This window comes from Zootoca vivipara, chromosome 6 (genome assembly GCF_965207765.1).
Source record: "Zootoca vivipara chromosome 6, rZooViv2.hap1.1, whole genome shotgun sequence".
In the NCBI taxonomy this organism is placed as follows: domain Eukaryota; kingdom Metazoa; phylum Chordata; class Lepidosauria; order Squamata; family Lacertidae; genus Zootoca; species Zootoca vivipara.
In genome coordinates this window covers 62932672-63004760 of record NC_142589.1, presented here as the reverse complement: position 1 = coordinate 63004760, position 72089 = coordinate 62932672, and the positions used below count along the sequence as shown (strand labels likewise).

The 72089-nt window shown below is 45.0% G+C and overlaps 1 protein-coding gene across 2 annotated transcripts; it reads right to left on the bottom strand.

The window, feature by feature from the left end:
• Positions 1 to 15951: 15951 nt before the first annotated feature.
• WASF2 (WASP family member 2) lies at positions 15952 to 71282 on the bottom strand. Of its 2 annotated transcripts, XM_060275764.2 has the most exons (10): positions 71170 to 71282; positions 45248 to 45458; positions 43156 to 43309; positions 39039 to 39173; positions 38014 to 38167; positions 29566 to 29683; positions 28338 to 28468; positions 24014 to 24163; positions 22484 to 22989; positions 15952 to 21011 (listed from the first exon to the last, which is right to left on the bottom strand). In XM_060275764.2, exons 3-10 carry the CDS (start codon positions 43283 to 43285, stop codon positions 20854 to 20856), a joined length of 1482 nt encoding a protein of 493 aa, XP_060131747.1. In that variant the 5' UTR covers positions 43286 to 43309; positions 45248 to 45458; positions 71170 to 71282; the 3' UTR covers positions 15952 to 20853. The 2 variants fall into 2 exon arrangements, with proteins under 2 accessions (XP_060131747.1, XP_034974584.1); XM_035118693.3 differs by lacking the exon at positions 45248 to 45458.
• Positions 71283 to 72089: the final 807 nt, after the last annotated feature.

Here is a 72089-nt window from a genome sequence, read left to right as displayed (position 1 = left end):
AGAAACCAAACACCTCTGTAGAAGAAACAGTACTTTCCAACGGAAAAGATGAGAATCACATTAATTTCCTGAAGAGGAGGCAACAGTTTCTTCATGTAGCCAACTTACTTTTCTTTTTAATTAAAACAGAGGGAGCCTAACAGCATGATTCCACCCCCCCCCCAAACCAAGGAAATGTGGTGTGCCCCTAAGCCTTTTGAAATCAAGGAACTTGGGCCCATCGTGGCTACTAATCACGATGGCTACATTACCTCCAGAACCAGACCTTTGAAAGCCAGCTGCTGGGAATCACAGGTGAGGAGGGTGTTATTTCCCTGATGTTACATTCTTGGGCTTCCCATAGGCACCTGGTTGGCCATGGTGAGAACAGGGTGCTGGACTAGGATGAGAACGGGAAGAACAGGGGGCTTCCGGTCCAGCGCCAGCACCGATCGGCGGGGTTTTTGTCTCGCTCCGAGACAGCCCGTCTCTGCTAGAGGAGGGAGGGCAGCGAGAGCAACGCTGCACCCCATAGAACCCCGGGTCGAGCGTCCCGGGGGCAAAACTGCTCGGCAGAGCCCCAAACCGGACTCCCCAACTATCCGGCTGCCCTAATAAGAGCGCCGGAGTGAGAAGGGTCGAAGTCGCGGGGGCCATTTTGAGCACCATCGTCGCTCTAGCGGAGAGAAGCTCCGAGCCGGAGGCGGAGAGCGCTGGATTCTTCCAAAAGAAAGAATTAGAAATCAAGACTGTAAGTAAGCTTTCAAATTTGGATTGGATATTGAATATTAATTTGGATTAATTTGGATTTGGGAGAGAGGGACACAAAACGGAAGCCACCCCCTCCCACCGGCGGCTAAGGAACAGTAAAATAAATACCCGAAGCCACGAACTGAATGGTTAAAAGGTATCCTCAAAGACATAAAAAAGTTCTCCCCTGGATGCAGGGTAAACGGGGAGAAGGACGATTCCCTGCAGAAAGATGAAAAAGAATGAGGAAAGCCTTTTGTTTCCCCGGGAGCCGGCAGCCCAGACAACCAAGTGAGCTGACGAGGACTTATAAATGAGCTTTATTTCATTTAGACTTTTAAGAAGTTAGAAGTATATGCTTTTGAAATGTTTGGATTGTGAAATGTTGGTTTGGATCTTTGTGAATTTGGAATTGGAAAATGCAACTACTTTGCTGAGACTGGGAAAATAAGCAGCGACCATTTTCCACCCCACACGATAAGTAGTGACCTTGACAAGATGGAACTATGTCAACAAAAAGGTACTCGCCTGAGTTCCAGCGGATTGTTTTGACAGCCATGTGGGAACTAAAAATAGGACTATGCCGAGATGAGATTCAACAGCAAGAACTAAAGCAGCAATTTCAGATGGTGATCGCTGAATATGATTTTTCAGATGATGAAGATACGGAAATGGAAATGGAAGAGGAAGATAGTGACAATGACAGTGACAGCAATCTGGATGATTTTGACAATGAGGTGGATTCTGATTTGCAGCATGAAGATAACAATGATGATGACTGGGACAATACAACACAAAATGAAGCACACCACAAGGGAAAAGTTGACATTGTTTTACAAAAAGAGAAGCGGAGTACCCCTCCTTTGAGGAGGGAACGACAGGAACCAATGGAATTACAGATTTCCCACAAGGAGAAGGACATGAACAACTTAAGAAGGGGAGAAACTCAGGGGGCCCTCATGGATATCTGGGGGGCAAAACATTGGAAAAAGGGGGTGGGGTGAAGGAAGAATGGGAGTGTAATTATTAGGATGGATTATCAAGATCAAATTAGGATTGTCGATTACGGAACTTGCTGGATTGGAGGGAGGTAGCCGGAATTTGGGGAAGAAAGGTTATATTGGGATTTGTTAGAGTGCAAGAGTTGATTATGGGAAAAGTTAAAATAAAAGAAGTCTAGGGATTTAAAAAATTTAAGAAGTCTATTGGGGGGGGAAATTAGGCGAGGGAAGAAAAATTGGATTATGAATTATAGGGATTAAGAGATTTAGTGAAAATGGTATTAGCTAAGTTTAAAAAAATTTATGAAGAGGAAAAGTAAGCAGTTTATAGATAAGGAAACTGTTAAAGAGGATAGTAAAGGGATGAAAACCGGGAAAGGGGGGAGGTAGGGGAAGCCCACAAAATATGGTTTATTAATGTAAATTTGAAAAAGATTGTTTTTATTATTGTTTTCTGTCTTTTTTCTTTTCTATCATTTTTTCTGAATTTTTTTCTTTTTTTTAGTATAGATTTTTTCTTTCTGGATAGCTGGGTGGTTGTCTCTCTGCTTTCTGACCCTGGAGCTCTCTGGTGGCAGGAGGGGACTCTGGGGGAGGGGGGGGACATAAACTCAACCACAAAATGGACCATCTTCAACTGCCCGCCTGCATGGGATTCTCCTGTGGCAGGGGAGGGCCCATGGGAGGGGGGTGGAAAGAAGGTGGAAAATCTGTCTATGTAAGCGTCTTTCTTATATATATCTTTTTTGTAATCTGTAAAATTAATAAAAAATATTTCCAAAAAAAAAAAGAGAGAACGGGAAGAACAGGGTGCCTTTGGCCCGATCTGGTTCACACTTTGCTCACAGTCTGATGCTTTGCAAAGTTCCTTGTCCTAAGAGCTACAGGCACCCCAATGCTTCCACACGGGTCAAGAGCAACAATCCTGCCTCTTTCTCAGCAAGAATCTCTCCTCCCCAAATCTCTCAACACTTCCCAGCTCCCACCCTGATTTTCTTTTGAAAGTTCATCTGATTTGTGATATATTTTGTGTTTGTTTCATGAGTATTACTTTTGCACTTGTTTTATGAGTGTGCTTTTATTGTGCACCACCATGATAATGCCCCTCACTTAATGTTGGCACCATAGGGACATTAACGAACGGGGGTGGTGGTGTATCTGCATTGCTGATGCCGCTCAGCTATCACCCAGGAGAGTTATCTCACACCGAGTATGGTGGGAAAGTAGGCAGCTACCTTGGATGGAGGGTTTCTGGTGCTATCAAGGGTGCTGGAGAAGGAGGCTGGCAGTCTTCCCAACCCATGCAATGTAAGGTGGCCATGTGTCCTACTTTACAGTCTTCCCAACCCATGCAATGTAAGGTGGCCATGTGTCCTACTTTACAGTCCTCTCTTTCAGGGTGCCCTGGGTGACCTTGGGCTAGTCACACTTCTCTGAAGTCTCTCAGCCCCACTCACCTCACAGAGTGTTTGTTTTGGGAGAGGAAGGAAAAGGAGAATGTTAGCTGCTTTGAGACTCCTTAGGGTAGTGATAAAGCGGGATATCAAATCCAAACTCTTCTTCTCTTCTTGAAGGGCTCTTCTCTAGTCAGGTGGGTTTTACTTTTTAAAAATATATATATGCAGCATTAGCTTTACAAATCCAAGTCTACTGAGTGACTTGGGACTTTAGGGAGCCACTGATCCACCTTGAAGAGTCATCAAGTCCAACCCCCTTCAATGCAGGAATCTCGGCTAAAGCCTCCATGAAAGTGGCCACCCAACCTCTGCTTAAAAACCTCCATCGAAGGAGATTCCACAACCTTCCGAGGGAGTCAATTCCACTGTTGAACAGCTCTTACTGTCAGAAAGTTCTTCCTGATGTTTAGTTGGAATCTCCTTTCTTGTAATGTGAAGCCATTGGTTCAAGGCCTACCCTCTAGAGAAGGAGAAAACAAGCTTGCTCCATCTTCCATGTAAGAACCCTTGAGATATTTGAAGGTGGCTATCAGATCTCCTCTCAGTCTCATCTCCAGGCTAAACAACTCCCTCAACCATTCCTCATAAGGCTTAGTTTCCAGACCCTTGATCATCTTGGTCGCCCTCCTTTGCACACGCTTGCCAACATCCTTCTTAAATTGTGGTGCCCAGAATTGGACACAGTATTCCAGGTGTGGTCAGACCAAGGCAGAATAGAGTGGGGCTGTTAGTTCCCTTAATCGGGATACTATACTCCTGTTGGTGCAGCCTAGAATAGCATTTGCTTTTTTTGCTGCTGCATCACACTGTTGACTCATGTTCAGCTTGTGGTCCACCAAGACCCCTAGATCCTTTTCACATGTACTGCTAGTAAGCCAGATGACCCCTATCTTATATTTTATATTGCTCTCCAAACTATTACCTGCACTAATGTAGGGTTAACATATTTTGAAGAGCAAAAAAGAGGACACATTTGCAAACATATATATATAATTTTCCATTTTATAATATATGTTCACATCACAACACTCCACTTTATGTCCCTGTCAACTTCCTTCCCTCCTGCCGCATGGCTTTCAAAATAAACCTTTATATCATTGCATATTTGTACGTTTTCCAATTCTAATTACACACATTACAAAATAATTCAAAATTTAAATAGAAATTTAGAGAATTTCTCATTACAAGTCTTCAGACACCCCTGCTTGTGATGTTAATTGCTTACAATAATCTTTCAAATATTGTATAAGTTTACTCCAGTCCTTTTGGAATACTTGATCACGCTGGTTTCAGATTTGCCAACTTCTACTTTTAACTATGGATCGCTATGGCGGCTCTACCCATGGAAAAGAGGGTGTGTCCTGGAAAAAGAGGACATATGGCAACTGTACAGTAGTGGATTTCCTGCATTGGGCAGGAGGTCATAACAGATTACCTTTGATGTGCCTTCCGACACTGAGACTACCATCTCCTCTGTGTCAGCTTTCTGGCAGTAATTCTGCCTGCTTGCATCAGCGAGGCAGTTCAGGAAGTGGAGAGAGATGGACGGGCACATTTCATTTGCCCACATCTGGAGTGTTTGATAGATGATCGGTCCACTTTCCCATATGCACCGATGGAAAGGGGAAGCAACAGAAGCCATCCTAAACTGTTATGACCACGGTCAAGCAGTAAACACAGTTGCAAATGTTAGGCCCAGTCAGATCTTCCTTGTATACATAGTCCTCTGATTAAACTGAATCTGGCAACTGCTTGAGTAACATCAGGCCTTTCTCTTCCGTAGCCAAAAAAATCCTGATTTGCCAAAAAAGAAAGGCAGAAGGGAGAGAGCTTGTGCTGGAAGCAGTGAAGGAGAGAAAATGCAGCCTTGCCTAATTGCTGTGCCACTAGATTGCTCTGGCCCATCTGTGTGGACCCAGCATCTGACAAAGCTCTCTGCTCTAAGCCTTCGGCACGTAGGAGCTGGCCTTTGTTAAGCGTTTGAGCCTCACACACTGCCAGGCAGCAGAAGCTTCGAGTTCACATTTCCTCCTGTGGCAGCCTGTAGTTATTTGCAAACAGGTTGGGGAGTGAGGATGGGGGACGGGAGGCTAGGAACAAAGCCACCCCTGGCTTAAAAGGCCATTTCTGCTTCTGACCCAGCTGTGGAGTCAACAGTAAAAATGTCAGCCATTTCTAAAAGCTTGGCTTGTAGGCTTTCCACACACAAAAAGCCCACAGAATCACAACATAGCAAGGGATTGGGGAAGCATGAAGCAACACAGAGAAAAGTTGGGTCACTGAAATGGCAGTCCAAGTGACAGAACATTTCCAGATACCACTGCTATATCCAGGTGGGATTCAATCACACACCGACAAATTCGGGTTGTGCATTGTTATAAGAAAAGCTGCTTTTCCCATATGGGGTACCCAAGAGCCCGTATAGAGTCCTCATGTTTCTCTATTGGTAGGAGAAAATAACAAGAGGCCAACCAGAGAATATTGAGAAGCAAAGCAGCTAGTAAACCTGATCTTTATTAACTGTTGCAACAGGGTGCTCACCCCCCACCACCACCCATGTAGGAGGGAGGAAGAACCCAGAACATTGGTGTTCAAGCTCTTATATAGACTTTTGAAATTGCCACTCAAGGTTACCCCAAATACATCATACATACATCACTGAAGGGGCAGTCTACAGCAAAAAAACCTGTCTACCAGGTTACCTGATAATGGTCACTGATTGCTTTTTCCTGGGCATTCTTTTGTGATGATAAATACTCAGTTCCTGAATGCAGGTCACAGGCTCACCCTATTCATACATAGATACGCCCTTAAGACAGGATTTGTGAGCAAAGAGACAATGGGAAGGTTTTCCCATTCAGGGAAACATTTGAGGTCAAACTGGGACAGTCAAAATGATTTCAGGAATGTTTTCCTGTACTGTTTCAGACATGTGGTGTTGGTGTGTGTGTGTGTGTGTGTGTGTGTGTATATATATATATATATATATATATATATATATATATATGTGTGTGTGTGTGTGTGTGTGTGTGTGTGTGTGTCTGGTATATTTACGAACATTTATTTTATATCTTGGACTTAGAATTCTCGTAACAGTGTTTATAGATGATGTGCACACCATGCACGTAAAGATGTGCTTCCAGCCAACAACCCTGGGAATCACGGTTGGTTAAGGGTGCTGGGAATTGTAGCTCTGAAAGAGGCAAACTGCAGTTCCCAAGATTCTTGGGAGGGGAGTCATGTGCTTTAAATGCATGAGGGGTATGTGGCCAGAGCTGGTTGGGAAGTCTTGAGCAACAAACTCACTGCCCACGGAACTAGAATTATTGTGGTAAGGAAAGCCCTGGGAGAATGGAGCGGAGAGTGGGGGACAACCCCTGCTTTTGACACAAACAACATCATCTAACCACTCCACAAACAAATCAGAATAAACGCTCATTAACTCGCCTGCCATGCCTGATCTTCCTGCAAACTAATCAGGAGCAATGCTCAATAAACAGGACATCTAGAAGCCTGCGCAGAAAAACCACCTTGCACTCCTAACGGTTTGCAACATCCACTGCTTTGTCCTCGGTGGATGGCTGAATAGTGCACCCAGCCGACACTACCGAGGTGACAGCGGCAGACCTGCCCTGCTAACACTGATTGGAGTTGGCAGCACCTCATCTCACCTCCGTCTCAGAGGGGGGAATTAAGATGGAGGGGGTGAAAGGAGAAGCATGACGTCAGCATTGGAGAGGATAGACGGTCCCCGCTTGTCTGAGTTAAGGCGGCAGCATCGTCTCACAGTTCCTGCTAATGCCACCTTGGAAGGAGAAAATTAAACAGGTCCTGGGAGGCCAGACACCTGTAAAAGCAGCACCTGGACACACAAATGCATATACTCTCCTCGACTCAAAGAGCCCGTGGCAGTTGGATCTGTGAGGAGCTCCATCCCGAGAAATTACAACTAGCAGAGAAGAATCATAGCATTTTACAGTTTGGAAGGGACCCCGAGGGCCATCTAGTTCCAACCCGTCGCAATGCAGGAATATGCAGCTGCCCCATACGGGGATCGAGGCTGCAACCTTGGCATTATCAGCACAAGGCTTTAACCAACGGAGCTTGGGAATAAATTAATGCTGGCGGGCCATTAGCCTCTTTTTCAGGGTACCTGGACCAGGTAAGCAGGTGCCACGAGGAAGTCAGAGCTGTAGCCCTTTAAAACCTCCAGCTTCATGAAAGCAGCTTTTTGTGCTCATTGCAGATTAGAATAACTGAGGCCTACCTCGGGGAAGGGAGAACCTCAGGCCTGGAGGTCAAATGCAGTCCTCCAGGCACCTCAGTCTGCCCCCCCAGGCCACGCCCCCTCTTGCTTGTCTGGATGAAGGATAGAGGGGTGTGTTTGTGTATGTCAATACAGTGGTACCTCTACTTACGAATTTAATGCGTTCCGAACGCACATTCGTAAGTCAAAAAAAATTGTAAGTCGGATCCCATAGGAATGCATTGGGAGAAAAAATTCGTAAGTAGAAGCAACCCTATCTAAAAATTCATAAGTAGAAAAAATCCTACCTAAACCGCATCCAATATGGCGGATGGAGCTCCATTCATAAGTAGAAACATTCGTAAGTAGAGTTATTTGTAAGTAGAGGTACCACTGTATTGGCCTGCTTTAGGAAGGTAGAATTTGCATTCTGGCTCCACCCACCACTGGCATGTGGCCCTCAGGCTACCCAGAAGGTTCTCTGGCTGAAAAAAGGCTTTCCCATCCTTGGGCCCAGAGAGGTTCACCTGTTGATCACTTTGTTTGCCCCCCTGCCTTGGCGCAGCCAGAGTCTGTTGCTGACCTGACCAGAGGCCCCTGCAGCTCTTGCTTCTGCTCCTCACAATTGCCACCCACCTCTCTCTTTAAGTGTGTGGTGGGGGGTGGGGGGCGGTACAATTTGGGCAGGCTTTGAAAACTGCCACTTTGGAAAGACTCTTTAAACTGCCCTCCGTGCGGCTGCTTTGGTATTAAATGGCTATTGCAATGTTTCATTGTTTTTAAATAATTGTGTAAATCACCTTGAGCAGTCCCTCATTAGGGAGCCGATCAATTTTTAATACGGCTAAAAGCATTTGTTGGTTTAATCAGCTGGTTAAATCAATTTAAACCTTTTAGTTCATTCACTGGCAGGGCTCAGAGATGCTCAGAGGAGCTTCTGCCCAGTGCCAGATAGCAGATTTGGGGTGGCATGGGGGAAGAGTCTTTTTATTTGGGGCTTCGACCCTTCTCTACATGCCCCTAATCAGTGGAGGCTGGTCGATAAGGGCAAGTGGGGCACTGCCCCACCCTAAGAAGGGAGAGCAAGGGGGCCTTGAAGTTGCCCATCAACTGTTAGTAGCAGCTGTACAGCAGACTGGGCAAGAGCACAGACCAGTCTTTAGCACTATGCCAGGGGTCAGCAAACTTTTTCAACAGGGGGCCGGTCCACTGTCCCTCAGAACCTGTGGGGGGCCGGACTATTTTTTTTTGGGGGGGGGGGTAAATGAACGAATTCCTATGCCCCACAAATAACCCAGAGATGCATTTTAAATAAAAGGACACATTCTACTCATGTAAAAGCATGCTGAGTCTGCGGGCCGGATTTAGAAGGTGATTGGGCTGCATCCAGCCCCCGAGCCTTAGTTTGGGGACTCCTGCACTATGCTATGTATTGTGTTTCTGTGTACCGCACAGAATCATAGAACTGGGACTCAAAGGAAGGGACCCAAAAGCCCATCTAGTCCAACCCCCTCCCTGCAATGCAGGAATCACAGCTTCCTATGTTCACATATTCAAGAACATATGCCAATTTTATGCCAACCAGTGCCCTCTTTTGTCCCTTTTCAGTGCAAGGAATCTCCTCTCACTTGCCGATACCTGAGCAACTACCCTGCCACCTGCGTCACAACTCACGGTACTTAATTCAAACCAGCCTTCAGTTGGCTGGAAACGGGATACTTGTCTTGGAATGCCGTTCCGAGATTCCTTTTCCACAAGCCCCACCTCTTGCAGTCTCTACACCCTGAACCATTTTGGCTCAGCCCATATTGATTGGATTTGCTTTAGTGATGCATTTGCTTGAAACTTTTGGGTAGCTGCTTTGTGGGCTCACATGGGCCAAAAAAGGGTGGGAGGACAAAATATTTTCAGTAGGTCCAATGGAATCAAAAACAATTGATAAGTCTGGGAAAGACAGGCTTCAGACCTCCTCCTGACAGGCTTTGAAAGCACAAGGATTTTTCCTTTAGTGCGGGGAGAACCTCAAGCCCAGCAGCCCTTCTCTATTTGGAACTCTCACTTAGCCACCCCCCCCTGACCGATTCTGCTCCCCCCCTCCCACCCAAGTGTTTTTGCCTGGCTGGAATGTTTCATTGAACTCTGAAAATGCTTCTTGATGGCAGACAGAGGTGCAGGGGTGTAGAAACCAGCCTACTGTACAAAGGTGTGGCCCCTCCAAAGGTTGCCAAAGGGAATGCAGCCTTTGGGCTGAAAAAGGTGCCCCCACCCCTGCTCTAGCACAGGGATGAAGAACCTAACCTTGTTACTGATTGATTACAGCTTCCATCATCCTAATTATTGTCATACTCTCTGAAGCTGATGGGGGTTGCCGCTCAACAGCACCTGAAAGTCCACAGCATCTACCATGCCTGTTTTTGTGCATTAAAGAAAAGTTGTGAGTCAATGGGCAACCATTAGCCAATCGGTGCAGAGAGGACAGAATAGCAGAGCAGTGTTGCTGTTTAACACGTAGACAGCATGTAAGATGGATGACCTTACAATGTGCAGTTTGGGGGATTTAAAATGGCAACTAGTCAGAGTTTTCGCCAATAAACAAGTGTTTTTCAACCATGTCACTGATTTTTTTCAGCAAACAGACAGGCAATAATAAACTGAAGCTTGATTTGGTCAGTGGAAACCCACCCATCAATCCAGGTTAAGAGAATCTGATCTGGCTTTAAAACTTTTCCCCGCCCTGCCAATTGACAAGAGCTACCCTTTTCTAATTTTTCAGAGAAGGGAGGCTGCAAAGCGAGGTTTCCGTGGTTAATGATTTCACACGCCAGCTAGCAGCTCTGCTTGGAAATCAGCAAACTCCTGAGGGAGAAGCCACAGCTGTGATATTTCTGCTTGCTGGGATTTGCCCCTGGCAGGAGCAGCCGTCACCACCACCATCTCCAAGTCAACCAATGCCGCTCACTGCTGAGATGAGCTGACTTTCTAGCCCCAAGCATACGCAGAGGGCAGGATTTAGCTAAGCGCCCCAGTCCCCGACTGCTCCCCACGAAGTATTTCCTGATTACAATCTTCCTCCTTAATTAGAGAGGAGTTAGGTACACAGTAATGGGAGTTAGGAATGTTAAGGCCCTGGGTTTCATGGTCTTACACTGCCACCCTCTTTTCATGGCAATTTGTATTACTTTCCCTTCAGAACGTGGAAAGCTTTTATTCTTCTTATTGCAAATATAAAAGGGGAAATGGGAAAGGGCCGTTGGGGGGGGAGTTAAGAGACCAACCCATCCTAATCAGCTCCTAACTGAAATCAAAACTAACTGAAATATAATATACAATAACTTTAAAAATGCATGTGTTTGAAGATGTTCTCGCACGCCTATACTGTGACGTGCTGACCAACACAGACAACAGAAGTGGATCTTGCGAACCCTTAAGATTGCAGAATTGCAGTCTGGAAGAGAATATACCCACTCAGTGGTCTTAACATCTTACTCCACTTTTCCACATGGGAAGGTGTATCTTACTGACTATCTTGTTTGGACACAACTAAAAGTGGAATGCTAGCAGCACTGCTGCATTTGGGGGTCCTCCAAATGAGTGAACCCCTGGATTTTCTGCTGCAAAGTGTTCACTTTGCAACATCACCACCAGAAACGATCACCTCAGCAAACAGTTGCCCGAACTCAAGCTCTGAACAAAAATGTGAGGCTTCCTCCTCAGGGTCTGCACAAGAAAGGAGTTAAGTCGCAGAAGCAAGGGTGGTTCAGCGTTGCACAAGTCCTCCCCACCTTCCTCTTCCCACAACTTCTAAAGCCAAACCTTTGCCCATTTTCAGCATGGTCTTGTTCTCTCTTTGGGGATGGTGGTGGTTATAAATTATTTACTATATTATTATTATTATTATTTCCTGCCCTTCCTCCCAAAGGAGCTCAGGGCAGCAAACGTACAGGAGACAAAACTTGTTGTTGTTGTTTAGTCATTTAGTCGTGTCCAACTCTTCGTGACCCCATGGACCAGAGCACGTCTTCCACTGCCTCCGAGAGTTTGGTCAAACTCAAGCTCGTAGCTTCGAGAACACTGTCCAACCATTTCTGTATTTTAGTATATTTCTGTATTTTAGTATTTGGTTGGAAGCTGCCCAGTGGCTGGGGGAACCCGGCCAGATGGGCGGGGTATAAATAATAAATTATTACTATTACTATTATTATTATTGTCTCGTCCTCTGTCGTCCCCTTCTCCTAGTGCCCTCAATCTTTCCCAACATCAGGGTCTTTTCCAGGGAGTCTTCTCTTCTCATGAGGTGGCCAAAGTATTGGAGCCTCAGCTTCAGAATCTGTCCTTCCAGTGAGCACTCAGGGCTGATTTCCTTCAGAATGGATAGGTTTGATCTTCTTGCAGTCCATGGGACTCTCAAGAGTCTCCTCCAGCACCATAGTTCAAAAGCATCAATTCTTCGGCGATCAAGGAGACAAAACTACTAAAACCAAATTCCAATACAGATGCAGGGTGCAAACGAGCTTGGTAGAAGTAGGTCTTCAGTAGGTGCCAAAAAGGCAATAATAAAAATACTTTATTATTTGTACCCTGCCCATCCGGCTGGGTCTCCCCAGCCACTCTGGGCGGCTTCCAGCAAAGATTAAACACAATAAAATGTTGTATTTTATTTAGAGGCAGAGGGGAGGGGATTTCAAAGGGCTGGTGCCACCACACTAGAAGTCCAATTCCTACATTGTGCGGAACAGATTTCTTGATAAGATGGCATCTGCAGGAAGCAGGGATCAATTCAGTGAGACGATCTTTCGGGTATTCTGATCCCGAGCTTTTAAAAGACTTTAAAACCTTGAATTTAGCCCAGTGGTTTGTTTTTTTAATCTCTGGAATAACTTGTACCATAGGTCCAGGTTCACATTAAGAAATCTCACATGGGGCGTGTCTCACATTTTGCCACCATGAAGTTACAATCACCTGTCATGATTGGCAGGGGCCCAAAAGTGGCCCTTGGGAGCACTGATCTCCCTACTGGGTCTGGCCCTCTGCACTACACCATCCTGGCTTCTTGAACTGAGACTCTTTCCTCAACTCTTTTTCAAACCAGGATAGCTGGCTTCTTTCCCCAAATGTTCTCAAAATGTCTTAAGCCCCTTAATTAAGCAGCAAGCCAAGGAAGAGCTTAAAAACTATTTTAAAAAGCTTGGAATGACTCAACCATGTGAATTTGGAATCAAAGGACAGGCCAGGGACTGAGATATTTCAGTACACCTATTCATGACTCCTGCCCAAAGTCTTAGGGTTTGAAATGTGAGCACCATAGGGGATCTCTCTGCAAGCTCATAACATCAACCTCCTTCTTATTACTCTCCCCAAATTCGTGATGACAGAAAATAACAACATTGCAGTGTCCAAACCCCTTCCAGTGAGGAAAACAAGCATGGAGGCAGAAATATTCAAGTGGATGCCTTCCCAAACGCTCTCTAGATCTTGAAACCACTGTGAGTCTTGTTATTACTGCCAATTCTGCCAGCCGTAACTAAACCTAAGATGTTAACTAATGACCACAGATACACATAGGCAGATACCCTTGGCGAGAGGGGGAGCGTTCTGCAATGCATTAATGCTCATCCTTGCCACTCCAGGGGCGGGGAAGATGAGAGGCAAAGTGGCACTCTGGAACCTCTCCCTCGGCAAGAGGGAGAGCATTCCATAAGGCCTTGACGCTTGTCTTCTCCACTTCAGGGGCAGAGAACACAAGTGACAACACCATGTGCTGGAATGCTCCTGGTGAGAGGGGGCATTCCGCCAGAGGTAGAAGTGGCGGGGAGCTGCCCGAGGCAGCCACTTCACCTTGCCTCATGGGTGCTCGGGCTCTGCACAAAGGCTATGGCATCCCCAAAGAACCTTGGGAACTGGGATTTGCTCTTTGCAGAGCTGCAGCTTAGAATCATAGAGTTGGAAGAGACCACAAGAGCCATCCAGTTCAACCCCCTGCCAAGCAGGAAACACCATCAAAGCATTCTTGACATATGCCTGTCAAGCCTCTGCTTAAAGACCTCCAAAGAAGGAGACTCCACCACACTCCTTGGTAGCAAATTCCACTGCCGAACAGCTCTTACTGTCAGGAAGTTCTTCCTAATGTTTAGGTGGAATCTTCTTTCTTGAAGTTTGAATCCATTGCTCCGTGTCCGCTTCTCTGGAGCAGCAGAAAACCACCTTTCTCCCTCTTCTGTATGACATCCTTTTATATATTTGAACATGGCTATCATATCACCCCTTAACCTTCTCTTCTCCAGGCTAAACATACCCAGCTCCCTAAGCCGTTCCTCATAAGGCATCATTTCCAGGCCTTTGACCATTTTGGTTGCCCTCTTCTGGACACGTTCCAGCTTGTCTGTATCCTTCTTGAACTGTGGTGCCCAGAACTGGACACAGTACTCCAGGTGAGGTCCAACCAGAGCAGAATACAGTGGTACTATTACTTCCCTTGATCTAGATCAGGCATCCCCAAACTGCGGCCCTCCAGATGATCCCTAGCTAACAGGTCCAGTGGTCGGGGAAGATGGGAATTGTAGTCCAAAACATCTGGAGGGCCGAAGTTTGGGGATGCCTGATCTAGATGCTATACTCCTATACTTCTACCACACTTAACTACAATTCCCAGCATTCTTTAGGGGAAGCCATGTGCAACCACGTGCTCTACACAGCCTGGGGCACTTCCCCTGATGGTCCTAGCAGGATACTGATGAAGAATTCCAGCAAAAGGAAATAGAAGATGGTGTTACATCAACCTGAAACGAATGGCCAATTTCTTTCTGTGAGCATGGACACTGAATATTCTAAAAAATATTTGATGCAAGTGGTGGGGTCCTCTTGTTCAAGATTCCAGACCTGGCCTTTTGCTGGATAAACCATTTCCCCCTGCTTCTTGCTCCCTTCCCCATTCAGTTTTCCATTCTTCCGGCCCGCATTCCATGGCTACTCAGCACTCTCAGTCCACATGAGCTGTTTTGGTGGTTTTTCCTGTCTTGGGGGTTTCTTCTCCTAAGCATTTTTTGGTATTTCTTCTACAAACAGATGTCTTCTGGGAACAAGCTTGCTGTTTAGTATGATTATTTTCCCCCTGTGCTTTTCCACACAAATGCACAATCCAACAGGATATTTGGCATGCTGAGCAGTGCCTGCTTCAGATTACAGAAAGATGTTTGAGCTAAATGGCCTTTAGTTGGTGCAGGCTGAGAAAATCAGAAGCTGCTGGGATGACTCCCTCCAGCAGTTGAGAACAAGAAAGGAGATCTTGCCTAGCTAATTATACTCCCCTTTAAGTGATAGTTTTTCCCACTACTGAAACCCTGGTCTCCATCCACCTCTTATTATCCTTGCAGACATTCTCTAAACTTCTGGATATTTGAAATGGCCAATGGCTATATAGCAGATTTAATAGTTTTGCCATTTTTGTGTTACTGCTTTTTAATACACTATTTTGTGGGATGGGGTGGGGGAGGGGAAGATGCAATAATATTAAGCAAGGCCAGTGCCTAATCATGACAAAATACTTAATACAGAAGGCCAAGGGCGCCAAACTGACTGGCAAAACCCACCAACAGAACAAAACACATCTATAGCATCCTTCTGTACCACTATTTTTTCTTGAACTAATGAATTTGAAACTTTGGGGCAGCAGGTGGAGAGAGAAAAGCAAGTGAGGATTTATTAGGAACAGTGACAAGGGCATGGGAATCTATGAATGAGGAAGGCACATGAAAAGTTGTATTTTGGACTTGGGAAACCACTACAGACATTCTTATGTAAATGCAGAATTCTCTCCGTTTGGCTTGCAGAGTTCAGGGCTATTTCATGAGTCACTCTTTTAGGGAGATGCGTGTGTTAAGGGTAACATGCATAACTAAAGTGTGTTTCTAGGTGGCCAGTCCCAGATTCAACAGAGATGCACAAACAACCTGAATATGAGCTGAAGTTTTATGTATCTCCACCTAAAATAAGCTTCGGAACACCCTCAATCTTACAGAAGTGGAATTTCTGCTACACATATGGTTGATGTGGGTTGGTTGTTTTTTTTGTTGAGGATTAGACAAATGTGCAGAAAATAGACGTATCAATGTGCATTAGCTATGACAAAGTCAAAAACAGAGCCTTCGTGACTGAAGGCAGTGCATTCTAATTGCAAACAGGGCACAGCTATTACCCGTGAACTTCAAGGTATCTGGCTGGGCACTGTTGGGAGATGAACTGCTGGATGAGACAGTCTCGATCTGATCTGGCAAGACCATTTTTGCTTTGACAGATAGAATTTCCTGGAAACAAATGACAAGGTTAGCTATTTATTTGGGGCATTATGAGCACAAGGAGGCTGAGGAAGGTGACTTCCTTTTTAAGTTTAGTTTGCATAGACACAACAGCAGTTTAAGAGCCTTTTCAATCCTCAGACTGAGCATGAAGTAGAAAGCATCTTACACTTCTCCTACCTCGAACATGTCACCCCCCCTCCACTTCCAAGTAATATGAACACAACTTTTGATTGGCTAGAAAGAATTTATCATTTCTTTAAAGTTTACATGGTAAAAAGTATTTTTTTTTAAATCACATGTACATTACAAAAAGTCCCTCAAGAAAAGAGAAAGAGAAGAGTTTATAAAAGCAATTATTTAAAAAGTCTGGATTAAGAACTGTAGCCAGAAATAATAATCAGATGAACAAGCAGGCCCAAATTCTGTTTGAAGGTAATGAAGGAAAGCAATGTTACTTCCCTCCTCGCCCAAGGTGGACAAACTAGAATTTGGGACCTATCAAGCCGTTACTGGCCTCCCTGTTGAACAAGGGTGGGCTCATTATAGCATTTTCTGGTAAGATCAGACAATATTTTCTCAGAGCCACCCAAGGGCAAGTTCACACAACCACTGGATCTATAGCAACAGCCAGTTTCTGGCACCAAGAAGTTCTGCATGTACAGCAACAAAAACGGTTGTCTGATGACGTCTCATTATTCAGCAAGCATGTGAAAATATACATGATGATCAATCTGGGAAAACATGGCGGCAGCCATTGTGCCTACCACTCAGAAGCATGTGAACCAACTCTTGGTCTGATAAGAATATTTTGCCCCCAGTAAGAATCAAGCAACTCCAGTCGTAACTGCTTCCCCCACAGATACCAAGGCGCTTCTAATGATGTTTCTCTACCGTAAAATCCACCAGGGGAACTGGGGAAGGTTGTTTCCTTCAGCATTCTATCTTTTGTTTAGGTGAGCCCCTAACAATACACATGAAATAATTACTCTTATAAATATATTTGTGTAATAAGAAATAAGGCACTTATCAAAGTCATCTATCATCCTAGACAGGAAACAAAAGAAATTGGTTAGTTTTTTAAAAAATCATTTAAAATGAATTGTGTTAAAAGCGGCAATACAATATATATATATAAAATCAGACCATTATCCCACCCCACACTTTATAAAGAATTTTTTAAAAGGTACATACAAAAGAAAATCAAACACAGAACAGCTTGAGAGTCTCTGAAGGCATGAACAGCTTGTCAAAAAGGACACTCTCTCCTTTCCCCAAGCATGTAGTTCAAAAGGAGGCACATTTTAGAGAACTGAAAGGCTGCTTGTGGCCTCTGGGACATTCAAGGGTCTTTCTCCTTGGATTTGGTCAGCTGTGATGGAGAAGCAAGGAAAGAAGCAGAAATTCATTGGCTGTAGAAGAGGTTTAAGACGGAACACTCTGCATCCCAGGTGGCTGTGGTCGAAAACTGGAGCCAAGGACGAAGAGAAAGAGCACTTTAAAAGCAAGGGCTAAAAGAGTTTGAAAAGGACTGACTCGGAAATGTGCTGTGAAGTAAAAGAGAATGAGGCAGAATAACTGGCAAGCTTTCTGCAGAATGCAATGGGTGGTACCACAGTTCTAGTGGATGCGCTTAAGAGTCCTGGGGCCTAAAAAAGCTCAAGCATAAGGATTTTCAAGAAATTTGCTTCCCACCCCCTTCACTTAACTGAACAATGGCTGTTCCCTATCACTCTACTTTAGAAGACTGCCAAGTAAAATTTAAGAACCCTCAAGGAGGGGTTGAAAACCAATCAATAGAAACCACACAACACCCATGATAGACAAGTGATTCTACAGTCAAAATAGCTTTTTAAAAAAGCCAACTGACTGATGGAGACCATCCCAGACACACATCTTGTTTCCATTTTGGTTACCAGCACACACTAGCAGATGTTTCAAGAGGAGACAGCGTGATTTGTTTAGAAAGCTTGATACCTGTTTCTACTGCAAAACTAAACTGCAAAAATGGGGCAAGGCTGTTCAGTATTTTGACAGCCCCCATTTCATGGCTGCAGCCAGAGGTTCACAAGCCTCAAGGATACAATCTGGGCAAACAATCTCTTATTTTAAACCATTCATCTTAAACTCCCATTGGCTTTCAAACGGCAACAGCAGACACAGATTTAGCAGGGAGAACCTGAGTTACAGGCATGACTTTTTCAGGTGGAACTCACAAGAACTCAGTTCTGGCACCTCTCAGGTGGGTGCCATTGGCATTATAAGAGAACAAGGGAGGTGTCCCTGGTGAGTTCCGGCACCTCTTTTTCTAGAAAAATAGCACTGGTTACAGGTAACTTGTTTCTCAACTCTTAAGATGAATTGCTCTGTGCATATGTTATATCCACATCTGAAGACTGCAGAAAGTTATCATCACCACTATATAACCTTTAGAATTCCAAACACATGCTTATTCTGCACAATTAAGGATGGCCACTACTCCTATTTCTGTTCACTTGATTACAAACTTAGGTTCAAGCTGCTAGCCAGTGTGCAACCATCCACTGGGCGGGGTGGGGTGGGGTGGGGTGGACAGCCACGCTAACTACCACTGACCTGATTACAAAATAATGAGCATAGCATGTCCATAAAAAACCAGTCCATCTTTAGTGATCTTTAATGTGTACACTAGGCTTTACAGAGAGTATTACTTGTTCCCTTAGACCAGGAATGGCCAAGCTTGGCCCTCCCAATGTTTGGGGACTACAACTCCCACCATCCCTGACCACTGGTCCTGTTAGCTAGGGATGATGGGTGTTGTAGTCCCAAAACAGCTGGAGGGCCAAGTTTGGCCAACACTGCCTTGGACAGAACACCACACACACAAATGCCATCTCTAAATAGTTACGCTAGTGCAAAGCTGCAGGTTCTGTTGCATAGATTTTGAGAGCAAAGACTGGGAAGAACTGCAAGGCACATTATACAACAGACATTATAAGCCAGCTGCTGATCTTGGTGCCTGAACAAGAAACTCAGTGTTCCAAATCACAGCAGACACAGCACCTTCCAGGATGCATGGTCTATGTGAAAGCAACACCCTGTCTTCCCTCTGCCTTTTTATGATACAAATATTCTGTGTTCTAACATTGAGTGCTAATCCACCAGTGAATAGCCTATTGTCTCCTTTTTCTCAAGACACTGGAAACATATGCTTAAAGCAGCTCTGCGCCAAAAGCAAAAAGCTCCAGCCTTCCATCAGGGAATGTCTGAAGGAACCTCATAGTGCAGTTTAGATACAAATTCTCCCCGCTCCCTCGCTGGGACTCTGAGTTCAGTCCGAAACAAATTTGTGCCTGCTTTTAATACTTTGGTCCCTTGGCTAAAACAAAACACTAAGCTCTGGCATCAGACACCCTTAAGAAGAAGGAGGAGGAGGAGGAGGAGAAGGAGGAGATGTAATAAAGGGTTGGAAGCATGAGACAGAAAGAAACAAGATGACACCTTTCCTTTGGTGTACGAAAGCTGTTACAAGGCATGTCACAGTGTGAAAAAGGAGGAGAGGCATGTGGAAAGGTAAAGAATTTCAAACATGTTTTAAAAAAAGGAGAGATCCCAATTAGTACCCAGGACAAGCACCCTCATTATGGGAGTGGCTGTCATTATTCCAGTAACCAGGATCCCCAGATAAATTGAAGGACCTTTTGCACACCAGCTCTTGGCCAAGGGAGCTAACTGACCCAGAGAAGCTAATGTACCCAGAACTCTTGACCCAGAGAAGCTAATGTAAAAAGGCAGTTGTCTAAAAAGAGGTAAGGGGGTCTAAAGCCGCTGCTTTAGACCTTGGAACTAACTGCTGAAGGATTAAAGCAAGCTAGTGAAGCAGACTAGGAGTATAGAGATGACCAACTTTTTAATCCTCAAAGTTCCCATGTTATGCCTGAAGAGACAGAGGGCTTGGGCCAATGGCTTGGAATTGCTGCTGCTCAGCCTCTAATGTAAGATGTTACAGTCTCGTAATTTTGAAATGGATATGCAACCAATCTGATCCACGTATGGCCCCCAACAGAACAAGATGATGCAGCTATATTGTATGCAATACAAGATCACACTCAGTGCTTATTGCTTTCTATTTGGGGAACATGGTAGAAAGTAATTGCCCATGTAAAGATAAAGATAAAGATAAAGGGACCCCTGACCATTAGGTCCAGTCGTGACCGGCTCTGGGGTTGCGGCGCTCATCTCGTGTTATTGGCCGAGGGAGCCAGCGTACAGCTTCCAGGTCATGTGGCCAGCATGACTAAGCTGCTTCTGGCGAATCACGAGCAGCACACGGAAATGCCATTTACCTTCCCGCTTGGAGCGGTACCTATTTATCTACTTGCACTTTGACTTGCTTTCAAACTGCTAGGTTGGCAGGAGCTGGGACCGAGCAATGGGAGCTCACCCCGTCGCAGGGATTCGAACCGCTGACCTTCTGATCAGCAAGCCCTAGGCTCTGTGGTTAAACCCACAGCGCCACCTGCAACCCAATTGCCCATGTAGCAGGTACTAATTCTATCATTAGTGAAAGCAGCTTGGGGGGAGAGAGAGAAAGCAACTGTTCTGTATATAGTGCAACTCTCATGAACATTGGGCTTTACATTTTGAATTGAGTATTCTGGAGATTGCTGATGGGATGGGTTGGGAATAGAAATTCAAATCCATTTGCCGATTTGACTGGATAAGGCAAATCACTGGCTGCTTGCAGAGTATTTCCAATGCATACTGTAAAGCGGAAGAGCATTGCCTGGAAGTTTTATTGCCCTTCAAGATGCCATTTTAACCAACACATACTAACTGCAACAGGTCCAGCAATGTTCTTTTGTTTTGTTTTTACAGAATTATCTCCCAACCCCAAGAGAGCAGATTTTTTTTATTAGGGCCCTGAGAATATGGAGATCTGGGGTTAGTTTCAGTTTCCTTCTTGCTGGAAGGAGGCACAAATCCCAACAATGGAAAGAGGCTGGTGGTTACTTGGAAGTTGGGCACATTGATCTTTGGTTACTAGACGAGAGAGGAAAAATAAGGGGGAAATGGTTTTGGCAATCTCCGAAGTTATATAAGTTTTCTCTCAAACCCACTCCCACCACCCCCAAATGGTGGGCAAGTGTTTAATCGGACCAGTCGTCCTCATCAAACTCTGAAGAATCATCCTCGGAATCGCTGTATTCCACTGCAATGCGGCGGGCGAGGATGGTTGCCACATCATTGCCCACAACTTCTCGCTTCTCTTGTTCACGCTCCTCTTCTACTTTACGGAGCTGGAATCCTATCAAGGGAGGAAAGAAAAGGTTAGAGGTGGTCCTTCTAGGGAACAGTGGTCTTTGGTAACTAGGGGCTGCCCCATAAGGGCTGCTCAGTGTTGGGGGAGGGGCAGACATGGGAGTAATATGGAATACCGTTATTAGTTACAACTGAAAACAAAGAAACAAAAACAAGTTAGATCTCAAAAGAGATATTTTTTTAAAAAATGTTGCTGGTGCAGAACATAGCAGGGGCGTAATATATGATCATCAGAAGACTGTGGCGCAGGAAACTTATTGAAGACTGATTATGTAAAGAGTAAAGGATCCCCCTGCTAGAATGGGATACAAAAAGTGTGGTCAAATCAGTTATGATTAAATGAGTGCAAGATATAGGACAGGCATAGGCAACATTGGCTCTCCATATGCTTTGGGACCACAACTCCCATGATCCCTAGCTAACAGGGCCAGTGGGCAGGAATCATGGGAGTTGTAGTTCCAAAACATCTGGCGAGCCAAGGCTGCCTATACCTGATATAGGACATAATATACAATTTGAGGATTGGGGAAAATTGTGGAAGGTAGATTTGAAATTTACAGATTGTCCTCTTTTGAAAGAGAATTATATGAAAATTATGTACAGATGGGATATTACACCAGTAAAAATGGCAAAAATGTACAAAACTGGGACAAACATATGTTGGAAATGTAAAGAAATAGAAAAAGAATGTACTTTATATCATGTGTGGTGGGAATGTAGAGAAGTAAAAAAAAAGGGAGATGATCTATAATGAAATTATATATAATCAATTGAAAAAGATGTTTAAAATGACATTTGAAAAAACACAATTATGTACAATTTTATAACATTCAGAAAACAATATGTACAAACAAACCAGAGAGGGGAGCTGAGGGAAGTCCTTAGAAGGTGAGAGAGGGAGGGAAAGAAGGGGGGTGGGTTGTAATTGGTTATGTATTGGCAATTTGTATTGTTTAAAAAAGAGAGAGAGTAAAGGATCCCAGGCTGAAGTAAAGCATATTGGGATAAAGCAGAAACAAGCAGCCTCCCTTTGAAAAGACAAAAACCAGCAGTTATTTAGACTTGCAGTTTTTAAAGTTTCAACTGGTCCCAATATTCTGCTACAGCTATAGTCTGAATCAATTTGGTGGTGGGAATATCACCGGCAGTGAAGAATTCAAATGAGTAATAAGGAAACAAGAGGAAAAAAGTGTGTCTCTTTCACAGCTTTCTTAGGTTAGGACACATGATAGACAGTTACAAAACAGGCTAAACTGCAAAGGTTCAAAGAGGATGCCCTCACTGGAGTGAAAAAGGAAGGTTTGCAGAACACATTTGCTAAATGACTAGGCATCTAGCAGCTCCAGTAAGCCCCCACTAAAATACACACACACGTGAAATGTCTAGTCCAGCATGGGAATCCATTGGTCTAGTTTCAGGCACTAAAACTTAGGATATGCAAAATGAGAAGAGACTTACCTTGACGGATAGCAGAAAGCAAGTCGCTCCTAGCCTCACTAACAGCAGGCAATGAGGACTTGGCCTTGGATGACCCCGAATCTGATTGTGGAAGATGGGTTTCTGGCCCATCCATGCCGCCAAAAGATGATGGAGGTGGACCAGGAGGGGGCGGGGGCGGCGGAGGGGGCGGTGCACCTCCTGTTGGCAGAGATACCAGGGTTGGAGGCACAGCAGCGTATTCTGCTGCTGGAGGTGGTGGGGGAGGAGGGGCGGCAAAATCGGGGTGAGGTGGGAAGGAGGGTGGAGAGGGTGGAGGTGGGATGCCTGCAGTTGGAAAGCCTGAGAGTGGAGGCGGTGGAGGAACACCAATCATCGGCGGTGGTGGTGGCGGTGCAGGAGGTGGTGCAAATCCTGGCCTGGCACCCTGTGGCGAGCCAATAGGTGGAGCTGGTGGAGGGTGGCTTGGGCTGACTAGGTTGGATTTTTTCAGCCCTCCGGAACCACTCTGATTTTGTGCTGGGTAGCTGTTGAGAGTAGAGATTTGGGAAGAAGACAGGGGAAAAAATGTTCCATGAGTTTTGCAAATATCATAAACTGGAAAAGGGTAAGCCCTATTTCTCAGGTTTTCCTGATAGTAACTTGCTTCATTTATTAGATCACTCTTGGCTAAGAGACCCAGGAGTTCGGAGTTATGTTCCAATATTCTGCTTAGCATCCAACGGCTGACTTTGGAAAGGATTCCAACACATGCACACATGGGAAAGTATTTGAGCACAGCTTGCTCAAAAGATTAAAAATTCTTGTTGCCAGGGTGTGTTTGTTTGTTTGTTTTAAATCCAGCTCCTGCAAATGTGGGTACCTTGGAATCCCATCATTCCACAATAGTATTTTCCAGCTAAGATAGCTACAGGAACCACTCTTAAAGCCACCGTGAAGAGGGAAGGAAATCCATCGGAACTTGATTTAGGAATATGGCACATTAACACAAAACTGCATAGGAATGTCAGGATGACAGGGACATCGATTTTCAGGTAAGTAAAGTTTGAAGTCCTCGTGGTAACAAAAAGAAATATGTGGATTCTCACCTAAACTCCTCCCCTCCTCCACATTCCTCCCCTAAGGAGTAGTATACTCTCCCTCTTAGTAAAACGCTTCCCCAGTCTGGAGAGTAACTACAGCTGTTCCTCGCCAATTGGATTCACAGTGGCTGACAGTCATGTGCAATCATGGCAAGACACTTGGGTTGCACATAGAAGCCTAACATGGAGGGAATCTGATCTCTCCATGAAGGGTAAATGGGCTGCGCAACACAACCCTAAGCAGTATCTGGCAAGAAACCACGGGGCAACAACCTTGTTTGTGAGGTGTTTTATGGTTGCTTAAAAAACAGTAATGGGCAGTTCTCCTCCCAAGCTACCTCTACAAGCTTCATGGATGGGGCTTGTATGACAGGCTCATTGTGGTCTTATTGGAAGCACTTGCTTTATGGGAAAACAAATCAGCTTGCTTCTTTCATTCCATTGATTGTAGTCCTTCAGTGGTGCTTACCTAAATTCCATTGGTGGTGGTGGAAGACTGTCCTCTGCGAACAAAGGAGGTGATGGTGAATCTGGCTGCGGAGGCGGGGGGTAGTAGTTGGCATCAACACTCTCATTGGAACCAATGCTACCATTCTGATAGACCATATTAGACGGGTATCTAAAAATCAGCAAAAGGACAAGGCAGACTACATCAGATAAAAACCCTTCCCTTCCAAGGCTTCAATGGACCCCAAGTAAAGAATACTTCCAGAACATTCAAGTCAGGAAGAAATACAAACAATGCCATCAAGATCAGAACCACTCTGGTACTGAAAACTGTAGCATCTTGCCAGATCATTTCGATTGAAAGTCTAGTAAGAGGCTACCATTTTTAGCACCAGAGTGATGCTGTGTGCCCATGAAGAGTCAAAGAACAGCCCCTGTCAAAAGACTTTCAATCCCAATGGCACTCCTGCTAATGTGTGCAAGGCAGGACAGATGCTGCTGGGGAACATTATGAGATCACACATGAAGCAGCAAGTGAATGGAGTTTATTTATTAAACAAAATTAAAATATAAGTTGTGTCCCCTACTGTTACAACTGCATGTTCTATGAGCTGTGTTTACGCTCATTCCCACTGTTTGGTTCTTTTGTTTAGTCAACATTTTTTATTAGAATTAGATATTGCACATAATACTGAAATAAAGCTTTTATTTGGAAGAGAGGGGGGTAGACGGAAAACTTTTCACAAACCTTTTACAAAAAAACCACAGTTCATACTTTCTTTTAGAACAAATTATTTAAATTGTAGTTGTGAAGAAAAGGTATTTTAAAACTGTGTGCTGTTGTTTTAAGAGGATAATGAGCGCAATAACTTTAAGCAAATAAGTTGCTGCATATCTTCAACCATGAACAATTTACAGCCTTTGCACAAAATTAAACATGGGGTCTGATCCAGTCATCCATGGGTGAAATAGACTGGCATGGGATTAGTATGCAGCAGTGTTCGAAACTCACATTGTTCTAGACGCATTTTGTAACATGGAATTTCATTAGCACAAGCAGTTTCTAAGCTCTGGGCACAGTACTGCACCTAAGATTTCAGATTAAAACTGCAGAGTAGAAGGAAAGGAGGACCTTTTTCAGCCTCCTCCCTACTTCCAGCTACTCTTTGAAGACTGAAGAAGTGCCCCTCTTAAGAATATTAGGGGGGAGGGCAGGAGGAGGACTAGACCATGTGAAAAATGAACATAAGATTTTAGCTGCAGTTTATTCATTTTCATCTTTGTATTCTTGTTATAAAAAAATCACGCCTAGACATTCTGTTGTTGCACCCATAACCTATCTTAAAGGTGCCATTTAGCTCCTAGCTTTCATATCTCAGTTTCTAACACTGGTATAGAGGGGACTCTCTAATTCCCCAGATTGCTCTCATTGCCTCAGACCTTTATAGTGAGGTGGGGCTACATATTCCATACATTTTCCAGGCAGGAGCTAGAAAGGAATATATGTGCATATATGTATTTGTGATGTGTGCTCTGAAATTTGGGAGGTCCTCTCCAAAGGACCACCAATTTTATGAGCTCCAGCAGTCCCTACCTGCACATCTGAAAGTGATCTATACAGATTGGATTCAGTTAGAAATAGTGGGGTGTCCAGTACAGGAACTGCTTTAAGATAAAGCACTGGTGAATAATTCACACAAGCAACCTTCTCCTGCCAAAGGTGGGCAGTGCAGTACTGGGAGCCTGCTCATGATTACACCAACTCAGGCAAATCACAAACACTCATCTGTGTGGCCAGCATTATGTCTGTAGTGCTATACTGGATTCAGATATAGGCTCCATTTGTTTTTACAAATTTGCTATACATCTCCAAGCCGACAGGTACCAGCTGTAAGTTATGGACATAAATGCACAGTTACTGAAGCTTCACCTGCCTGCCAGAACAATTAAGAAAACCCTTTAAAGTTATCTAATTGACATTTACAGTTCACTGCTAGACCACATCAGTGTGGAAAACAGGCGCTAACAGGCACATGTTGAGGGACTCTGAAAAGTGTGATAGTGTGGGCAGCTCTCTTCTAATAACCTTCAGATCAGGGCCCAGCAGAAGGCACACTGGAAAAGAGGCAAGGCAAGGGCACAACTTTGCCAATCATCCTTCCATTCCAGCACAGCCAAAGGCAACAGAAATGCTTGCAATTTTAGGAGCAGCTTTAGACAAGCCAATGTTTTTAATGTTTTTAAAGGGACAGCAAGTAGGAACAAACAAGTATCCATGGCCTGAGTGCACACATCTTTCCAGTCCACTCGCTTAAAGGGCAGGAATGGTGTTCTTCAGACTACAATTATGCAATTCTGTGGAAGCTAAGGCAAGAGCTAAAAGCAAAATCCACAAACAAGAAAGTGGTATGGAAGAAAAATGAGGGTTTCTTTTCCTAAAAGGAAGGCTTGGAAAATGCAAAACGGGTGGAAGTTTCATACTACATGGGTCTAAAACAGAAGGCCACATTCTTTTATAGGGGAAGTGGCCATTAAACTTGGTCCCTGCCATCTTCTCCCCACCTGCTGTGGCATTCAACCTTGAAATGGACAGTTCCATCAAATCTCTGATTCAACTAAAAGGAGAAAGGCTACTAAACGGTTCCATTTCTGATCCCTCCCTTCTCTGTTAAGAGAATATCAGAAAGAGCCAGAATCATCTTGTGTGCTTATCTCTCTGGGAAGAAAGCTACCACCTAGAATGCTGCCAAGCTAAGCAGCTGGGAATTGTTCTGAATGCCAGAACGCCATGTCCGAAGTGCCACCTCTACAGTCATGAGCTGGGGCGAATCAGGAACACACAGCTGGTGGCCAAGTTTGGGTGAAGGAAGTACCCTGGATTTGGATTCTGCAGGCAGAATTCTCTTCTTATAATTGGCTGTGATCCTCATGAAGAATGGCCAGATCAGAGAGCATGCTCTGACCTTAATTTCAGTAAGTCATACCAGGAGCAGCTACCTCAATGCCTATTACCACTTGCAATGGCTCCAAGCACCAGTATGCAAGTTCAGCAGCTATTACCTTAAGACCATTCATCGGGCTGTATAGTTACATGCACCCACTATCATGTACTTAACAAAGCTGTTCATTTCCCTCCTCGTTTTATCCTATTTCAGAATTATGCAAATCAATAAACATCCAGTATTTGGAAGTGGAAGAGGGTTTTGTGAAAGCAGAATGAGACAGGACTCCTGCAGACAGCTATCAAAATCAAGAAGATCTGAGAAGTGGGGAAATCAGCTTCCAAGCCCTTGAACTTCTGCACCAGAGATACAAAAAACTGACTTGGGCTAGGATCTGAAAAGCTGCTTCAGGCATGCCTATGGGCGGGTCATGCTCAATACGAATCTTGACTTTGCTTTGAGCAATAGACCACCTCTGTGCCAGATCACAAGCAGCCAGAGAGCCCCTCCAGTTTCCACGTGGGCTGTCATGTGACACAAGGCAGTGCTATTCAAGAAATGGAAACCTCAAGCTCCTTTCATTTTTTATTTTTTGCATTTCTGCTGTGCTTGCACTGAAGCCAGCCCAAGGATAAATCAAATTCTGAAAACACTTCGTTAAAGACTCTCAGCCAGTTTTAAGTAACCTCCCCTAAGCACCACAAACATGCAGCAAGTTGCAAACTTATGACAAATGTTTCACTCCTGGACTTTGTTATAAAACGTCGTCACCAAATGGATTACTGGTAGAATGTAAAAGCCACAATAGGAGTGGCATTGAAATGTGAAACCAGAGGAACAGCAGAGCTATGTGAATAATAATTATTATTATTATTATTATTATTATTATTATTATTATTATTTATACCCCGCCCTCCCCAGCCAAGACCAGGCTCAGGGCGGCTAACACCAAAAATAAAACAATTGATTAACATACAACTTAAAAACAAGATTAAATACAACATTAAAATTAAAATTAAAATGCAGCCTCATACGGAAAGAAAAAGGGAAAATGGGGGAAGGGATCAAGTCAGTTCAAGGCCAAAGGCCAGGCGGAACAACTCTGTCTTACAGGCCCTGCGGAAAGAAATCAGGTCCCGCAGGGCCCTGGTTTCATGAGACAGAGCATTCCACCAGGTTGGAGTCAGTGTTAAAAAGGCCCTGGTTCTAGTTCAGGCTAATCTGACTTCCTTTGGGCCTGGGACCTCTACGGTGTTACTATTTATGGATCTTAAAGTCCTCCGTGGGGCATACCGGGAGAGGCGGTCCCGTAAGTATGAGGGTCCTAGGCCATGAAGGGCTTTAAAGGTCAAAACAAGCTTAAATCAGCACCTTAAATATTCAGATCAACCAAGCAGCTCTTACCCTCCTGGTCCAAGTTTTTCCCTCGACTCAACAAACTCCTGTCCCATTTTCATTTTCTCCCATTCTTCCTTCCGGCTTTTGATTTTCCGAGGGTTCACATTTCCTCTGTTTGGATTATCCTTCTTTTCTTTCTAGAAAATATATAAAAAGGAGTATGAGTTACCACAATAACCTGCAATGATGTTGAACAAAAGACACAAAGACGACCAAGTGCTGCCTCTCGCCCTAGACTTCATAGGACATAGGAGAAGCTACTAATATGCCAAACCTTGTGTCCTAGTTCCCAAATGGCTCTACCTGCAACTCAGGTGGAAGAGAACAATAGCGTTCACTTCTTACCTTCAAAAAACTCCTTCTATACTGTATTGCCTGCAACTATGCATATGCCATAAAACCACAATCTGCACAGCCACAATCCCTTTCAAAGCAAAAGAGAAGCATGGCTCCCTTTGCCTGAGAAGAGATCAAGGAGAGGGAGTGTGAAAATTTGGTTCAGAGAAAACACCTTTCAGCATATTATGTTGGAGCCCACTAGCCTTCTCTCCCCGCCCTGCCACTCTGCCATGGGCATTTTGGTAAATAAGTGGGGCTTCAGTCCTTCCCCTTTATCTCCCTCCCCCAAAAAGGGATTGCAGGCCTCAGATCAGGGGAAAGGGGGTTACTATTGGGAAACTCCATCTGAGCACAATCCCAACACAATAGTGGAAAGGGAGAAAAATGTTCCTAATGCACTTAATTCTTTTCCAGAATGTTAAGGACAGCCTTGATGAGTTGCAACAGATAAGTACAAAAGTGAGATTTTTCTTCAGAGTAAAAAGTCCAATCCTATGCATTTATGTTTACTCTGATGTAGATCTCACTATATTCAATGAAGAGTAAAAAGCTTGTAGTCCAATCCTATGCATTTGTTTTTACTCTGATGCAAATCTCACTATATTCAATGAAGAGATGTTAACACCACACTGGAATTTGCGAAGAGCCTCTAAATAGTATCTCCACAAGTAAATAAATGGCATGACTTGTTGCAGCACAAACACCCAGTGATGCAGATTTGATGCCACTTTATCTACTTAAACTGAAATAAAAAGAACAAAGCCTGTTGTGTGTTCATGTCCACTTCAAAAAAGGGCTGCCTGGATTCAGACAGTGGGAATATCTTATATCTTGCCTTTCCCTGTTTAAGGGATAAAAAAAACCCACAAAGAGCAAAAGATACCCTTCATCTTACCCTATGCTTCCGCTTCTCTTTCATGATATCCTTCGTGTCCTGCAGCATTTTCTCCTTCCAAAGATCAAAGAAATATGACGGATCTGTATAGAATTTAAGTGCTTCTTTGCCGTCATCCCTAGGAGGAGGAGGGGAGATAGAGACAGAGACAGACTCACCACAATATAGTCAAATGTTTACCTAAAGCCCAACTAAGATGTACCAAATTTCAGATGTAAACGCTGTGGTCCAAGAATGAAAACATCCACCTCTTTTTTTTTAACCATCTGGGGCAGGTGGAGGAGGAGTGTGAGGGACAGGGGATATCGCGAAGTCCCTCCCCTCCTGAGTTCAAGCCAATCACCGAGCACAGGGGAAAGCAGAGAGAGTTCCGATTCCAGTAGGGAAGCAGGAAGTCGGGTCCGAGGCTCAGGCAAGGTAGAGGAGCCAGGGTCCCAGGCGGGACAGGAAGGGGCGAATAAGGGAGGGAGACCCATCCCCCCAACGCCAGAACTACGCAGAAAGAGGAGGGGAAAGAGGATGGGTCTGCCAAAGCTTTTGTGTTGGAGAAAGACGCGCCAAAAGCCATTAGGAGGTTCTGAAACCGACTGATCACATCACTCCGTGTAAATAGCATGACTTCAGCACTGTAAATACGCAGCACCAATAAAAGAATAAAATGCAGAGCTGCGTAGCGTCGTTACTCTGAAGTAGTCCGCTCCGGCCACTGTGACAGCAACCTCCTAATCCTTTTTTGGGCTACTTTGGAGTTGCCGGGATGAGCGTGTCAGAGGCGGAGAAATGGCGGCAGATCGCGGAGCAAGCCCAGCAAGAACTGCAGCAGCTGTCGCTGCAGGCGCAGGGGGAATTGAAGGCAGCTAAAGAAGAGACTAGGAAGGTCCAGGACGACCGGCTACAACTTGCGGAACAGGTGAGAGCGCTACAGGAAAGAGAGCAGGAATTAAGGGCGGTGGCGGTAGACCTCCAAAACAAGCTGGATGCAGAGAAAAACAAGGCGGGAGGGGCACCCCAAGTCCAAGTGCTGCCAGGAAGGAGAGCCGGGACGCTAGTAAGCAAGTTCAATGGAGACCCGAGGGAATATCAGGGCTTTGAGACTGAGATTGTGTATGCTCTTGAGCTGCACCACGCTGAGTTCCCTGATGATGAGCACAGGGTAGCGTTTATTGTGGAGCACCTTACCGGGGCAGCCAGGGAGTGGCTAAGACCGTTAATCGCAACAAAGAATCCTTGCATGAAGAATGTCAAACTATTTCTAGAAGGTTTGAAAACGATGTATTCGTCCGATAGTCATATGGACCAGACTAAGGAGGAACTTCATAATTTACGCCAAGGAAATATGACAGTTCGCGCGTATTGGGCGAAATTCACCATGCTGGTGCACAGATTGGGGTGGGAACTCGAGTCACCCCCAATGCAAGCGGCGTTCTACTTGGGGTTGCATGAGGAGGTGAAGGATGAGCTCTCGAGAGGTCCAAAGCCCAGTAATATGGATCAGCTGAGCAAAGCGGCTCTGGCGGTGGGGGTGAGACAGGAATCCCGGTGGAGCGACAAGCAAGCAACGCGCGCAAAGCGGGCTTGGTTCCCACGGTCGCAGGAAAAGCCACTCCCCCAACAACCCTTTCAAGCCACGCCTGGGGCCAGTCAGGACCAGGAACCCATGCAGATTGATAGCGCGCGCGCGGGGGCTTTTCAAACCCCAGCGGCGCCAAGACGCAAGGAGGGAAGGGGTGGGAATTGCTTTCTCTGCAACTCCCCCCAGCATCTCGTCAGAGACTGCCCACATCGCAGGGAGTGGCAAGGAAAGGCGGGAACGGTTGTGCCCTCCCCCACTGACGCAGCACCACAGCAGGGAAACGGGAAAGCCTGGCTGCAGGAGACAAGGGGCAGCAGCCAGGCACAGTCAGCAGACAACAGCCCCAGCCCATCCACCCGCACAGAGAGGAGCAGAGCCAGCCCACCCCTCCCAGAGCAGGAGTGGTTCTAGAAGTGACGCTCACGCTCCCAAATGGCTATCCCCTGACGGTCCTCGCCCTAATTGACAGTGGGGCGTCAGCGAACTTCTTCTCGAGAAACTTTGCAGAAGAGCACCAGATCCAGCTTCTGCAGCTGGATTTTCCTCTGCACGTGGCAACCATTGACGGCAGAGAACTGCTGGGAGGGGCCATCACGCATCAAACCCCCCCCATGAGAATGACGGTGGGAAGGCACTCAGAGACACTGGCATTCAACGTCACCACCATCTCAGACCCCCCCATCGTCTTGGGCATGAGCTGGCTGGCGCGCCACGACCCCTCCATCAGTTGGCACCAGAGATGCATCACTTTTGGATCGGACTTTTGCCTGGAACATTGCATGCAGCACCAACCAGGGGAGGGGCCTCCGATAGCCACGGTGGCCACCATGCACATCAAAGGGGGTGAGGCGATACCCAAGCCGTACTGGGACCTGCAGGAGGTCTTCAGCGAAGCGGAGTCCGACCACCTACCCCCACACAGGCCTTTTGACTGCCAGATCAACCTGGTGCCAGGGGCAACTATACCCCCAGCCAAGCTGTACGCCATGTCAGACCAGGAACTGGAGGATCTGCGCGCTTTCATCGACAAGAACCTCAAGCGGGGGTTCATCAGAGAAAGCAAGGCAGCAGGGGGCAGCCCGGTCTTCTGGGTGGACAAGAAAGACACGCAACAGCGCCGTCTGGTGGTGGATTTTAGACGACTGAATTCAGTGACAGAGCCAGTGGCTTTCCCCATGCCCAGAGTGGATGATCTCCTGACAGCGGCACGCAGGGGCAAGATTTTCACCAAGCTAGACCTGAGGGGGGCGTACAACTTGATCAGGATCCGGGAAGGCGATGAATGGAAAACCACGATGTTCACGCCTCTGGGCTCTTTTGAATATCTGGTGATGCCCTTCGGGTTGCAAGGGGGCTCAGCATGCTTCCAGGCCTTCATGCACCACGTCCTGGGGTCCCTCCTTTTCAGGAAATGCTTGGTCTTCCTGGATGACATCCTTATCTACTCCGATGACCCAGTGCAGCATGTGAAGGATGTCAGGGAGGTGTTGCAGCGCCTGAAGGAGAACCACCTGTATGTGAAGCTGGAGAAGTGCAAGTTTCACACCAAGGAGGTGGACTTCCTAGGCTACAAGCTGTCAGACAAGGGGCTGGCGATGGACAAGGACAAGGTGCAGGCCATCCTGGACTGGCACAGCCCCAGGACGCGCAAAGATGCCCAACGCCTACTAGGCTTCGCCAACTTCTACAGGAAGTTCATCAAGAACTTCTCTCGCGTTACGGCTCCCATCACTGACTGCCTGAGAGGCAAGCAGAAGTTCAGGTGGACACCAGAGGCGCAAGCAGCGTTTGACAGCCTCAAGAGGGTGTTCGCCTCAGACCAGAACCTGTTCCACGTGGTTCAGGACGCGCCCCTACGCGTGGAGACAGATGCTTCTGATAAAGTTGTGGGCGCCATTTTGTTGCAACTGGACGCCAACAGAGAGTGGAGACCCTGTGCCTTCTTCTCCAGGAAGTTGACCCAGCCAGAGCGAAACTACACGGTGTTTGATCGGGAACTTCTTGCGATCCACGCTGCGTTCCAGCACTGGAGACACTTCCTGGTGGGCGCCAAGCACCCCATCCAGGTGTGCACAGACCACAAGAACCTGGAGTTCTGGAGAACTGCCAGGGTGCTCAACCAGCGGCAGATACGGTGGGCAGAGTTCTTCTCGAACTTCAACTTCTCCATACACTACATCCCGGAAGAGCAGAATGTCAGGGCGGATGCCCTCTCCCGCAAGCCAGAGTACATGGAGGAGGAGGCGCCACCGGCACCCAGGCACATCTTCCCCCCGTCAGCTTGGTCCTGCGGAGCAGCAGTGGTAAGCGAGGCAGAACTCACAGCACTGACGGCAGCGGATGAATTTGCCAACCGCATCTTCAGAGAACTGAGAGGGGGGGGGAGCAGGCAAACGATTTTGCAGAACGCAGGGGGCTGCTTTTCTACAAGGGGGCACTGTACCTGCCCACCACCCAGCTTAGACGTACGGTCCTCAAGCAGATGCACGACAACCCAACGGCGGGTCATTTTGGGAGGGACAAAACCGCTCACCTAGTCATGAGACACTTCTGGTGGCCAGGGGTGCGGGAGGATGTGAGGGATTATGTAAGGGGCTGTGACACCTGCCAGCGGGCAAAGGTGGTCAGAGCGCCACCAGCAGGTTTGCTGGAGCCCTTAGCCACACCGCACAGGCCGTGGGAAGTAGTGTCCATGGACTTCATCACAGACCTGCCGTCGTCCAGGGGCAAGACCGCAGTGTTGGTGGTGGTGGACCTCATGTCCAAAATGTGCCACTTTATACCGTGTGCCAGGGCGGTCTCTGCAGAAGAGACAGCCAAACTGTTTGTGGATCACGTATTCAGACTGCATGGATTACCTTTAAGGGTTATTTCGGATCGTGGCCGCCAATTTGTTTCCAGGTTCTGGCGGCGGCTCATGAACCTCCTGCAGGTGGAGGTCAGCTTGTCGACGGCTAGACACCCGCAGACCAATGGACAGGCGGAGAGGGTCAACGCCATTCTGCAGCAGTACCTGAGATGCTACGTCAGCCAGCGGCAAACGGACTGGGTGGATCGCCTGCCACTGGCAGAATTTGCCTACAACAATGCGGTGCACGTCTCCACAGGGGTGTCGCCCTTTAAGGCCAATTACGGGCGTGACCTCAGATCTTTCCCAGAGAGGGAGGGGGAGGAGGAGGAGGAGGGCCCACAGGCTGAGGATTGGGCAGAGGAACTGGAGACGGTGCACCAGCAGCTCAGAGAACACTTGGAGAGAGCCAAGGAAGCGTACAAGAAGGGGGCAGATCGCCACAGGCGACCGGGGGAGGTCATTAGGGTGGGGGACAAAGTGTGGTTGTCCTCGGAGGGCCTTCCCATCAGAGGGCGATGCAAAAAGCTGGCGCCCAGAAGGTTGGGCCCCTTCACGGTCACGCAACAGGTCAACCCGGTGGCATACAGGCTGGCACTGCCAGAGGACATGAGGGTGCACCCTGTGTTTCATAGATCGCTGCTGTCGCCGTACAGGGAAAGCAGCAGGCTCCGAGACAGCGAACAAACCCCTGAGGGAGGGGGGGAGAGGGAAGGCAGGGAGCAACTCAATGAGGCCACGGCCATCCTGGATTCAAGGTGGGGGGTGGGGGGACTGGAGTACCTCATGGCATGGGAGGATGCTCCACCGTCCCAGAATGAATGGGTCCCAGCCACTCAGATACAGGAGGAATTCCTGGTAGAAGAATTTCACGCCCTCTTTCCCCATAGACCCAAGCCCTGGCACATGGAAAGGGAGGGGGAGGGGGAGGAAGCACGGGAGAGCAGTTCACCATGGCGCTGGGAAGCGGAGTTTGAGGAACCAGAGGATGAGGTATGGGTGTCACCGAGATCCACCCAGTCAGAGGAAGGAGCAGATTGGCAGAACATTTTTACCCCCACCAGCTCTGACGCCACGGACTTTTTGGGATTCCCATCCTCCCAGGCGGAAGGGGGGGGCTTGCAGGACTGGGGGGAGGTGTTCACACCAACGGGCTCGGAAAGCACTGAGTTCTTAGGCTTCCAGTCGTCACCGACACCTGGGGGGGACCTGGGGAGGGGTGAAGGAGAGCTTGGGAGGGGGGTGGATGTGAGGGACAGGGGATATCGCGAAGTCCCTCCCCTCCTGAGTTCAAGCCAATCACCGAGCACAGGGGAAAGCAGAGAGAGTTCCGATTCCAGTAGGGAAGCAGGAAGTCGGGTCCGAGGCTCAGGCAAGGTAGAGGAGCCAGGGTCCCAGGCGGGACAGGAAGGGGCGAATAAGGGAGGGAGACCCATCCCCCCAACGCCAGAACTACGCAGAAAGAGGAGGGGAAAGAGGATGGGTCTGCCAAAGCTTTTGTGTTGGAGAAAGACGCGCCAAAAGCCATTAGGAGGTTCTGAAACCGACTGATCACATCACTCCGTGTAAATAGCATGACTTCAGCACTGTAAATACGCAGCACCAATAAAAGAATAAAATGCAGAGCTGCGTAGCGTCGTTACTCTGAAGTAGTCCGCTCCGGCCACTGTGACAAGGAGTGAATCTTTCCATCCCATCCTGCACTAACCAAGGCATCTGCTGTACCTTCCAGGTGCAGAATCCAATTTTCAAAGTATTCATCAGGGTTAGAGAACCTGTTGCCCTCTCAGATGTTGTTGGACTACGAATCCCATGTGGGAAGGTCTCTAAACTGGTTGCTTTCTCACAAGTAGTCCAATCAGACACAATGGGTGCAGCTCAGTAAGTGTGAGGCTGGTAAGAGGCTGCAAGTCCTCCAAGCTTGGGCTGACAGCTTCTAAGTTTCTAAGACAACCAAGAAAGAGGAGGGGGAAAGTGGAAGAGGCAACACCTGGAAGAAGTATATTAAAACTGGTGTTAAGTATTAGGTGAGTTTCTTTCTCTACTCTTCCCACCCATCCTAAGATGAGCAGAGATTCTCTGCTGTAATAAGAAGGCTGAGAAGGAATAATAACAATTTATTATTTATACCCCGCTCATCTGGCTGCTCCTGAAAGAAGCAAGACACCTGTCTAAACTGTAGAGTCTGGGGACGGGACACCCCATAGTCCCTGATCATGCTTGCTGAGAAAAGTTGGGAGTCCAAAAAACCCATGGAGAGGAAACAGGTTCTCAGCCACTAGCTCACAGCCACACACCTCCACTGCAGTGTAGTCGCATCTCAAAGACAGCCGCCTCCAGCTATCAGTAATTACTTTTTACCTATTCAAAAAATATTTATGGGGACGGAGTAAATATGTGTATTCTTAATCCTGATCCCATTCCGATTGCACCATGTGTACTATCTTCACAAGATGACATGACATAATTAGATGGCAAGCAAAGAAAAGCTGTCTGGTTTCACTGGCACATTCTCCGCTAGGATGTATCAGTCTCTGGAGATGCAAAAGGACCAACAGACAACCACACTTTTCAGAAGAACTGTCTGTGCCCACTTCAGGCAATAAAACGTGCAAATGTATGCACTGCAAATTGCACAAAGGGAGTAAGAAAGGAACAGCAAGATTACACAAAAGAGCTTGAATGAACACACACCAAAGTTATATGCTAGGCTTGCCATCACAGAAATTTATTTACTGCTATGACTACAAAATCTAAACCACAAAGCACAGAACCGTTTTTCAAAGCACATCAATTCTCAAAATTCCCAAAAGGGAAGTTACAAATAACCTCAGTAGCAGGGAGAGCCGAATGGAGGCCTCCAGGCCATATAAGACCCCTGCCATCTAGCTCCATAATGTCTACACTGGCTAGCAGTGGTTCTCCGTGGTTTCAGGCCAGAGTCCAGCCCTACCAAGTGATGCCAGGGATTGAACCTGGATCCTTCTGCATGGAAAGTGTGAGCACTACCACTGAAAAGCAGCCTCTCCCCATAACACATTGGGAAACATATCAGGAAATAATATAGGGAGCAGCTAGGTAAGTACTTGCCCACGCCCAGTGTAAACCTCGTGGACAGATATATCCTCTGTTTGAAAGCAAAAGGCCTCCGTTGGCAGGGGCAGCTTCTTATTTCCCACTGGAAGAGGCACTTGCAAGGTAGGGATGTACCATGCAACCCTCCTGTTCTGACTCTCCACCTTGCACATGCTGTTCCGTCAAATGCTTGATTTGGCAAGGGTGTGCAGAAGGAGCATGAAATTATGCCACTGCTGCGGGTGGTGAAATATGGCCCTTGAGCAGTTTGGCTAAAGGAAATCCAGTCTGCAGGCTCATGGCATTAGACACCCCTCCATTGCAGAGCAGGCAATGTTAGAACCATCTTGCTGAATTGCAGCAAAGACTCACTTAGTCGAGCAGTGACTGGCTAGTTGGCTCTAGAGCCTCACATGCACAGCACATCTCCAGCATACTCAGGCTAGGCAGGCTCTAAACATGGAAGTTTCATTTACATATCATGGCTACCCACCACAGGTGGGCCCTATATTACACAAATTTGTTTACTGCTTTTTAACAGTTTTCTAAGACTACAAGGCATCACCAGTTACTGCGGGAGTGATGCAGAAGTCAACTGCATGCTGTGTGAAGTAGTGCTTCTTCTTTTTTCAAAACCAGTTCCTAATTTCAACTGAGTGACTTTGTTCTAGTACTGTAGCAGAAATTGTTTCCCCATCTCCTTAATGTTACAAATCTGAATTGTGTCATCTTTGCCCACCACTCTCAACTTTTCTCTCAACTAAACAGGCCAAGACATTTAAGCCTTTGTAAGGAAGGTCCGCTGGCCCCTTGGTGAGTCAGCAGGTTTTCTTATGGGCTAGCTGGACCACGTCACAGTCTTTACAGAAGAAAGCCCTTTAAGAGCAGGTCCATTACTTTCTCACCTAGATGGACAGCCTCCCCACTTAGCTAGAAGCATAAGGTGCATTACCTGTAGGATGAGAGGATATTAAGAGGTGGAGGCATATTACAAACGTCATAAGTTTCAAGGACAGGCACAGGGAGAGAGTCTCTGTCAAAGAGCTTTTGGTCCTGAGTTGTGGAGCTTTTGAAGGCTTTCCTGGTGTTAATACCTTGCAGAGACACTAAGAGGAGAGAAATGAAAGAATAAGGAAAATAAAGCCACTTCAAACACAACCTAAGCCAATGTTTGCCAGTTATAGTTCTCAATACTCTCTGCTGTCACAACATGGGATCCTTCTGCCACATCAATAAAGCTTTCAAGACAGTATCACCTGAAACTTATGCTTTTAAAAAAGAAAAGAAACATACACACAAAAACAGAACATGGGGGAAAAGACAAACCCCCTTTAATCAAAGAGAAGATCTATATGCATTCAGAAAAACTTCCCAAGTAGAATTGGCCTTTGACCAGTCCACCTCCACCCATCCCCATAAAAAACCAAAACCCCTATTTCGTCTAATGACCGGTCAAATAATAGCCAAGTATTGGAACATATTTATTACAACAGAGAATTATGGTTATTGACAAAAACTACCACCTTCTAAAAATCTCTGGAGGCCAATAAAGCTCAGAATCCTTACAGATTGTATTTTTGCTTCATTAAGCCCTCATGAACTACAATTTCAGCTTTCTCCAAAATCCCTGCAACTACGTAACTTGCATGGCCTGCAGGAACAATTAAACAGTGTGACTTAAGAGGAGAGGACAGAAGCTCTTGGGAGGGAGCTCCAAGAGAGAGAAAAGGTGCCTGCTGCTCTACCAGGCTTATGCATGTGTGTCCCTAAACCTGCAGAGCAGGGGAGCAAGAGGTCCTCACTTTTGCCATTACTACCAAGTGACACACACATCCATGAGGCAATAAGCAAGCTAGCTGACCACACTGTGACAGTCTGCAGGTGTCAAGTTCATTCCAAGTCCACAAGCATTTAGCAGCTGCTGCTATGGCAATTTAGTGTACTTGGCCTAAAAGTGTATCAATTTTGCACCATTACCTTCCTCCTCCTTGGGATCCAGCTGAGTAACTTTGATCTGAAGGCGGTCAACTCTCTCAACTAGAGAGCTTACACGAAAGGAAAAGGTGTTTGCCTGAGTAAAAAGCTCTCCAAATATGTCTTCAGCAAATTTACCTGAAAAAGAATAGCATAATGTTATAATTCTAAATGCACAGTTTCTTGCTCTCTCTGTGATATAAAACAATCTGGCAAAGGCTCCTTTTCATTATAGTTTTGTTATGTACCCCAAATGCCAATTGATAGAGGGGTGTCAGAAATTGTATGTGCATGCATAGGTGTGCTAAGTATTTATACAGAAATATTTTAATCCTTTTATCTCAGGAGGGAATGACTGGAAACAGTCACATTTTGCTCTCCTAATCAGGACCTTTGTAACAAGCAAATCATGTAGGGAAAAAGCCTACAAACCAATCTAGCTAAACATGACCCTTCCACAGCATCATTAAACAAGGAAGGAAGCGAAACAAAAAACTTAAAGACTTCCATAAAGTACTGTATATTCCTGCGTGTAAGACTACTTTTTAACCCAGGGAAATCTTCTCAAAAGTCAGGGGTCGTCTTATACACTGGGTCGTATTTATTATATGGCGAGTATATCCCAAACTCTATATTTTAACTGGAAAAGTTGGGGATCGTCTTATACGCCCCGTCGTCTTATATGCTGGAATATACGGTAATAAAGAAGGAGGGCAGCCATGAATCAGATAATATTGTTGCATTTAGCCTTCATCTTGTGGTTCTGTGATCTCTTTAGCTTCTAGGATGGTCTACTGGATAGACACACAATGACAGCTACATTTCATTGTCCTCTCAAAGCTCGAAAAGACTCACTTCATTAAATGCTGCCAAAAGAAACTCCCCATCTCTCGGCTCTCTTTCACAGTAGGCACAGAGTCATTTATTACTTGCAGGTGGCAGCACAAAAAAAAGCAAGGTGCTTTCAAGGTTGAAAACAATGCCTCCGATTTTGAGTTGGGAGATGTTAATGTTACTGCCAGACTAGACACTTACAACAAGTATTCTGAAGGAAGAAACCTGAAGTTAAGCAATTTAAAATTTAAAGATGAAATTCAAAACTACAGAACACTTGAAGTTCCCACTGGAACCCAAGTAGCCTAAACCAGTGTTTGGTGTATTTGAGAAGCCAACAAAGCAAAGCAACCTATTCAGTATTCAGTTTAGCTCTGCAGGTCAGCTTTTCATGCAAGCACAGTGGATTATGTAAATCTTAAAGTATAACACAAAGGAAATAAGGGAAAGGTCTAAAGAAGAGAGATCCTCATCCCCAAGCAGTGTCAAATCCAGTGAGTATCCCTGAAGGTCCCAGAGGGCTGAAAGGCAGGCTCCAAGTACAAAAATTCACCATTTTTGTGAGAAAATAGTCTTAAATAGGAAAAAGAAAACATTTAATATGTTTAAAGGTAAAGGGGCCCCTGACCATCAGGTCCAGTCGTGTCCAACTGCGGTTGCGGCGCTCATCTTGCTCTATAGGCTGAGGGAGCCAGCGTTTGTCCGCAGACAGCTTCCGGGTCATGTGGCCAGCATGACAAAGCTGCTTCTGGCGAACCGGAGGAGCACCCGGAAATGCCGTTCACCTTCCTGCCGGAGCGGTCCCTATTTATCTACTTGCACTTTGATGTGCTTTCAAACTGCTAGGTGGGCAGGAGCTGGGACCGAGCAACGGGAACTCACCCCGTTGCAGGGATTCGAACCGCCGACCTTCTGATCAGCAAGCCCTAGACTGTGGTTTAACCCACAGTGCCACCTAGGTCCCTCTTAATATGTTTAGATGGAAGCAAAGGTTAGCAAGACAGGTGATGCTGCCTTGAAAGCAGAAGCAGCTAGTGGAATCTTATGTCAGCTGCTAGAAACTCTGGGAAAGCAATTCAGTTTCAGCATTGCCACCAATCAAGCCTCAGCTACTAATAGCTACAAAATGTATACAGATTCCAGACTTCAGAGATTTACCAGCCTCAAAGCCCACCCATAAAAGCTGTGGGCACAACAAAATAACTTAGAATATTTGCTTTCCTTAGTATTGCTAGCAGTGTCAGCAAGACCACGTAAGATTTTTAAACAATATTCACTGTTAGTTAGACCTGGATGAAGAGCAGAAGTTCCCCTAAACAGCTTTGTGGAATACTTGCTTTTACGGTATATTCCCTCACACAAAAAGGGGTGCCTGCATCGCAACTAGACTTCTGTCAAGGGAATCAGTTTCTGAGTATATATGAATACAGCTGCCTTACATACAGTCAAAATAAATTCTAGCCCTGTGCTATGTACTCTGCTTGGCAGCAGCAATTTAATACTTCAGGCAAATATCCCCCAACACCCAACAGCTGATCACTTAAAACTGAGATGCCAGTGATTGAACCTGGGACTTTCGAAATGCCATGTGTTCAACCACGGAGCTATGTTCTGCCCATACCTGCTTGAAGGTACATTTCTCCCCACTCTCATGGAACTGAATCAGTCCATTTATAGTGTTGGATAGCCACACTTACATTTCAAGCTGTTTCACCATGAAAAGAGAGAAAAGTGCATCGATATTGTATTATGCATTTGCACATTAAGTTATCGGTGCAACTGATATACAGTCCGAGTCTATGCATGTGCTTCTAGAAAAACACACAAGTAAAGCTGCAGTGCTATATACTCTTTATCAAACAGTATTATCTGATGGCTCTTTTGAAACCCTGTACTGTGGGAACTGTGCTTTCTTCTGGTGCAGTCCTGGCCATGCCATTGATTTTAGCACACATACCCTTGATAAATGGCAACACCTACTAATGAATTTGACACACATTTTATTTTCTCATGGTGCTTGTGCACCCAAGGGAACTGGCCTATCCCTGGGGAAGCAGAGATGAAATTTCTGAGCCTGTCAACTTCCTAGGCCATCCCTTTTATGGATGCAGCCTGCAACTTACACACATTTAACGTGATACAGGCAGGCTTAGATGACACCTAACAAGAGGAGGATTCTTGCTCATCCACATACATATTGTATTAGCCCTTGCTTCTACAAAGATGTGGACACTTAAAGGCTGATTTTATGGATGTTTATTCATATGTGATCCATTTTGTTCAATTAAGTAAGCAAGTAAGTGATCCTGCTTAGTATCCTAGCATGTACATGGAGAAAACCAAACAAAAGACCTATATTTTCTCAGTCCAAAAGACCTACAGTATATCTTCATGACCAAAAGGCTTTTGATTTTGCTCTTTGCTTGTAAAAAAAGCTCTAAAAGTTGCAAATCAGTTGTTTTAATTGTTTAATTGCAACCAGGTACACTTGTTCAGGAAATATGTGCATTAAAAACAACGTTATTTAAATCAATTCACACAGCTATTCAACCTTAACCCTACATAGCTTTATACAGGCACTCTCTACCTCACAAGAGTATATGAGGACCCCTTTGCAAGCATTTTAGAATGTCAAAACTCTAGAGAAATAGAGTTAATGCAACTCCAATCACATCATGATTTTTAAAGAGTAACAAAGACCCAAGTGGCCGATTTCTCTCTTTTTAAACCTCTGCCCATGTAGTAATCCTGCCCTTTTACAGAGCTAGCTAAATAAAAGCCAAAACCTATTCATCATCCGCAGAAATAAACAGCATGAAGAAACCAAATAGAGTGACAGTTCATAGTCTCCATGAGGGAATTTCAGTATACAATGTGGTACATTCATAATCTTCAACTCAGTAAGTAACTGCATCATGACAGGAATCTGATAAAAAGGAATACTAGCACACTAAATACTGAAAACACATGAGAGGGACACTTGATAATGTGCTCGACATATTGAAGGTTCTCAGCCCAGCGCTTCTGCATGGAGGCTGCCTGCCTTGTATTCCTTCCAGCTGTGCTTCAGCTGCAGTCATCCCTTGCTCATCCCTCTCCAATGCAGCCTGGTTGAGTAGAGGAGGGAGAAATCGAGGTTCAAGGAGGTTTCACTAGGAAGATCTTTTAGCACTACCCATGGAAGACAGATGGGGGAGAAATAGGAACACAAGAAGAGAGAGAAGGCAGATGAATCAAGAGCCCAGCAGCTTCCGAGGGCAGCAGGCAGGCTGGCCATGGTACTCACTCAGGCTGCCCAGCTGTCGAATGACATTTGCCAGGGTGATGTTGGTCACGCATTCCAGCTCATTCTGAACACTAGGCAATGTCTGACGGCACAGGTGCCTTGGCTCGATGTTCCTTGTTACTAATGGCATGGTGGACCAGCTTCAGGCGGCGTTCTGAAAAGATAAAAAAAAATCCCACAAACAGGAAAAGGATTACTCAGCCACAGATGCTGGCATCACCAGCAGCACAGCATTTGTTTTCCTGCTCAGAAATCAGCTTTATCTAAATCATTGCTTTCATCTCCCCCCCCCCTACACACACACACACGTGTGTCAGAACTAGGCTTTAAAAAAACCCAACCTGCAGTTTTAAGGTTTGCTACAGAGAAGCTGGGGCCAGCCACTGCATGATGCTTCCCACTCTGGGCTGCTGTGATCTGTCCCACAAACCATGTGTTCCAATCTATCTAGCCAACTTCTTTCAAATACTGCTAAACATTTAGCCAAAACTATTAAAGGCTAGCAGGAGGGGTGGGGAGAACAACACCAACCCAAGTCCAGTTGGGAAAGGGTTAAACATTTTCCAATTTTCCATCACACCAGACAAGTTGGGCTCTCAGGAAAAAACAGGAAGCACTTTTAACTCACCAGGAAGCTTGCTAACAAATGCTTCTCAGTCTGAGGTCTGCATCACACACACACCCAAGTCCCTTGTGTTGGAAGGTTCCCCCACTAAAGCAGCTATGGTTTGAGAGATACATGCACACTAGTAGTTTTACAAAGGCATACAGCAGCTGATAGCTTGACAAATGAAGACTGAAGCTCTAGGAATTAAAGTACAAGCTTTGAAAGGGTCTGACAGGGAACCGTGCTGATCTGCTCTCCCAAAAGTTATACTATCAAAGAATCTGCAGTTGTGCTAACCTGACACTTGAAGAAAGCCCCCCCCCCATTTTACAGCATTCCAGTATAAAAATATCAAATACACACATCCCAATAAGAATATTCTGATCATCACTATCTCCTTTCCTCTTAATTACAAAAAGCAACCCTGTTTCTAGCAAATATAAAGTCCATTTGTAGTGCCTATATGCCTAAGTCATTCATCCTCAAGAGAGTATTTCTCTGAGAAATTTAAGCTCTAGTGGAGAACAAAGACAAGCATTTAAAAGATATCCAACTAGTGAAAATAGAGTACACTGAAATTCATTTGCTAATTTCTTTGAAGGAAAAGGGTGGACCCCTTCCTAGGTGAGATGGTGAACAGCTCCACCAGAGGAGACAGCTGTCGTATGACAAAGACTCTGATCTGCTGTGGATGGAATGGAAAAAATAAAAGCAGGAAGCTGACAGCTTGGGGAACATGATTTCCTGTCACCAACAGCAACAAACCAAGAATCATTTTTAAAAGTCAGCTGTTTGTGCTCGACTTTGAACCACCCTTTTATAGTCTCTGTGGCAGCTGGCAGCTTATCTCTGAGGTCCAGGAGTCATTCCTAGATGCTTTTCTATCAGTGTGTTAAGGGACTGAAGCCGATATTAGCTTTTGCTAATTACCTCCCAAGTCAAAAATCTGAATTTCCAAATCTGACCTGCCACTGCAGAGAAGTTCAAGATCTGGAGGGCACAGAACAGCATCCAAGGTTTTATATGTAACATGAGGTTACAAAAATCTCAAGAAATTAACAGTGTGAGCCAAGAAGCGCCAGCAAAACTTGACAGGAATACATTCACCTTTTAATGGGTCTTCCTGTGCTTGGATAATGCAGAGGTCAGCCAGCTTGCTGTACGCATAATCACAACAAATGATAAAAAGGACAGACTTCTATTATTCATAGCCAGAAAAGTTGGTATACTTTGTATATGACTGAAGTCTTTCATCCATTTTTGTGTGCAGCAAAGCTCTTCAACCTATTTCGGAGGTGGAAAACTGAGGCTAAAGAAAATTTGCTCAAAGACAACCATTGTCTTGGCTACACCTGAATCTGACTCTAACTCTCCATAAGGGCATCATCAGATTTATTATTACTACAATTAGAATAGTTTTCTATTCCTGTTGAAAGGCAGAACTACACAAAATGCTGCAAATAGCATCCATAGAGAATCACTTGCCAATCATCATGTTGTGAGTTTTCCCTCACATCATTGGCTGCAGTATTTGGGGTGGGTGGGAGCAGGCCCGGCTCTAGGTGTAGTCCCGGTGGTGCAGGGCGCCGGGCCGGCAGGCGGAACGCTGCGCGGCAAAGCCGTGCTGCGCGCTGCGAGGGCACCGGAGCGATCTCCGCGCCTCAGTGCCAGGGCGCCCGACCTGCTTGAGACGGCCCTGGGTGGGAGGACAATACACAATGTCATACAATGGAGTGATTCCAAACACTGCAGCCCTAAGCATAACTTGCAGAGGTCCAAAGGAAAAGTCTGGAAGACCACATGTGATTAGCTATGTAAAGTACAAAGGCACTCCCAGAGCAACAGATTTCTTCATGTCAGTTCTGCCAAGGACTATCACAGCACAGTGAATACTAACAGTTTAAAGTCACTCAGATGCACTGGTGATTGTTTAGGGGGATATATCATCCCAAGCTGCATCCCATGTGACCACAATGTTAATGTTCCAAACACAAGGAAAATTCAGGCACGCCAAATTATCACTGAATTCAGGACTGCAGTGGAAAAGCAAAGATACAGCATGCCAACTTCCATATAACAAACATTAGAAATGAACACACACAGTGTGGAAACAGACTTCTACACACGGTATTTAATGTTCTGTGCCGCTAAAGAGGGCCTTTCCTACTAGAAATGAAAATTCACACCATACTTAGGATCTGAAAAGGTCACCCCAATTGCTGTTGTCATCATATATATTTAATCAGTTGGTAAGAAGGTAGATGCATCATCAACTAAAATTTAATCAAGTGACAGGCCTAATTAAAAAATACCTGTCCCACCTTAAGGGATACCTTTTTTGTTCTACCTTTTTATTGTGATTTGGAATCTACTGTGATAACATTTGATTACTGTTTGAATGATGTTTATTAAGGTTTTAAAATCTCATATACTGGTTTAAGCAGTTTAATGGTGGTGCAATTCATAAACATCACATGCAAATGCACCACCTGGAAGATGATTAAAGAATTAAAACCACATACTGTATTCTAAAGTCCATGAGTTTCCCAATAATATCTTTGCTCATACAGTAATCATAACACAAAGCCTAAAAAAAACACAACCCCCCCCCAAACCCATCTTCTGGAAGGACTCAAGCCCCCATAAAGCCCCACCCTTTTGTAACATTTTAATACACAGCTGCTAGACCTGTAGATTAGGTCAGAATAGCAGTTCTAGAGAAAAGGGTGCTTTCCTTCCTGCCCATTTTCCATCCTAAATTGCCCCACTGGGGAAAAATATGGGCATGGTACAAGCCCATGTTGTTGTTTAGTCGTTTAGTCGTGTCCGACTCTTCGTGACCCCATGGACCATAGCACGCCAGGCACTCCTGTCTTGCACTGCCTCCCGCAGTTTGGTCAAACTCATGTTCGTAGCTTCGAGAACACTGTCCAACCATCTTGTCCTCTGTCGTCCCCTTCTCCTAGTGCCCTCAATCTTTCCCAACATCAGGGTCTTTTCCAAGGATTCTTCTCTTCTCATGAGGTGGCCAAAGTATTGGAGCCTCAGCTTCACGATCCGTCCTTCCAGGGAGCACTCAGGGCTGATTTCCTTCTTTTATATGCCTGTTGTCTTTGTCCATGGAGTTTTCTTGGCAGGGATACTGGAGTGGCTTGCCAGTTCCTTCTCCAGGTGGATCACGTTTAGTCAAAACTCTCCACTATGACCTGTCCATCTTGGGTGGCCCTGCATGGCATAGCTCATAGCTTCTCTGAGTTATTCAAGCCCCTTCGCCACGACAAGGCATTGATCCATGAAGGGGCCCATGTATCTTATCCCAAGCCCATGTATCTTATCAAATTTAACAGCAGATGGGGTGGGGATATGGAGTAGTATAACTTTCAGAACACTCCTTCCCCCAGAATCTGTGCCAGACCAATGAACACACATTCACACTGGGTTATCTAGTCACTCCTGCAACATACCGTGTTTCCCCCTTTTTAAGGCGTAGTCATAAAATAAGCCATAGCAGCATTTCTAAGCATTTGAGAAATATAAACCGTACCCCGAAAATAAGCCATAGTGATAGGCGCTGTGCGGAAGAGATCACTGAGCTCCCCGAGTCAGCAGCAGCAACGCCGGCCGCAGCAGTGTTTGCTGAGTCCTTTCTTGCTTTTGGGACTTGGTTACTGTGCTGGCTTGGGATGGTGTGTGTGCAATTGCTGTTGCTGCTTCGTGTTTTTCAGCTGGATTCTCTGGGTTCTAAGCACTTTCCCCCGTTTGTTTGTGAAGCAGCACTCGGCTGCAGCCCCTGCCTCTCCCGACGGCTGCATGAATGCGAGGCTGGATTTGATCGCTATCTCCTTTTCCATTTCTTTTGTCTTTGAGCACCCGGCCCCGCCCCCTCTCCCCTTCGTGGAATGAAGAACGGAGTTTTAGCAGCATTTCCTCATTATAAAAAAAAGGTCAGGAACTTTTACTTTAACCTCAAAAATGGGATATTTCCTCTCTCTAAAAACAACTCTGACCTGAACACCAATATAACGGGGGTAGATCACCTCCAGTTTATAAATCCGCAAGTAGATCGCAGTCTCCTAGAAGTTGGGCTCTATACTTTGGCTGATTGCAAGCCTTTGCATCTTTAAAAAACAAAAACCATGCGCTTCTCAGTCTTAATTTTCCTTTAATTCATCCCCCTATACCCTCCTCCAACCATTGCCTCCTTCCATTCCTTACCCCCCTCCCTCTCTCCCCACTTCCCTCACTCCTGTGCGATCTCATTTAGTCATATACTTGCTTTTTCTGTTGTGTTGTCTATTTTATATTTAATATTATTACCCTTTATGATGTTATTTTTCCCCTTGCGATAATTATTTATTTTTTATCTTTAACTAACTTTCCTTTCCATATTTTTCCATATATAACTCAACACTTTCCCATTCCTTCTTAACTCTTTGGATAGAGTGCCCCCCCATTATTGTTGTTAATTTTACAATTCCTGGATTTTTTATGGAACCGAACAGCTCGGGTGCTTCAGAATGTGCCTTCTGTTGCTACAGGGCTATGGGGCTTCACTATTTGACCCCCCCCCCCAGGTTGGGATTTTTAAAGTAGTTCTGTGGGTCCCAGGGCACAGAATCACCCCCGATCCTTTCCTTTGTCTAAACAGACCTATTCCCCCCTGACTTTGGAAGGCTGTGCTTCAAGGGTGATACCAGGGGTTTTTTAAGACCTGCGCCTCTTAAGGATTGTTACAGTCCATAACTTCCATTGCTTTCTACAGGGTTGGGGGTTTAAAGCACTGCCACCCCCACCCCACCCTGCAGGCGCTCGGAACTGGCAGCGCCAACAACGCGCCCAGCAATGTGCAGAAGAGAGCACCGAGCATCCTGAGCCAGTGGGTCCCAGTTGTACCAGCACTTTTTTTTTTAAAAAAAGACACCCCCTGAAAATAAGCCACTGTGTGTTTTTTTGAGGGAAAAAAGTTATAAGACGGTGTCTTAAAAAAGGGGAAACACGGTAGTTGGTAGAGCATGAGACTCTTAATCTCAGGGTTATGTATTTGAGCCCCACATTGGGAAAAACAGGGGGCTAGACTCTATGACCGTCACAGTCCCTTTCAATTCTGTGATTCTTTGAAATACACGCTACACTGCACCATCACAGGAGGTAGAAATGGAACACTCAAGAATCAGCCTAAGAATCAAGTTTGGCATATCAGAAACACATAAGCAAGAATGTGAGAAGGAAGACAAATGTAAAAAGGAAAAAGGGAAGGAGGGGATTATAATGGATTTTTTTAAAAAAGGAAAGAGGAAATAAAAGTGCAAGCACAAGCAACAGAGCAAAAAGAAAGGGGGCAGGGAGACGGATCATCCACCAGTCATACAGAAACAGTACTAAAGAGAAGAAATCTTTGCTTCACAAGTTTTGCTCTCTGAAAGTTTACCTCAGGTTTCTTCTGTGGAAATTGTAGAAGACAATTTAAAAGCACTCCAAGATTAGTCACTTGCTTCCATACCTAGGAGACACACTAAAAAGGCCTGACTTTCATGGCAATAGTAAAGAAAAGAACCGCCTGGACTGTTGTGTGTCTGTGGGCACCCTCCCAACATATGACTTTGTAACCTCAAAATATGAGGGTGGAGGAACTCTGCCTGCGTTATGTATCTTGACCAGAGATCCGACAATAGCAGCCTTCCTGGCCTGTGGCAATCATAATGCTGACATAATCCTGTGGGGTTGTGGTTATTTTAAGCTTCAGAAAACAGAAAAGACTGAGCTGTGGTCCAAAAGGTCCACATACAAGACGTACTGGCCATTTCTAGCACTGAACAGCAGCTATGTCAGAGACAGAAGTCTCCCACTTGCATAGCGTGCACTAGCAGCCACATGCTAAGTACAGCTAAATATATTGCTTATTTATCTATTTATATTTATTAACCTTTTTTCATACACATGACAGTGCCCCAAAGCAACCTAGAATATTTAAAAAATTAACCCCATATAAAAACAATAATAATGCATATGCAAGCATTAACATTTTAATAACACGTTGTTACCAAATAGGTTCTCATAAAGATTGTGGTAGTATAAATTATAGCACTCTCGAAACATGATACTGTACAGACAAACTTACCACATGGGCTGAAGAAGCTACTCTTGCATAACACCAAACACATAAGCATGTACCCAGGTAATGCGTCCCAAAACCAGTGGTTCTCAAAGGGTGTGGCAGGAGAGAATAGCAATTGTGGTGGGAAGAATCAAGAACAATCAATATTGTATTTTGAGAATGATTCATGTTCTTATGTAGCTGCATTGTTTGCTTATTTGTTTTTTACTTTCTGGCTATCTCATGACCATATTATAAAGCTAACAGGACCAGTGGTCAGGGATGATGGGAATTGTAGTCCCAAAACATCTGGAGGGCTGAGTTTGCCTATGCCTGTTATAAAGCTTTACAGAATCACAGAACTGCAGAGTTGGAAGGGACTTTAAGGGTCATCTACTCCAATTCCCAGCAATGCAGAAATATTTTGCCCAATGTGGAGCTGTAGTTGTGTTCTATGTTACAAAACAAGCACTGCTAGGAAGTGCTTCTTTTTGTTTCCCATTGCATTTCTATCAATTAAATAAATTATTCTGAAAGTGTGACCCAGAGAAAAAAGTTAGAGAACAACTGCCCTAAACAAAGCAGACCAACACATTCTCAGTGCCAAAGATCACAAATGCCCTTCCAGAAAAGATACCGCATGGCAGCAATCTTTTGGCACCAAACTGTTGGGTGGGTGGGTGGGTGGAGAGTTCTTTAAAAAAAAAAAAAGCTATCTGTGAACACAGAAAGGAAGGAAGCCAGCATATGCCCCACCCTCCCCAACACAACCGTAAGAACCGCTTCAAGTAAGCCAGAGGAAATTGGGATCTTGCTTTAGCACTGACACTTAAAGGTGAGGGTGAAGACAGAAAAGGGTGGGGAGGAACCACACATGGACATTACCAATTTCACTTCTTCTTTACTGTGAGAGATTACCTTTTACTAAACACCATCTGTGTGAAACATCTTAAAGCTAGGACAGCCACAATGGCTGTCTCCAGCACCAAGCCATCCCCCTAAAGGTCTGGCATTTTTAGGAACTGAGCACTTTTGCAATAACTCAGATACCAGACCCTGAACCCAAGGCCAGTGTTCCTTAAGCATTTCTACAGACGAGACCTCCCCCCCCACTTACATGGGGGTTATATTCCAGGGCCCTACACACATGAGTGTAATCATGTAAAGTAGGGAGCACCTTCTAAACACCTTTTAAATGCCCTGTCACTTCTGTTTTTGCCATACCAAAAATTCTGTATCCAAAAATATCCACAACTAGAATTGAAGCCCTGAGGCTGGCAGGAGGCTGGAGAACACATCAGAGCAGCTGCTGCTGCTGCACTACCTCACATACCAGCTGTTAGACAGGGAGGTTGAGAAGTGTAAACAAAGCCTCACTGCTCCTCCGATTTCTTCAGGGTTTCCTCCACCCTCACTGATGTCCTCTTTGGGCTCTGGGGAGTCTCCTCATGAGCCACAAGGACTCTCCAGCTCTCTCGTGCCATTTCCTGGTTTGAATTGAATTATTTCATTATTTCCTGGCTCACACGCAAGTCGATCACGTGTAAGTGGGATGCCTGTAGTTGCAAATTATCCCCCCCCCCAAACACACACACCCTACAAACCCAAACAGCAAAGCAAAGCAGAATAAGGAAAGCTTCCTCAGGGATAGCTTTTGAGAATGCCCACTGGTGGATTAGACACACCAGAAGGTTTGGAAGCAAGGGAGAAAGAGGATCATCAAATCTGAAATTCTCATCAGGCCACAGAACTAGAAGTCCTATTTCATTCTGCCAACACAGGCCAACTATTCCTTCCAACGTCTAAAAAGACAACTAGCTTTAAGCGTCTCTCAGCATTAGCAGTTCCTCCTTGAAACGGCCAGAAAGACTGGCCTTGTGAAACTCCGAAAGGCCAGGGAAAAAATAAGGAATAAAAACAACACTGGAAATACATGCAGAGACCAAAAAATAAAAAGGATGTTCAGTAAAAAAAGTTCTGCTGAGGGCCCACAGTAATATTCACAGAAAAGGATGCTGTAAATCCAGGGCACTAGAATCACAGGGCAACCTAAGGGTGGTGCCTCAGCAATCGGCACTAGAGTGATAATTATGAAGCAACTACCATGTGATGCCACATGCTATTGCTTTCCGGCTGCAATGAGCGCTTATTCTCTCCCTGTAATGAGCACTTATTCTTTCGCAAATATCATGGGTTCATCTGTCATTGCTGGCTATAGCTGCCCAGCTATAGCCAGCAGCCAAATAATAATTGGTAGGAAAGGGCAGCTATAGTGATTTGAAGAGGATCCTCTTCTCCCAACAACCCTAAGAAGCCTGGATATCCACCACAAATAAAAAAACCAAAACTCTGACCTCTCACATTTCCTAATCATAAGGAAGAGTTAGCTCGTGTGTGGCCCTCACTATACCCTCGTAACAGGTTTTACTTCTTTCCTCATGAGGAACCCAGAGCAGAGTAATAGTCTCACAGGTCAATGGGCTTAAATGCAGCACTAAGAAAATCCTAGGCTATTCCTCATCCTGGTACCCACAAATTGAAAATATTAATCTGTTCAAGAGATTCACAAAAATGCTTGCCTGAACAAAAATTGGTCAGTTTACGTATGTGTGTGCTAATCACTGCAAACTAATACACAAATGAAAAAATCTAGACAAAGGTTTAATTCCTCAAATACTAAGTTACCAATTAAAAATGGATAAATGAAGTAACCAATGTTCATCCAACTGACAAACTTTCTAGTACCTGTAGGGTAAAATGTCCAAAGGCATGAAGAAAGCCTTTGGAACAACAGTTGGAAAAACTTCACCACTGAAAACTTTGTCTGGAGAGACCATCACAGACTGCAGCAAGCAGATGAAGTGATGGGCAGAGCACTACCGATAACTGTACTCATGGGAAAACATGGCCTTCGACACAGCAATTGACAGCATCCAGACTCTGCTTGTCTTGGAAGAGCTGGATGTCCCTCCCTCCCTCAATGAGCTGAAGATCTTCATCCAGAACTCTTCTTTATTTAAACTGTCCGTTTCCAACATCGTCTTGCAACAGAAAAAAATGTGTGGCGTGAGGGTCGGCAGTTTGACTCCCCGCGACGGGTTGAGCTCCTGTTGCCCACCTAGCAGTTCGAACTGCCCACCTAGCAGTTCGAAAGCACGTCAATGTGCAAGTAGATAAATACTGTAGGTACTGCTCCGGTAGGAAGGTAAACGGTGTTTCCGTGTGCTGCTCTGGTTCACCAGAAGCAGCTTAGTCATGCTGGCCACATGACCTGGAAGCTGTACACCGGCTCCCTCGGCCAATAGAGCAAGATGAGCGTCGCAACCCCAGAGTCGGTCACGACTGGAACTAATGGTCAGGGGTCCCTTTACCTTTAAGATCAGTGAGCTCAATTGTCTAACTTTATACTTTATGTAAATTCTGAGGGAGCCTTTGGGGGAGAGGAGAGTAACTGGCCAACCAACACATTGAAATGTAAATGATTAAGCAACCCATTTCTGCATGCAAATCATCTTCACTATGCCAAGTTGCACTTTTTGTTGTTGCTTCTTTAAGAAACAAGTGAATTATTTTTAAAACTTGCTTTAACTATTATTTTTTGGCACCATCAATCACAACAGTGCTAGGAAACATGGATCAGGACAACATTTGGAACAATGGTAGACTCCATCAGGTAGATCATATATCCCAACTTTCAAGTTATTAATTCAACAGTCGCCATTAATTTTGAGGCTTACAATTTCCTAAAGGCACACTCCCATGCCCCTTTAATATGGCATGACTCCACAATGTTAATTCTTGCAGCTTGTTTTTCTACAATAAACAATACAACCCCTGCTACAGAGAGCTACAACCATGGAAGCTGGTTTCAGCTATTCAAGCATCCAAGGCATTATGCACCTTCAGTATTAGAACTAGACACAAGAAATAATAGATAAGGGAAATGATATGGGGCAAAAGTTTTCCCACATCGTATAACTGGTTATATAATTTATAGTCAGAGGCTGGCGTGGAATAGATTAAAACAAATTTTTTTTTCCAATGGAAAAAATCCTATCATGGTAAGTTGGGTTTCACAGGAATGACTGACTTGGTCAAGGGATGATTAACTGTTACTTTATGTGTTATGTTTGGATATCAGCAAGTTTCAAAAAAGCATGCACATTTAAATGAAGAATGACAGAATGGTTATTCATTCTCAGATTCATGTTTTGCAAAGCCACAATGCCAGTTTGACTCCAGGAACGTGTTCTGGGAAGGGGCACTCATCCCACCATTCTGACATTTTAGTACACACATTTCCGTGGATGGTAAATATTAACTCAAGCCCATAAATTAACAGAGCTGCTCTAAGAGCAGGTATCTTTCGGACATAAAAAGGTGCAGTGTGCACATGTGCAGCATGTTTCAACTGTCACTAATAAACAGGCAGTGAGGAGAACATGCCTTCAGCACCTTCTGCATCTCAAAAGTGCTATTTATGTTCTTTAACCAGCTTTTAAAAAATGAGCCTATCTGCTTTCTGGTCATGTTTCGCAAATACGGCATGGCCCAGTCTAACCGAAGCAAATGTCTTACTAATGAGAAAATCAAACTATCAATTCACTTATTTCTAATTTGCAATAATAAAGACCAAATCACCACTATCACCAGCCAGTGAGCTCATTATAGCCAGGGGAAGGAGACAACCAAACAGAGAAGTTGGTGATTTGGTAATATAAATTGTGGGATTCTTCTTAACCCTACACCACCTCTAAGCCTGTTAAGTCACTTGCCCAAAGCTAGTAACAATACCATGTGAGTGGCAGATCAGTCTTGCTCTTGCGGGTCACATAGGCACATACACTTTCTGCAAATAGGTGAAACAATGCAGTTGGGGGCTGTTTACATGAGTGATCTAGGACTCCTTTGGTTGTACAGTGATTGTGACCAGATTTTGAGGTGCAACCTCAAATAGGAAACCTAGTTTACCCCCTAGGTTATTAGTGAGAGATTTTGATTCAATTCTACAGAATGAAGCCACTTTGTATGGCCTAATGCTAGTCCAACAGTAGTTGGCAAATATATTACAGAAGGGAAAGAAAACACTGGCCCGGGGACTGAATGCAAACCTCCAGGCCTCTCCACCTGGTCCTTGGAAGGTGTCCTAGGTAATGCCAGACTACACCCCTCACTGGGCCTGCTCCATGCCCTTCTTAATAGGTTTACACTGGATAAAATTGATCCACGTGATAATGTTACTTGACTGTTTGGATGGATGATGGTGAGGCATGGTGTGTACAGAAACCTCTGACTTTTGTATGGCTGGAATGTAGCCTATGGTACAAAGGCAGGAGCCACATCCACTGCTCCACACACTTTCACCTCTAGTCCTGTCCACCAACAACATGCAGCCGCCGGAGGATCCATATTAGGAAATGTGGCCCTTGGGCTGAAAAGGGTTCCACACTCCTTGTTCTACAGTGTGTTTCAGTTGCTCACCTAATTTGTGAAAACGGCAGCAGTAGCATATTCCACACCACCAAAAACTCAAGCAGGAAATTCAAATTGTTATTGATGCAACAATTACTCCATGGCTACTTACCAACATGGCTTATTGCTGAGAAGACGTGCAAAGGATTCTAGGATAGTAAGCAAGAAAATAAGCCAGGCACCCCCAAACTCAGCCTGCCAGATGTTTTGGGACTACAATTCCCATCATCCCTAGCTAACAGGACCAGTGGTCAGGGGTGATGGGAATTGTAGTCCCAAAACATATGGAGGGCCGAGTTTGGGGGTGCCTGAGCTAAGCCATGAACTTTCCCAGGTGAAGGGGTGGGAGGAACACTTCAATGATGAACTCTACCTCGATGACATGGGTTGCATGCAGCTACAAACGTGGCACATCCTTAAAACCCTCCTATGCTTTTCAGTATCCTAGCTTGTAAATCATCACTTGCCTGTGGCAAATAAACACCTTGAGGTGAATAGACAAGAAAGCATTTGTATATTGCTTAGTTTCTTCTTCCATGCCCAAAGACATTCCACAAATTATTAGTATCTCTCCAAGTGTGTTTGTGTGTGTGTAGACTAGGGCTGGGTGATATCTGGTTCTCAACATCACGATATACCAGTTAAACATCATAATTTATTGATATTTCACAATGTCTGAAATATGGATGGAACTATGTAGAGGGTGGCGCTGTGGGTTAAACCACAGAGCCCAGGGCTTGCCAATCAGAAGGTCGGTGGTTCGAATCCCCGCGACGGGTGAGCTCCCATTGCTCGGTCCCTGCTCCTGTCAACCTAGCAGTTCAAAAGCATGAAGTGCAAGAAGATAAATAGGTACTGCTCCGGCAGGAAAGCAAACATTTCCGTGCGCTGCTCTGGTTCGCCAGAAGCGGCTTAGTCATGCTGGCCACATGACCCGAAAGCTGTCTGCGGACAAACACTGACTCCCTCAGCCTATAGAGCGAGATGAGCATGCAACCTCAGAGTCGTCCACGACTGGACCTAATGGTCACGGGTCCCTTTACCTTTATGTAGAGGTGAACAGTAGGGCTGGGCGTTACCTGTTTTTTCAATATCATGATATATCACCAGCTCAACATTGTGATATACCAAAATATCTCAATGTCTGAAATAAGGATGGAGCTATGTAGAGGCATTGGCTGGCATCATGGTTTTTCCCACACTGATTTTTGCATAGCATAGCACAGCACACACAAACACACATCACGGTTCGCAAAATATTGCCAGGTCAAAAATTATGAAACCAGTATCACGATACGGCCTTCAAACCGGTTTGGGACAATATATCGCCTAGCTCTAGTGTAGACAGGACCTTTATGCAGCTACAGTGGTACCTCGGTTTATGAACAGAATTGGTTCCGGAAGTCTGTTCATAAACTGAAGCGTTCATAAACCGAAGCGAACTTTCCCATTGAAAGTAATGGAAAGTGGATTAATCCGTTCCAGACAACGAAAAACACCCCCTAAAGCAGCAATTTAACACAAATTTTACTGTCTACCAAGACCATTGATACATAAAATGAAGGCAATAATCATAATTGAGACAGTATTGTAGATGAAAAAAATTTAAATGGACTGATGAAAGTCATTGTTTGGATGGGGGCTCAGGGTCCTCTTCGCTTCTGTGGCAGTGGCAGTGGTGGTAGTTCGGCGATGGGGCACCTGGGCCAGGGCCTCCTCCTTACCCCTCCGCACCCCGCCTTTGACCCTGGGACCCTCCGGCCGCTGCCGTGTGGGTTCTGGGGGTGCCCGGTGGACCGGCCGAGAGGTCGCCCCTCCCCCAGTGAGCGCAACAGCCCAAAATCGACGGTGTCCAGCCGTCGATCAGCCGCCGACCAGGCAGAGCCCTGGGGCCCAATGGCCTGGGATCTCCCGCCTTGCGGAGCGCCAAGGCCTCGGACTCGACCTTTCTGCCGCTGCCGCGCTCAATCCGAAGAGGGAGAGGAGTCCCTCGGAGAAAGGAGCCTCGGACCCGTCAACCACCCCCGCCCGCTGCTGCTGCGCCGCCGCGCCGGGATCACCCAGCCACCCGGAGATCCGGGGCCGGAGGGTCCCAGGGGCAAAAGCAAGGTAAGGAGGAGGCCCTGGCCTAGCTGCTCCACGAAGGCATCGGAGCGCTTTCGCGGATGCTCCGATGCCTCGGTGGAGGCCTCAGTAGGCCTTGGAAACCTCGGGTTACTTACTTCCGGGTTATGATTGCTTGTAAACTGAAGGTTTGTAACCCGAGGTTCCACTGTATTTAAAAAAGTGGTTACTCCAGTATCAAAGTACATCTGAGGATAGTTGACTCTCATTTGCTCATGGCTGGCATACTGCATTCTTCACGTGGGAAATACCCTGCATCTTTCCCTCTCTTAAAATTTACATGTGCTAGAGACAGACTACAAAATAGAGGGTTGCTTCTTTACAGAAAAAGCAGAAAATTTATCTTCCCTTTACAGACATTTCCTTCCTCTTACACTGTATCTAGCTAGGAATGGTTATCTGTTGGCATTCTCTAGGACATGTGCCCAAAATTGTATCATACTGTACAAGAAAGTCCCTAGAAGCAGTCAGCTCTCTTTCCCTTAATGCAGATTCTAAATTATGCACTGCTCTTTCAATAGCAATTCTAAATTACAGGAATAAAGCAGTCTTTTCCACAGCAGCTCAGCAGCTCTTTCAGTTTCAACTTATGGCTTGTTAATTATATCCCAGTACTGAATCCCCCCACCCTTCCGTTTGTTGCACTTAGGGAATACTGGAAAGATAAGTCTTTTCTTAATTATTAAATGTAAATAGCTCATTAAATATAATCCAATTACTTTAATTGTACGAAAAGGAAGTCATTACAATATGTACACGCATTCTTGCCTGAATAGATTTAATATCTTAAATTAATCATGGCTGCATTCATATTATTAAGTCAACCTTTGACATTACAAAATATATGGCAGTCAATTTTATCTTCTTAAAATGTTTTCACAGATTTTTTGGAAATGAAATCAACTTTTTTATTTAAAAAACAAAACTGTCTCAAGCATTTTAAATAAGAATACAGGCGGCAAAGATTTTGCATGTATCCAACTGACGTATAACCCTGAAGAAGGTAGAAAAGGGATGAAACTGGGAGAGGGCATAACGGGGTGGGGCAGACTTATGCACACTCCATCAACATACGTGGGTTCCAGGAATGCCTGTATACAAATGGTACCAAGACAGAAAAGGAGTTGAGCTCTGAACACATTACTGTATATTCCTGCGTATAAGACTACTTTTTAACCCAGGAAAATCTTCTCAAAAGTTGGGGGTCATCTTATACGCCGGTTCATATTTCTTATACGGCGAGTATATCCCAAGCTCTATACAGTAGTACCTTGCAAGACGAAAATAATTCGTTCCGCGGGTCGAGCCGTCTTACGAAAATTTTCGTCTTGTGGAAACGGCAGACGGCAAAAAAAAAGTGGCAAAAAAAATTGTCTTGCGAGACGTGGCCATAGAAAGCTTCGTCTTGCGAGGCAACAAAGAATCGCTAGATGCTTTCGTCTAGCGAGTTTTTTGTTGTGCGAGGCATTTGTCTTGCAAGGTACCACTGTATTTTAACTGGAAAAGTTGGGGGTCGTCTTATACGCCCAGTTGTCTTATACGCTGGAATATACAGTATATTTTTTGTTAGCGATCTATACTTCAAACTCATGTTTTACTTCCTCAGGATAAAATTCAGTTTAAGAAACAGAAGTTACGGGAATCAGGATAAAACTTCACAAAATACCCAGGTTAAAAATCTTGGGGCGCCTACCAGTCTCATCAGTGACCATGCTACGCTAAAGTGGGTTAGCAACCTGATGTCCTGTCCTCGTTAACATCAGGCTTCTTCTTCAGTCTTTGCTTGTGAGACATTTAGTTGAACAAATACAGAGATGCTTACTAGTGGCTAAATACAGTAGTTGTATCTGAAGAAAAGATTATTTAAAACAAACAAATAAAAAACTAAGAATTCAAGAACCTAAAAAGTGTACAAAACAGAGATCAAATATAATACAAACAAGAAACCTCAAAATCAATGTACAATATAAAAATCAAATACACTATGACCATATTGAACCTCCAAAATAAGAGGCAATATATGTTTCTATAACCATTTGCTGGGAACAACAGTTAGAGAATACTGTTGCTGATTCCACGACTGTAGACTTCCCCAAAACAACTGAAGAAGTGTGCAAGCACACGAAAGCTCATACCAATGACAAACTTAGTTGGTCTCTAAGGGGCTACTAGAATGATTGTTTATTTTATTTTGTTTCTAAAACAACTGATTAGTCACAGTGGAAAAGAGAATGCAGGACTAAATAGAGCTTTTCTCCAATTCCACAATACCCATGTCTTACATTTCCATGCCTATCTCTTGTCAGAGATAGTAAGAAGCTATTGATCAGTGATATAGATGATAGATATAGATCAGGCATCCCCAAACTATGGTCCGCGGGCTGAATACGGCCCGAAGGACTCATTTATCCTGCCCGTGGCGACCCCCCCGCCCGCTTTTACCGGCATGGCGCAGCTGCCCACTTCTGGGTCGCAGGAGCACCGGAAATAGCTTGCGCACTTGCATCACTTCCGGCACCTCCGGGTTGGAGGAGGCCCGTGCACATGCGCACAAGGTATTTCCGGTGCCCCTGCAACCCGGAAGTGCACCAGAAAGAGCGTGTGCGCACACATATGGATGTGCTCCCGCACCCTCCAGCCCACTGTGCAATCGGCACTGCGGGCACCAGCCCAAAGAGCAGTAACAGATGAGAGAGAGAGAGAGAGAGAGAGAGAGAGAGAGAGAGAGAGAGAGAGAGAGAGAGAGACATGCCACCTAGTAGAACAACCTCCCGTCAGTTGTCAAGGAAATAAATAACTTTCAGACTTTCAGAGGACACCTGGAGGCAGCCCTGTATAGGGATGTTTTTAATGTTTGATGTTCTACTGTGTTTGGTGTTTTAATTTGCTGGAAGCCACCCAGAGTGGCTGGAGCAACCCAGTCAGATGGGTGACATATAAATAATAAATTACTATGATTATTATTAAAGGATAAGACAAATTCATGCAGAAGACTATCAATGACTACTAAACATGACGGCTATGCTCTGCCTCCACAGTTAGAAGCAGTATGTTTCTGAATACCAGTTGCTGGGAATTGCAGGACAGGAGAGTGCTCCTGTACTCAAGTCCTGCTTGCCGGTTCCCCATAGGTATCTGGATGGCCACAGTGAGAACAGGATGCTGGACTAGATGGTTTTATCCAGCAGGCTCCTCTTATGTCCTTTGAAGAAATGATGTGGGTAATGACAAAGAAGGCTGTTAACAAAATTTGTACTTATACACCAAATTAAAAGTCTGGAACTACTGGGGGAAAGCATCTGGCTCCAGCTACACCCCCAATATCTCCCATTTGTAATTAATCCAAAGTAGCAACTTCAAGAGCCAATGCAAATATTTGTGGTTCACTTAAACCCTCCAAGATGATAAAATGTTAGCCAATAAGTAAATTTCCCTAGGTACCAGTATTTCCAGGTCTCAGTACTTGCAATTTCCACATCTTAAAAATACTTGAGAGATTTAACTTTTTGAGAAATCAATCAGATATATTGCATATTTTAAAGGTGCTACTACATTTTTATGCCACTTAGGTTCTTACTACTGGGGAAAAAATAGAAACAAGAGACATTAAGTTATGGGAACAGGGTGGTGGAAACCAGAGAAAGAAACTTGAGGCTCTGGTCTGGAAAACATCTCCATGCCTCAAAGATAGACAAAGCATCATAAATCTGACGAACTTAAGTGATGCACAATGGTAAGATTTGGCCAATGTTGACAAAGGTTTGAAAAGGACAAGTACCGGTGGTTTAAGAATATCTGGTGAACTTGCCATAGGCCTGAACTATGAGAACAAGGTACCATACCACACCCATATAGAAAATCACTGGATTTAATCAATGAGACCAAAAGTTATCATCCTAAAAGTTATAAGTGCTGAATAAATAGTATACCCTTAGCAACTGCAAATCTCAGCTTGCTGCTTAGTGAATATAAATATCTATCCGCCCAATGCTGCTCTGCAAATATCTGGGACTATTTGTTGATAAGTAATATAGCAGCACAGACCCAGGATATTACAAGAGGCCTGTAGATCATGTTCTTGGTAGTTATCTTTTCTGTCATCTATTGAAGGCAGATTGCCACAAATGACCTATATGTCAATATATTCAAACACAGCCTATGTACTGTATATACTCGAGTATAAGCCTACTTTTTCAGCACAAAAAAATGTGCCGGCTTATACTCAAGTGAGGCAGGCGGCAGTGGAGAAAAGCACAGGACCGGGGCTTTGGAGAAGCGCTGCGCTGCGACTCTCCAAATCCCCGCCCTATGCCTGCTCTGTGTGAGGCAGCGGGGAGGGAGAAGCGGTGAGGAAAGGATCCTTCCTCACCGCTTCTCCCCCCACCCCGCTGCCGACAGCAGGGAAAGACATAGGACAGTATTTATTTTTATTTTTGAAATTTACCAGTAGCTGCTGTATTTCCCACCCTAGGCTTATACTCGAGTCAGTAAGTTTTCCCAGTTTTTTTAAAGGTAAAATTAGGTGCCTCGGCTTATATTCGGGTCAAATAATAATAATAATAATAATAATAATAATAATAATAATAATTTATACCCTGCGCATCTGGCTGGGTTTCCCCAGCCACTCTGGGCGGCTTCCAACAGAAGTATTAAAATACAACAATCTATTAAATATTAAAAGCTTCCCTAAACAGGGCTGCCTTCAGATGTCCTCTAAAAGTCTGGTAATTGTTTTTCTCTTTGACATCTGGTGGGAGGGCATTCCACAGGGCGGGTGCCACTACCGAGAAGGCCCTCTGCCTGGTTCCCTGTAACATGGCTTCTCGCAGCGAGGGAACTGCCAGAAGGCCCTCAGCACTGGACCTCAGTGTCCAGGCAGAATGATGGGGGTGGAGACGCTCCTTCAGGTATACTGGACCGAGGCCGTTTATACTCGAGTATATACGGTAATCCAGTAATTTAAGCTCTTAGTCTGGAAATACATACTCCTTGTCCCTAGTGCTATAATTAGTTGCTTTATTTTATTTGTTTCAGAAATAATTTAAAATAGAGGTGGTTTTAAACACACACACACACACACACACACACACACACACACACACACACCACTAGGGTCATCACCAATGTAAACCTGATATTCTAGGTCCTTTTATCGTGAAGGCTTTACAATATCTGCCTTGCTCGGGAATGAGGGCTAACTGAAGTCTCTTACGTAAAGCAAAGTTTCACACAAATGCCCTTGATGCTGTTCTGGTTTCTCAGAGTTTTGGTTCTTGGTTTTTTTTTGTAATGCTGCTTTGTAAAATAGGTAGGTCAAGGGCATTTCTCTGGGGAAGCAGACAGCTTTTGCACTCTCAGAGGCACAGTTAAGCCTTTGTGCAAGTTGCCTTCAGAAGATTTCTCCAATGAACCGGACCCAGAAGCTGCTAGAATTAACAGAACAGGATTCAGATGGAAGTCACTGGCTAGGTTAGTCAGAGAGAATGGGTCAAATCCTTGGGGCTGTGAGTCACCTCTATTCTTTTTACCTCTAAATGCTCCTCACAGAATACAGAATGTAGCAGAGGATTTGACATTCTGAGATATTCAGTGTGTCAAGACTTTTCACAAAGAATGATTCTAGTCCTCATGATTGGGGAGAAGATATATCTGAAAAGAATTCACTGGCAAAAAATGTTAGGATAGCCTCTACCATTTATGTTATTTAAAAGGGATTACTGTACACAAATTCATGAAGGCTAGGTCTAATTATGGTTTTCACTATGGTTTAAGAATGGAAATCGTGTGACAAGAGACAGTGTACCTCTTACTATCAAAGGCAAGTGAAAAAAAAGAAATGGCTACCTTCACCTTGCCCTACTTATGAGTTTCACATGGCTTACAACAGGCCTTTGAGTTATAGTGCTAAACTAGATGGGCTATGGGACTAATCCCACCAGCGAACTCGTATATCATAGGTGTCCAGCTATATATGCAACCAGCTGTTGCATATACAAGCAGATGTGTGCAAAAGGGGAATTATCACTTCTGCTCTTACACCACTTTAAGAGGTCTTTTTGGTTGAACCTTGAGAGTAATGCAATTACACCAGCACTCATTCCCAATTAGGCTCTACTGCTTGCATTCTGCACATGTTGCAGCCATAGCTGCATGTTTTTTGCCCATGAATGCAATTTGGAGTATCTCACTGCAAAGATGCTTGAAGGCCAAAGGACAGTATCACGTTTCCCCCTGCAAAACTATATGCAGAGAATCAAAGACAATGAATGCAAGAAAGCGAGTGGGAACAACAGCCTCAGAAGCAAAACCATCTTAACCACACTTACTATCCTTAAGTTAAATTCCATTTTAAGTAGCTCCACTTTGAGCAAGTCTAAAAGAAAAAATAAAATACACCTAATGGTTACTACCAATCCTTGTTGTACAGCTGTACCCCTGCTTTTCCTTAATAGCCTTATCATCTGTGAAAGCTGCAGTATCTAGAGATAAATAAGTGAAAGCCTATCCTGGCGACTAGGACATGCAAAAAAGCATACAACCTCCAATGGCAAATTTTGTTGTTGTTGTTTAGTCGTTTAGTCGTGTCCGACTCTTCGTGACCCCATGGACCAGAGCACGCCAGGCACTCCTGTCTTGCACTGCCTCCCGCAGTTTGGTCAAACTCATGTTCGTAGCTTCGAGAACACTGTCCACCCATCTTGTCCTCTGTCGTCCCCTTCTCCTAGTGCCCTCAATCTTTCCCAACATCAGGGTCTTTTCCAAGGATTCTTCTCTTCTCATGAGGTGGCCAAAGTATTGGAGCCTCAGCTTCACGATCTGTCCTTCCAGGGAGCACTCAGGGCTGATTTCCTTAAGAATGGATAGGTTTGATCTTCTTGCAGTCCATGGGACTCTCAAGAGTCTCCTCCAGCACCAATGGCAAATTGCTACTATCATTTTTTCAGACCTACTAGTCAAAGTGCAGTTATCCCTAATGGATAGCTCTCTTAACTACAATACCAATAGCACTGTGCTAAAAAAATGGGGGGCAGGCTCTTCTTTAAAATGTATCAAACCATGTAAGTGCGAGTTCAGCATTTTAAATGTGGAGGTCGGGAAGAGAGATGTAAGAGCAGGAGTCCACAATTTCAATCACCATAGAGAAGTGTCCCATTACCCTTTGGCAAATGTGACAGTGGACCTAACCTCTTATCTCCAGGTTGGAGCCAATGAGGGAATAATCCCCAACCACTATGCTTCAACTGCGAGATTCATACCTGCTACCCCCACTTCCAAATTGAGAAAAAGGTTGCAGCACTATCAGCAAACTATAATTTCTAAGATTTGGGGGAACCACAACAGTTAAGCAGGTATAAAAACCTCTATGCAATGTAACATAAGCATGTTGTGTGCTGTAGCAATGTAGGAGACTTGATATTCATGTCACATCACAGTTTTACATTTTTAAGCTGCTTTTTAAACTATAATGTGTATGACAAATGCTGTATTAACTGGAATACCAATCCATTAGGCACTACTCAACTTTTCTTGTTTGGTTAAGCACTGAGTAGGCACCATGAGATTTAGCAGCATGTACTTTGTATACAAGCAAAAACAAAATATAAGAATCCTTGAAAACATGAAAAAGAGAAAACACCTACTGGGTATTCACAAATCTGATACTGTATATAAATACAAATACGGTACAAATAAAGACATGCACTAACAGCCAGCATCTGCTTCCGGAAGGGGAAGTCAGTTCACACATCACCCTAGGTTATGGTTAAACGGGTTACCTTCCATGAACAGAGTAATAGTACATGCTTGCCTAGTTGCTTCTGCTTCTCTCTTCCCCTGGGGCAAGCAGAAGTAACAAGCCATGAAGTCTGACATCCAAACCAGGACATAACAACAAGGCAGCCAAGAACAAACCATGATCATGGTTTGCTACACAGGCATAAAACACAATGCTGGTGTTCGGACGTTAATGACAAGCCAAAAGTCTTGGCTTGTTGCTCTTGTTTGCACTAGAGATGGAGCACAGGGGGTGTGATGGAGCAGCATGCACTGGTACACTGCTCATTTAAAGTAAGTCATCAAACATGACTTATTGTGAGAAATGAAGTGAGCCAACTAACATTAAGACCACAGCGCCACCCGTGTCCTCTTAGGAAGGCTTATTTCAAAGGTATTTAAGTTTAAACTAAATCTAAAGGGCTGTGCTAAAGGGTAAATTCGAATTTCTCATTACAGCAAAGACATCCAACTCTAGATTTGGAAAGCTTCTCCACTCCTTTACACTTGAGTAATCATGGCCACACCCAATAACCCAAGCAGTGTTCCTCCCTACTCCTTTCTACTGGGGATTCCAAGATAAACAATGTGAGTGACACCATAGTAGATTGAGATTAGTCAAGTGTGATGAATAAATCAGTTGCTCCACCTGTTTAAAAACACTTGTAGGCCATCCTTTATTGAAAGGATTTCAGCGTAGTGTACGACATATGCCTATCAGAACACAATGCAACATGACAATAACCTAAAAGTGGCATGACACTCTTAATACAGGCATCCCCAAACTTCGGCCCTCCAGATGTTTTGGACTACAATTCCTATCATCCCTGACCACTGGTCCTCTTAGCTAGGGATCATGGGAGTTGTAGGCCAAAACATCTGGAACGCCGCAGTTTGGGGATGCCTGCTCTAATATATGTCCTCTCAGAAGTTAAGACTCACTGAGTTCAACAGAACTTACAGGTATGTGTGCATAAGACTGCAGCCTCAGTTTTGAAAAGTCGCACAAGAAGTCTGCCACAAATTTAAGCGATGAATCTCCTTTGCACCAAGACCTTCTGGCAGACTAATAACTGCAGAGAGCAATCAGAACTTAAATATAACAAACACTTTATATATGGCTTGAAATAGCGTTTCTAATAAAACTAGTATGAAACCATTTGGTCTGTAGATGACTCATTTCCACAGATATGCTGTGCAGACACCAGCCAGCAGTTCCCCAGTTCTTTTCCTTCTTTAACGGGGAACTATGACAAATCCTATTTTACTATTTGTGGAAGGTGTGTTTGTGGGCAAATGCGATTTATTTTTGAATGGCTCAGTCATGTATTCCAAATGGGTAGCAACGCATAAACTTCTATTTTATTTATTATTTATTTGATTTATTATTTATTTGATTTGCGTGTGTTTAAACTGTATTTTTGTTATTGGATTGTTGTGGTTTTATGTTGCACAGTCCTTGGGAAATTTATATCGAACGATTCTATAAAAGGCTCTGATTAAGAAATAAAATAACACAAATAGAAAAAAGGCAAAAGATATTAATGCTATGTAAACAAAGAATCTTGGGGTAATTTAAAAACAAGGACAGTTCTGGTGCAATGCTGCCAGTGATATTTACAGTAAAGGACTAGCAGTTCGAAAGCACGTCAAAGTGCAAGTAGATAAATAGGTACCACTCCAAGCGGGAAGGTAAATGGTGTTTCCGTGTGCTGCTCTGGTTCGCCAGAAGCGGCTTTGTCATGCTGGCCACATGACCTGGAAGCTGTATGCTGGCTCCCTCGGCCAATAACGTGAGATGAGCGTTGCAACCCCAGAGTCGGTCACGACTGGACCTAATGGTCAGGGGTCCCTTTACCTTTACTAGGGCAATTAAGGAGTTCAGACATTTCTAATATTAGTATTGATGGCAAAGGGAAGCAATCTTATGCTATGCACTGTTCTACTAACATACATAGGCAAACATTAGCTGACCATTCAATATATATCTCCATATTTTTATATAGAAAACCACCCAAAATGCAGCTCCCTGTGAAGGGCAATTAATAAGTAGCAGACAATTGCTTCACAGCCAATACTGCACACCAGTGAAAACTGATACGCATTTTAAAAGGTTACTATGCAAGTAAATTCCAGAACAATTCCACCCATAATAGATTTTACAAGTAAGGGCAACTGGCTGCATGTGCCAACAAAAAGGGTGAGATTTTCACAAGCAAAGCAAGTTTCATGGAGACAAATTCCATAAACGTACATACAGAAAATGATCCCACATAAACAAAAACGCTAATAAACTTTGTTGATTTGTTCAGGAGCAGGCCGATCATAATATCCACCAGGTTTCCTTGAGAAATAAGGCCTGTTTTGTTTCTTAAAGAGAGCTTCAGGTGGCCTTAAAGGAACAAATTCTTTCATCATATAAAGGAAACATTCCTGCATTCCAGAACTGGCACCCCCACTGTAGTATGGGCATTGCCAGGGTAATGGCCAGAGCATGGAACTCAGATCAGGAGAAACAGGTTCAAATCCTCACTCAGTCACACTACTCACTGTACAACCCTGGGCTTGTCACAAATTCCTCAGCCTATCCTACATCAGAGGGTTGCTGTGTGAATGAAATGGAGGAAACTGTACGTGTACTGCTCTGACCTCCTTGGCGAAAGTTGAGGACAACAAGAGAGACCGCAGGCACACAACTTCCTTCCCTTTCCAAAGTCTAAACTTGTAAATGCAGATGCACAGAGTCTCATTCCTTACTACCGAGTACCACAACTGCCCCAATGCTGGTGGCAACGTTATAAAATCCAGTCTTGTACCTGGACAACCCCAACCGAGAGCAGGCGCACTTTTCAATGCATTCCTGGAATTCAAGAGCCTCCCAAAGCAAGCATTCCTCTATCTCTGCCCACACACTGCCTTTATAATAGAGCATAAATCTGAAATTAAAACAAGGAACATGGAAACCATTCTTATTACAGGATGACCACCTTTCTCAAAGGTATCAATGTTCATGCCACACTGACACTTTAAGGTCACAAATACATAGCTCACTACCCCAAGACCTCCAGCCATGCCTACAACATTTGTCATACACTTTGTAGCTTTAAAAACCAGTACTTCTTAATCCTAGGGCCCAATTTAGGCTCCACCCCCACATAAACCACACAGACGTCCTAATCTACCATGATCCTACCAAGAGTCCTACAATTGAAATGACAAAATCCACAGCTGGGCAATACCTTTATTGGGACTAACCAAACATATTGGTCTTAAAAAAGAATTTGCCCAACTTTAGCTTTTGCATTTGGTTCCCCTCCCCTTACAGACCAACACAGCTATCTTTGCCTTTAATGACTATGACAGTCTCCATCTCTTTGCAGACTTGCTTCGTACTTTGTCTCCTGCACCAACACCCTCACATTCAATATGGTCAGAAGCCTGTCCCACCTGCATTCAAAGTCCTCATTATTCCCTTTCCTGCCCCTATTGTCTTTGCCTAGCTTTGTCCTACCTTCCACCATCATAAACACAAAACACCCTGCCCTTTTTCCAGTTCCAGGGTACCCACATCCTTCCTATCATATGACACATTTAACTGTAACACCTCACTCATAAACGGTCTCCCCCATCACTTGCAACTGATGAACCCCTAAGGAAGAAATGATAGGAAATCCAATCCCAAAACAAGCTTACCAGACAAGTGGAAAGAGATGGAGGAAGGCATGCATTACTTTAGGACAAACCCAAGAACCTGCCATAAGCTAAAAGGGCTGTGTTGCAGAGCACACAAATGGGTACATTCATACCTATGCTCCCAGGAGAGCAGTAATTTTCTGCAGCAGCAGAACTTTCCCCTTCTGTATTGTTTGCACTGCCAACTCAGTATGCCCCAAGAGCAGATAAAAAGCAACTTTACATTTTAATATACAGTAACAGCATTTCCTATACTAGGTGTGTAGGCATCCTTCAGCCCTGCAGATGTTGAACTGTAACTCCCATCAGACCCAGGAAACATAGACAATGGCCAGGGATGTTGGGGAGCTGTAGTTCAGCAACATTTGGCAGGACAAAAGTTTCCTACACCTGCCCTGTACGGGTGGTAGTATAATAATAATAATAATAATAATAATAATAATAATAATAATAATATCTACCCCACCCATCTGGATGGGTTTCCCCAGCCACTCTGGGCAGCTTTCAACAGAACATTAAAAACAGAACAAAACTTCAAACATTAAAAACTTCCCTAAACAGGGTTGCCTTCAGATGTCTTCTAAAAGTCAGACCATTGTTTATTTCCTTGGCACCTGATGGGAGGGCACTCCACAGGGCGGGCGCCACTACCGAGAAGGCCCACTGCCTGGCTCCCTGTAACCTCACTTCTCGCAGTGAGGGAACCGCCAGAAGGCCCTCGGAGCTGGACCTCAGTGTCCAGGCTGAACAATGGAGGTGGAGACGCTCCTTCAGGTATACTGGATTAAGGCCATTGATGTACATTACAGAAGCAAAATGCTTTGCTATGTTACATTGGGCAGGTGGCAATAAATTCACGCTGCAATCCAAAACATATTGATCAGGAAAGAGGCCCTACTGGGCACAACTATTATTGTTATATTGTGATTTATTTCATTTTTATCCCACCCTTCCTTCAAGAAGCTCAGGATATATGATTTCTCTCCCTTTTTACTTAGACAACATTCCTAGTATCAGGTAGGTTAGGCTAAGAGATGGCAACAGGAACAGGATTACTCGGTGAGCATCCGGACTGAATGAGGATTTGGACCTCAGTCGCAGTTTGACACTCTAATCCAGGCTTTCTCAACCTTGGGTCCCCAGATATCGTTGGACTACAACTCCTATCATTCCTAGCTAGCAGGCCCACTGGTCAGGAATGATGGGAGTTAGTCCAACATCTGGAGACCCATGGTTGAGAAAAGCTGCTCTAACCACTACATCACATTGGTTCTTACAATGGAACTTACTTTTGCTTAAGGACATACAGTTTTGCCCTCTTAAAAATTATCACTTGCTTCAGCTGCAAAGTACTCCACTTGATACTACCCGGTATCTGTACCTCCAACTCCTCCACCTAGTTAAGTGCTGTGAGACTTCATGGTAGAAAGAGTGCTTTGCTTCAGAATTTATCAAGAGAGCACGCTATTGCAGTTTAGAAGTGTGTGTGTGTACCATCTTGTACGCTCGGTAGTACAAAAACCATCTTAGACCAACACAATCAAGACCAACGTTTCTCATTTTCGAAGGAATCCTCTCACCCCACCCAACCGGTGGGTGATGCAGCCCTTATTAAAAGCAGAACCCAACTAAACTTTCAAACATTTCCTTATTTCCTCCTCCCTCTTACTCCTGTGATTCGTAACCCACTCTGGAAACCCCCTTAACTTGTCCTTCTTTCTTTTGGCCTAAGGGATGAATAAAAACCACTTCGATCAGTAGAAGTTACACCAGTGGCTCGTAGTGAAGGGGGAAACAACTTCTCCTACAAAAAGATGGGCCTACTTAAGAAGGGCGTTGACGAAGAAGGTAGAGGGGACGAGACACACACCCAAAGCAGGAGGAGGTACCCATCCCAGCCCGCTTCCTACACCAGGGGCAGAGGACCCTCTATAAAGTTGAACTACAACTCCCATCAGCCCCAGCAAGTGCAGCCGAGGCTAAGGGATGCCGGGAGTTGTAGACCGGTGGTACCTGGAGGGCCGCGGATCCCCCACCCACCTTTGCCCAACAGCTTCCTGTTCAGAGAGCCCGAAGACCCCCCCCCCGCCCCTCCGCCGCTCCTCGGTCTCTCCCGTGTCAGCCTCTTCCCACACAGCGAAGGCAAAATAAACTGCCCCATCCCATAATAACCGCTCCTGCCCATGCCCTCCAGGGGAAACACGGAAAAGGCCAGCGTCTCGCCCTCCCGCCGCCACGAAACGAGGCTTACCCGCCCACGGACGCCTTCTCCGCGCCTCCCTCTGAACTCCTCAGCACCGAAGCGGGCCGTCCCGGCCAGCCGCCATTCCACAGCTTTTCCTCTCCCCCGCCCCGCCTCAGCCTGCCCTGACTGAAGGTGGCCCCGCCTGCTCCGCCGCCGGTCCGCGCCCCCATTGGCCGGCCGATGTCTTCCCGCCCCAATGCCATTGGCCGGGCCTTGCTGTCAGTCACTGGATAACCTTACGCGATTTGCGTACCCACCCAGATTTCTTAAATGACCACACCCAAACCGAGCCTCCTCTTTGATTTTTTTTTATAAGAGAACAACGCGGGGCGTACCATAATGCCGAGGCGGGATGGGGGGGCGTTAAAGTGGTAGGTCGGGGAGGTGAAGCACGTTTAGGAGCGAATGCCAATGGATTGAGAAGGGAAAGTTACAGCTTGTTATCGGTTGCTGGTTGTTTTTTTTAAGAGAAGGTATTTCTTTGTTGATAAATTCGCGTCAGTTTTTTCAGCAGGGAACGGACCTCCTCGTGGTTTCGCCCGCCCTCTCGTTCCTTCGCCCGGGCGGGGTCGACTACTGCTCTGCTCTTCGGACTTAAAAGGAGGGCGCCCCCTGGCGCGTTAGGGGTATTACTGCAAGAAAGGGAAAGGGGCGGGGTTGCTTTTTGAGACTCCGGAGACGGAAAGGAGCGGCGAGAGGCGGGGTGGCGCTCGCTCGGGACTTCTCTTTCAGTGGAACCTGCGGTCAATCCAGTCCTTCTGAGGGAGGATCTTACCTGCATATGACCCACGTACTTTCAGACGTCTCTTCCGGCGGTCTCTCCATTCATGAAACACAAAACAGGGTGGCCAGATGCAAAAGGGGGCAAGGCTCCTGGAACTTTTAAAATTATATAGAATTCCAAAGAGCTGTTGGAGAAGGTACAG

What these genes read in the sequence shown, in the direction of transcription:
- WASF2 (XM_060275764.2), bottom strand. Translation starts at nt 43,285, where the DNA reads ATGCCATTAGTAACAAGGAACATCGAGCCAAGGCACCTGTGCCGTCAG. An exon ending in AATATCCTCTCATCCTACAG is followed by an intron (nt 29,684 to 38,013) that starts GTAATGCACCTT and finishes TCCTCCTCCTAG; the next exon opens with GGATGACGGCAAAGAAGCAC. An exon ending in GCTTTCTGCTATCCGTCAAG is followed by an intron (nt 21,012 to 22,483) that starts GTAAGTCTCTTC and finishes CTCCCTTGATAG; the next exon opens with GATTCCAGCTCCGTAAAGTA.